Here is a 72,089-nt window from a genome sequence, read left to right as displayed (position 1 = left end):
AGGACACTCATCACAAACAAGCTTTTGAGAATGCTTCTGTCTAGATATTATATGAAGATATTCCCGTTTCCAACGAACTCTTCACAGTTATCCTAATATCCATTTGCCGATTCTACAAAAAGAGTGTTTCCAAACTGCTGTATCAAAAGAAAGGTGGAACTCTGTAAGTAGAGAAAACACATCACAAAGAAGTTTCTGAGAATGCTTCTGTCTTGATTTTATATGAAGATATTCCCGTTTCCAACGAAATCTTCAAAGTTATCCAAATATCCACTTGCAGATTCTACAAAAAGAGTGTTTTCCAACTACCGTATCAACAGAAAGGTTCAACTCTGGTAACTGAGTACACACATCCCGATTAAGTTTCTGAGAATCTTTCTGTCTCTTTTTTATGGGAAGATATTTCTGTTTTCACCGTAGGCCTGAATTCGCTCAAAATGTCCACTTCCAGATACTACAGAAAGAGTGTTTCAAACCTGGGCTATGAAAGGGAATGTTCAGCTCTGTGACTTGAATGCAGATATCACAAAGCAGTTTCTGACAGTGCTTCTGTGTAGATTTTAGATGAAGATATTCCCGTTGCCAACGAAATCGTTAGAGCTATCCAAATATCCACTTACAGATTCTACAAAAAGAGAGTTTCCAAACTGCTCTATTTAAAGAAAGGTTGAACTCTGTTAGTTGAGGACGCACACCACAAAGAAGTTTCTGAGAATGCTTTTGTCTAGATTTTATATGAAGATATTCCCGTTTCCAACGAAATCTTTGGAGGTATCCAAATATCCACTTACAGATTCTACAAAAAGAGAGTATCCAAACTGCTGTATCAAAAGAATGGTTGAACTCTGTTAGTTGAGGACACTCATCACAAAGAAGCTTCTGAGAATGCTTCTGTCTAGATTTTATATGAAGATAGTCCCGTTTCCAACGAAATCTTCACAGTTATCCAAATATCCACTTGCAGATTCTACCAAAAGGGGGTTTTCAAACTTCTGTATCAAAAGAAAGGTTGAACTCTGTTAGTGGAGGACACACATCACAAAGAAGTTTCGGAGAATGCTTCTGTCTAGATTTTATATGAAGATATTCCCATTTCCAATGAAATTGTTAGAGGTATCCAAATATCCACTTACAGATTCTACAAAAAGAGTGTTTCCAAACTGCTCTATCAAAAGAAAGGTGGAACTCGGTTAGTTGAAGACACACATCAAAAACATGTTTCTGAGAATGCTTCTGTCTAGATTTTATTTGAAGATATTCCCATTTCCAACGAAATCTTCACAGTTATCCAAATATCCACTTGCAGATTCTACAAAAAGAGTGCTTCCAAACTACAGTGTCAAAAGAAAGTTGGAACTCTCTTAGTGGAGGACACACATCACAATGAAGTTTCTGAGAATGCTTCTGTTTAGATTTTATATGAAGATATTCCCGTTTCCAATGAAATCTTCACTGTTATCCAAATATCCACTTGCAGATTCTTCTAAAAGAGGGTTTCCAAACTGCTGCATGAAAAGAAAGGTTGAACTCCTTTAGTTGAGGAAACTCATGTCAAAGAAGTTTCTGAGAATGCTTCTGTCTAGATTGTATATGAAGACATTCCCGTTTCCAACGAAATTTTCACAGTTATCCAAATATCCACTTGCAGATTCTACCAAAAGAGTGTTTCCAAACTGCTGTATCAAAAGAATGGTTGAGCTCCGTTAGTTGAGGACACTCATCACAAACAAGCTTTTGAGAATGCTTCTGTCTAGATTTTATATGAAGATATTCCCGTTTCCAACGAACTCTTCACAGTTATCCAAATATCCACTTGCCGATTCTACAAAAAGAGTGTTTCCAAACTGCTGTATCAAAAGAAAGGTTGAACTCTGTAAGTAGAGAAAACACATCACAAAGAAGTTTCTGAGAATGCTTCTGTCTAGATTTTATATGAAGATATTCCCGTTTCCAACGAAATCTTCAAAGTTATCCAAATATCCACTTGCAGATTCTACAAAAAGAGTGTTTCCAAACTACTGTATCAACAGAAAGGTTCAACTCTGGTAACTGAGTACACACATCCCGATTAAGTTTCTGAGAATCTTTCTGTCTCTTTTTTATGGGAAGATATTTCTGTTTTCACCGTAGGCCTGAATTCGCTCAAAATGTCCACTTCCAGATACTACAGAAAGAGTGTTTCAAACCTGGGCTATTAAAGGGAATGTTCAGCTCTGTGACTTGAATGCAGATATCACAAAGCAGTTTCTGACAGTGCTTCTGTGTAGATTTTAGATGAAGATATTCCCGTTTCCAACGAAATCGTTAGAGCTATCCAAATATCCACTTACAGATTCTACAAAAAGAGAGTTTCCAAACTGGTCTATTTAAAGAAAGGTTGAACTCTGTTAGTTGAGGACGCACACCACAAAGAAGTTTCTGAGAATGCTTTTGTCTAGATTTTATATGAAGATATTCCCGTTTCCAACGAAATCCTTAGAGGTATCCAAATATCCACTTACAGATTCTACAAAAAGAGAGTATCCAAACTGCTGTATCAAAAGAATGGTTGAACTCTGTTAGTTGAGGACACTCATCACAAGCTGCTGAGAATGCTTCTGTCTAGATTTTATATGAAGATATTCCCGTTTCCAATGAAATTGTTAGAGGTATCCAAATATCCACTTACAGATTCTACAAAAAGAGTGTTTCCAAACTGCTCTATCAAAAGAAAGGTGGAACTCGGTTAGTTGAAGACACACATCAAAGAGATGTTTCTGAGAATGCTTCTGTCTAGATTTTATTTGAAGATATTCCCATTTCCAACGAAATCTTCACAGTTATCCAAATATCCACACGCAGATTCTACAAAAAGAGTGTTTCCAAACTACAGTGTCAAAAGAAAGTTTGAACTCTGTTAGTGGAGGACACACATCACAATGAAGTTTCTGAGAATGCTTCTGTTTAGATTTTATATGAAGATATTCCCGTTTCCAACGAAATCTTCACTGTTATCCAAATATCCACTTGCAGATTCTTCTAAAAGAGGGTTTCCAAACTGCTGTATGAAAAGAAAGGTTGAACTCCTTTAGTTGAGGAAACTCATGTCAAAGAAGTTTCTGAGAATGCTTCCGTCTAGATTTTATATGAAGATATTCCCGTTTCCAACGAAATTTTCACAGTTATCCAAATATCCACTTGCAGATTCTACCAAAAGAGTGTTTCCAAACTGCTGTATCAAAAGAATGGTTGAGCTCCGTTAGTTGAGGACACTCATCACAAACAAGCTTTTGAGAATGCTTCTGTCTAGATTTTATATGAAGATATTCCCGTTTCCAACGAACTCTTCACAGTTATCCAAATATCCACTTGCCGATTCTACAAAAAGAGTGTTTCCTAACTGCTGTATCAAAAGAAAGGTTGAACTCCGTAAGTAGAGAAAACACATCACAAAGAAGTTTCTGAGAATGCTTCTGTCTTGATTTTATATGAAGATATTCCCGTTTCCAACGAAATCTTCAAAGTTATCCAAATATCCACTTGCAGATTCTACAAAAAGAGTGTTTCCAAACTACTATATCAACAGAAAGGTTCAACCCTGGTAACTGAGTACACACATCCCGCTTAAGTTTCTGAGAATCTTTCTGTCTCTTTTTTATGGGAAGATATTTCTGTTTACACCATTGGCCTGAATTCGCTCAAAATGTCCACTTCCAGATACTACAGAAAGAGTGTTTCAAACCTGGGCTATGAAAGCGAATGTTCAGCTCTGTGACTTGAATGCAGATATCACAAAGCAGTTTCTGACAGTGCTTCTGTGTAGATTTTAGATGAACATATTCCCGTTTCCAACGAAATCCTTAGAGCTATCCAAATATCCACATACAGATTCTACAAAAAGAGAGTTTCCAAACTGCTCTATTTAAAGAAAGGTTGAACTCTGTTGGTTGAGGACGCACACCACAAAGAAGTTTCTGAGAATGCTTTTGTCTAGATTTTATATGAAGATATTCCCGTTTCCAACGAAATCTTTAGAGGTATCCAAATATCCACTTACAGATTCTACAAAGGAGAGTATCCAAACTGCTGTATCAAAAGAATGGTTGAACTCTGTTAGTTGAGGACACTCATCACAAAGAAGCTTCTGAGAATGCTTCTGTCTAGATTTTATATGAAGATATTCCCTTTTCCAACGAAATCTTCACAGTTATCCAAATATCCACTTGCAGATTCTACCAAAAGGGGGTTTTCAAACTTCTGTATCAAAAGAAAGTTTGAACTCTGTTAGTTGAGGACACACATCACAAAGAAGTTTCGGAGAATGTTTCTGTCTAGATTTTATATGAAGACATTCCCGTTTCCAATGAAATTGTTAGAGGTATCAAAATATCCACTTACAGATTCTACAAAAAGTGTGTTTCCAAACTGCTCTGCCAAAAGAAAGGTGGAACTCGGTTAGTTGAAGACACACATCCAAAAGATGTTTCTGAGAATGCTTCTGTCTAGATTTTATTTGAAGATATTCCCATTTCCAACGAAATCTTCACAGTTATCCAAATATCCACTTGCAGATTCTACAAAAAGAGTGTTTCCAAACTACAGTGTCAAAAGAAAGTTTGAACTCTGTTAGTGGAGGACACACATCACAATGAAGTTTCTGAGAATGCTTCTGTTTAGATTTTATATGAATATATTCCCGTTTCCTACAAAATCTTCACTGTTATCCAAATATCCACTTGCAGATTCTTCTAAAAGAGGGTTTCCAAACTGCTGTATGAAAAGAAAGGTTGAACTCCTTTAGTTGAGGAAACTCATGTCAAAGAAGATTCTGAGAATGCTTCCGTCTAGATTTTATATGAAGGTATTCCCGTTTCCAACGAAATTTTCACAGGTATCCAAATATCCACTTGAAGATTCTACCAAAAGAGTGTTTCCAAACTGCTGTATCAAAAGAGTGGTTGAGCTCCGTTAGTTGAGGACACTCATCACAAACAAGCTTTTGAGAATGCTTCTGTCTAGATTTTATATGAAGATATTCCCGTTTCCAACGAACTCTTCACAGTTATCCAAATATCCACTTGCCGATTCTACAAAAAGAGTGTTTCCAAACTGCTGTATCAAAAGAAAGGTTGAACTCTGTAAGTAGAGAAAACACGTCACAAAGAAGTTTCTTAGAATGCTTCTGTCTAGATTTTATATGAAGATATTCCCGTTTCCAACGAAATCTTCAAAGTTATCGAAATATCCACTTGCAGATTCTACAAAAAGAGTGTTTCCAAACTACAGTGTCAAAAGAAAGTTTGAACTCTGTTAGTGGAGGACACACATCACAATGAAGTTTCTGAGAATGCTTCTGTTTAGATTTTATATGAAGATATTCCCGTTTCCAACGAAGTCTTCACAGTTATCCAAATATCCATTTGCAGATTCTACAAAAAGAGTGTTTCCAAACTACAGTGTCAAAAGAAAGTTTGAACTCTGTTAGTGGAGGACACACATCACAATGAAGTTTCTGAGAATGCTTCTGTTTAGATTTTATATGAAGATATTCCCGTTTCCAACGAACTCTTCACAGTTATCCAAATATCCACTTGCCGATTCTACAAAAAGAGTGTTTCCAAACTGCTGTATCAAAAGAAAGGTTGAACTCCGTAAGTAGAGAAAACACATCACAAAGAAGTTTCTGAGAATGCTTCTGTCTAGATTTTATATGAAGATATTCCCGTTTCCAACGAAATCTTCAAAGTTATCCAAATATCCACTTGCAGATTCTACAAAAAGAGTGTTTCCAAACTACTATATCAACAGAAAGGTTCAACCCTGGTAACTGAGTACACACATCCCGCTTAAGTTTCTGAGAATCTTTCTGTCTCTTTTTTATGGGAAGATATTTCTGTTTACACCGTTGGCCTGAATTCACTCAAAATGTCCACTTCCAGATACTACAGAAAGAGTGTTTCAAACCTGGGCTATGAAAGCGAATGTTCAGCTCTGTGACTTGAATGCAGATATCACAAAGCAGTTTCTGACAGTGCTTCTGTGTAGATTTTAGATGAACATATTCCCGTTTCCAACGAAATCCTTAGAGCTATCCAAATATCCACATACAGATTCTACAAAAAGAGAGTTTCCAAACTGCTCTATTTAAAGAAAGGTTGAACTCTGTTGGTTGAGGACGCACACCACAAAGAAGTTTCTGAGAATGCTTTTGTCTAGATTTTATATGAAGATATTCCCGTTTCCAACGAAATCTTTAGAGGTATCCAAATATCCACTTACAGATTCTACAAAAAGAGAGTATCCAAACTGCTGTATCAAAAGAATGGTTGAACTCTGTTAGTTGAGGACACTCATCACAAAGAAGCTTCTGAGAATGCTTCTGTCTAGATTTTATATGAAGATATTCCCGTTTCCAACGAAATCTTCACAGTTATCCAAATATCCACTTGCAGATTCTACCAAAAGGGGGTTTTGAAACTTCTGTATCAAAAGAAAGGTTGAACTCTGTTAGTTGAGGACACACATCACAAAGAAGTTTCGGAGAATGCTTCTGTCTAGATTTTATATGAAGATATTCCCGTTTCCAATGAAATTGTTAGTTGTATCCAAATATCCACTTACAGATTCTACAAAAAGTGTGTTTCCAAACTGCTCTGTCAAAAGAAAGGTGGAACTCGGTTAGTTGAAGACACACATCGAAAAGATGCTTCTGAGAATGCTTCTGTCTAGATTTTATTTGAAGATATTCCCATTTCCAACGAAATCTTCACAGTTATCCAAATATCCACTTGCAGATTCTACAAAAAGAGTATTTCCAAACTACTGTATCAACAGAAAGGTTCAACTCTGGTAACTGAGTACACACATCCCAATTAAGTTTCTGAGAATCTTTCTGTCTCTTTTTTATGGGAAGATATTTCTGTTTCAAAATAGGCCTGAACTCGCTCAAAATGTCCACTTCCAGATACTACAGAAAGTGTGTTTCAAACCTGGGCTATGAAAGGGAATGTTCAGCTCTGTGACTTGAATGCAAATATCACAAAGCAGTTTCTGACAGTGCTTTTGTGTAGATTTCAGATGAAGATATTCCCGTTTCCAACGAAATCCTTAGAGATATACAAATATCCACTTACAGATTCTACAAAAAGAGAGTTTCCAAACTGCTCTATTTAAAGAAAGGTTGAACTCTGTTAGTTGAGGACGCACACCACAAAGAAGTTCCTGAGAATGCTTTTGTCTAGATTTTATATGAAGATATTCCCGTTTCCAACGAAATCTTTAGAGGTATCCAAATATCCACTTACAGATTCTACAAAAAGAGAGTATCCAAACTGCTGTATCAAAAGAATGGTTGAACTCTGTTAGTTGAGGACACTCATCACAAAGAAGCTTCTGAGAATGCTTCTGTCTAGATTTTATATGAAGATATTCCCGTTTCCAACGAAATCTTCACAGTTATCCAAATATCCACTTGCAGATTCTACCAAAAGGGGGTTTTGAAACTTCTGTATCAAAAGAAAGGTTGAACTCTGTTAGTTGAGGACACACATCACAAAGAGGTTTCGGAGAATGCTTCTGTCTAGATTTTATATGAAGATATTCCCGTTTCCAATGAAATTGTTAGTTGTATCCAAATATCCACTTACAGATTCTACAAAAAGTGTGTTTCCAAACTGCTCTGTCAAAAGAAAGGTGGAACTCGGTTAGTTGAAGACACACATCGAAAAGATGTTTCTGAGAATGCTTCTGTCCAGATTTTATTTGAAGATATTCCCATTTCCAAAGAAATTTTCACAGTTATCGAAATATCCACTTGCAGATTCTACAAAAAGAGTGTTTCCAAACTACAGTGTCAAAAGAAAGTTTGAACTCTGTTAGTGGAGGACACACATCACAATGAAGTTTCTGAGAATGCTTCTGTTTAGATTTTATATGAAGATATTCCCGTTTCCAACGAAGTCTTCACAGTTATCCAAATATCCATTTGCAGATTCTACAAAAAGAGTGTTTCCAAACTACAGTGTCAAAAGAAAGTTTGAACTCTGTTAGTGGAGGACACACATCACAATGAAGTTTCTGAGAATGCTTCTGTTTAGATTTTATATGAAGATATTCCCGTTTCCAACGAAATCTTCACTGTTATCCAAATATCCACTTGCACATTCTTCTAAAAGAGGGTTTCCAAAGTGCTGTATGAAAAGAAAGGTTGAACTCCTTTAGTTGAGGAAACTCATGTCAAAGAAGTTTCTGAGAATGCTTCCGTCTAGATTTTATATGAAGATATTCCCGTTTCCAACGAAATTCTCACAGTTATCCAAATATCCACTTGCAGATTCTACCAAAAGAATGTTTCCAAACTGCTGTATCAAAAGAATGGTTGAGCTCCGTTAGTTGAGGACACTCATCACAAACAAGCTTTTGAGAATGCTTCTGTCTAGATTTTATATGAAGATATTCCCGTTTCCAACGAACTCTTCACAGTTACCCAAATATCCACTTGCCGATTCTACAAAAAGAGTGTTTACAAACTGCTGTATCAAAAGAAAGGTTGAACTCTGTAAGTAGAGAAAACACATCACAAAGAAGTTTCTGAGAATGTTTCTGTCTAGATTTTATATGAAGATATTCCCGTTTCCAACGAAATCTTCAAAGTTATCCAAATATCCACTTGCAGATTCTACAGAAAGAGTGTTTCCAAACTACTGTATCAACAGAAAGGTTCAACTCTGGTAACTGAGTACACACATCCAGATTAAGTTTCTGAGAATCTTTCTGTCTCTTTTTTATGGGAAGATATTTCTGTTTTCACCGTAGGCCTGAATTCGCTCAAAATGTCCACTTCCAGATACTACAGAAAGAGTGTTTCAAACCTGGGCTATGAAAGGGAATGTTCAGCTCTGTGACTTGAATGCAGATATCGCAAAGCAGTTTCTGACAGTGCTTCTGTGTAGATTTTAGATGAAGATATTCCCGTTTCCAACAAAATCGCTAGAGCTATCCAAATATCTACTTACATATTCTACAAAAAGAGAGTTTCCAAACTGCTCTATTTAAAGAAAGGTTGAACTCTGCTAGTTGAGGATGCACACCACAAGGAAGTTTCTGAGAATGCTTTTGTCTAGATTTTATATGAAGATATTCCCGTTTCCAACGAAATCTTTAGAGGTATCCAAATATCCACTTACAGATTCTACAAAAAGAGAGTATCCAAACTGCTGCATCAAAAGAATGGTTGAACTCTGTTAGTGTAGGACACTCATCACAAAGAAGCTTCTGAGAATGCTTCTGTCTAGATTTTATATGAAGATATTCCCGTTTCCAACGAAATCTTCACAGATATCCAAATATCCACTTGCAGATTCTACCAAAAGTGGGTTTTCAAACTTCTGTATCAAAAGAAAGGTTGAACTCTGTTAGTTGAGGACACACATCACAAAGAAGTTTCGAAGAATGCTTCTGTCTAGATTTCATATGAAGTTATTCCCGTTTCCAATGAAATTGTTAGAGGTATCCAAATATCCACTTACAGATACTACAAAAAGAGTGTTTCCAAACTGCTCTATCAAAAGAAAGGTGGAACTCGGTTAGTTGAAGACACACATCAAAAAGATGTTTCCGAGAATGCTTCTGTCTAGATTTTATTTGAAGATATTCCCATTTCCAACGAAATCTTCACAGTTATCCAAATATCCACTTGCAGATTCTACAAAAAGAGTGTTTCCAAACTACAGTGTCAAAAGAAAGTTTGAACTCTGTTAGTGGAGGACACACATCACAATGAAGTTTCTGAGAATGCTTCTGTTTAGATTTTATATGAAGATATTCCCGTTTCCAACGAAATCTTCACTGTTATCCAAATATCCACTTGCAGATTCTTCTAAAAGAGGGTTTCCAAACTGCTGTATGAAAAGAAAGGTTGAACTCCTTTAGTTGAGGAAACTCATGTCAAAGAAGTTTCTGAGAATGCTTCCGTCTAGATTTTATATGAAGTTATTCCCGTTTCCAACGAAATTCTCACAGTTATCCAAATATCCACTTGCAGATTCTACCAAAAGTATGTTTCCAAACTGCTGTATCAAAAGAATGGTTGAGCTCCGTTAGTTGAGGACACTCATCACAAACAAGCTTTTGAGAATGCTTCTCTCTAGATTTTATATGAAGATATTCCCGTTTCCAACGAACTCTTCACAGTTACCCAAATATCCACTTGCCGATTCTACAAAAAGAGTGTTTACAAACTGCTGTATCAAAAGAAAGGTTGAACTCTGTAAGTAGAGAAAACACATCACAAAGAAGTTTCTAAGAATGCTTCTGTCTAGATTTTATGTGAAGATATTCCCGTTTCCAACGAAATCTTCAAAGTTATCCAAATATCCACTTGCAGATTCTACAAAAAGTGTGTTTCCAAACTACTGTATCAACAGAAAGGTTCAACTCTGGTAACTGAGTACACACATCCTGATTAAGTTTCTGAGAATCTTTCTGTCTCTTTTTAATGGGAAGATATTTCTGTTTTCACCGTAGGCCTGAATTCGCTCAAAATGTCCACTTCCAGATACTACAGAAAGAGTGTTTCAAACCTGGGCTATGAAAGGGAATGTTCAGCTCTGTGACTTGAATGCAGATATCACAAAGCAGTTTCTGACAGTGCTTCTGTGTAGATTTTAGATGAAGATATTCCCGTTTCCAACGAAATCGTTAGAGCTATCCAAATATCCACTTACAGATTCTACAAAAAAGAGTTTCCAAACTGCTCTATTTAAAGAAAGGTTGAACTCTGCTAGTTGAGGACGCACACCACAAGGAAGTTTCTGAGAATGATTTTGTCTAGATTTTATATGAAGATATTCCCGTTTCCAACGAAATCTTTAGAGGAATCCAAATATCCACTTACAGATTCTACAAAAAGAGAGTATCCAAACTGCTGTATCAAAAGAATGGTTGAACTCTGTTAGTTGAGGACACTCATCACAAAGAAGCTTCTGAGAATGGTTCTGTCTAGATTTTATGTGAAGATATTCCCGTTTCCAACGAAATCTTCACAGATATCCAAATATCCACTTGCAGATTCTACCAAAAGGGGGTTTTCAAACATCTGTATCAAAAGAAAGGTTGAACTCTGTTAGTTGAGGACACACATCACAAAGAAGTTTCGAAGAATGCTTCTGTCTAGATTTTATATGAAGTTATTCCCGTTTCCAATGAAATTGTTAGAGGTATCCAAATATCCACTTACAGATACTACAAAAAGAGTGTTTCCAAACTGCTCTATCAAAAGAAAGGTGGAACTCGGTTAGTTGAAGACACACATCAAAAAGATGTTTCTGAGAATGCTTCTGTCTAGATTTTATTTGAAGATATTCCCATTTCCAACGAAATCTTCACAGTTATCCAAATATCCACTTGCAGATTCTACAAAAAGAGTGTTTCCAAACTACAGTGTCAAAAGAAAGTTTGAACTCTGTTAGTGGAGGACACACATCACAATGAAGTTTCTGAGAATGCTTCTGTTTTGATTTTATATGAAGATATTCCCGTTTCCAACGAAATCTTCACTGTTATCCAAATATCCACTTGCACATTCTTCTAAAAGAGGGTTTCCAAACTGCTGTATGAAAAGAAAGGTTGAACTCCTTTAGTTGAGGAAACTCATGTCAAAGAAGTTTCTGAGAATGCTTCCGTCTAGATTTTATATGAAGATATTCCCGTTTCCAACGAAATTCTCACAGTTATCCAAATATCCACTTGCAGATTCTACCAAAAGAATGTTTCCAAACTGCTGTATCAAAAGAATGGTTGAGCTCCGTTAGTTGAGGACACTCATCACAAACAAGCTTTTGAGAATGCTTCTGTCTAGATTTTATATGAAGATATTCCCGTTTCCAATGAACTCTTCACAGTTATCCAAATATCCACTTGCCGATTCTACAAAAGGAGTGTTTCCAAACTGCTGTATCAAAAGAAAGTTTGAACTCTGTAAGTAGAGAAAACACATCACAAAGAAGTTTCTGAGAATGCTTCTGTCTAGATTTTATATGAAGATATTCCCGTTTCCAACGAAATCTTCAAAGTTATCCAAATATCCACTTGCAGATTCTACAAAAAGAGTGTTTCCAAACTACTGTATCAACAGAAAGGTTCAACTCTGGTAACTGAGTACACACATCCCGATTAAGTTTCTGAGAATCTTTCTGTCTCTTTTTTATGGGAAGATATTTCTGTTTTCACCGTAGGCCTGAATTCGCTCAAAATATCCACTTCCAGATACTACAGAAAGAGTGTTTCAAACCTGGGCTATGAAAGGGAATGTTCAGCTCTGTGACTTGAATGCAGATATAACAAAGCAGTTTCTGACAGTGCTTCTGTGTAGATTTTAGATGAAGATTTTCCCGTTTCCAACGAAGTCGCTAGAGCTATCCAAATATCCACTTACAGATTCTACAAAAAGAGAGATTCCAAACTGCTCTATTTAAAGAAAGGTTGAACTCTGCTAGTTGAGGACGCACACCACAAGGAAGTTTCTGAGAATGCTTTTGTCTAGATTTTATATGAAGATATTCCCGTTTCCAACGAAATCTTTAGAGGTATCCAAATATCCACTTACAGATTCTACAAAAAGAGAGTATCCAAACTGCTGTATCAAAAGAAAGGTTGAACTCTGTTAGTTGAGGACACACATCACAAAGAGGTTTCGGAGAATGATTCTGTCTAGATTTTATATGAAGATATTCCCGTTTCCAATGAAATTGTTAGTTGTATCCAAATATCCACTTACAGATTCTACAAAAAGTGTGTTTCCAAACTGCTCTGTCAAAAGAAAGGTGGAACTCGGTTAGTTGAAGACACACATCGAAAAGATGTTTCTGAGAATGCTTCTGTCCAGATTTTATTTGAAGATATTCCCATTTCCAAAGAAATTTTCACAGTTATCGAAATATCCACTTGCAGATTCTACAAAAAGAGTGTTTCCAAACTACAGTGTCAAAAGAAAGTTTGAACTCTGTTAGTGGAGGACACACATCACAATGAAGTTTCTGAGAATACTTCTGTTTAGATTTTATATGAAGATATTCCCGTTTCCAACGAAGTCTTCACAGTTATCCAAATATCCATTTGCAGATTCTACAAAAAGAGTGTTTCCAAACTACAGTGTCAAAAGAAAGTTTGAACTCTGTTAGTGGAGGACACACATCACAATGAAGTTTCTGAGAATGCTTCTGTTTAGATTTTATATGAAGATATTCCCGTTTCCAACGAAATCTTCACTGTTATCCAAATATCCACTTGCAGATTCTTCTAAAAGAGGGTTTCCAAACTGCTGTATGAAAAGAAAGGTTGAACTCCTTTAGTTGAGGAAACTCATGTCAAAGAAGTTTCTGAGAATGCTTCCGTCTAGATTTTATATGAAGATATTCCCGTTTCCAACGAAATTTTCACAGTTATCCAAATATCCACTTGCAGATTGTACCGAAAGAGTGTTTCCAAACTGCTGCATCAAAAGAATGGTTGAGCTCCGTTAGTTGAGGACACTCATCACAAACAAGCTTTTGAGAATGCTTCTGTCTAGATTTTATATGAAGATATTCCCGTTTCCAACGAACTCTTCACAGTTATCAAAATATCCACTTGCCGATTCTACAAAAAGACTGTTTCCCAACTACTGTATCAACAGAAAGGTTCAGCTCTGGTAACTGGGTACACACATCCCGATTAAGTTTCTGAGAATCTTTCTGTGTCTTTTTTATGGGAAGATATTTCTGTTTTCACCATAGGCCTGAATTCGCTCAAAATGTCCACTTCCAGATACTACAGAAAGAGTGTTTCAAACCTGGGCTATGAAAGGGAATGTTCAGCTCTGTGACTTGAATGCAGATATCACAAAGCAGTTTCTGACAGTGCTTCTGTGTAGATTTTAGATGAAGATATTCCCGTTTCCAACGAAATCGTTAGAGCTATCCAAATATCCACTTGCAGATTCTACAAAAAGAGAGTTTCCAAACTGCTCTATTTGAAGAAAGGTTGAACTCTGTTAGTTGAGGACGCACACCACAAAGAAGTTTCTGAGAATGCTTTTGTCTAGATTTTATATGAAGATATTCCCGTTTCCAACGAAATCTTTAGAGGTATCCAAATATCCACTTACAGATTCTACAAAAAGAGAGTATCCAAACTGCTGTATCAAAAGAATGGATGAACTCTGTTAGTTGAGGACACTCATCACAAGCTTCTGAGAACGCTTCTGTCTTGATTTTATATGAAGATATTCCCGTTTCCAATGAAATCTTCACAGTTATCCAAATATCCACTTGCAGATTCTACGAAAAGGGGGTTTTCAAACTTCTGTATCAAAAGAAAGGTTGAACTCTGTTATTTGAGGACACACATCACAAAGAAGTTTCGAAGAATGCTTCTGTCTAGATTTTATATGAAGATATTCCCGTTTCCAATGAAATTGTTAGAGGTATCCAAATATCCACTTACAGATTCTTCAAAAAGAGTGTTTCCAAACTGCTCTATCAAAAGAAAGGTGGAACTCGGTTAGTTGAAGACACACATCAAAAAGATGTTTCTGAGAATGCTTCTGTCTAGATTTTATTTGAAGATATTCCCATTTCCAACGAAATCTTCACAGTTATCCAAATATCCACTTGCAGATTCTAAAAAAAGAGTGTTTCCAAACTACAGTGTCAAAAGAAATTTTGAACTCTGTTAGTGGAGGACACACATCACAATGAAGTTTCTGAGAATGCTTCTGTTTAGATTTTATATGAAGATATTCCCGTTTCCAACGAAATCTTCACTGTAATCCAAATATCCACTTGCACATTCTTCTAAAAGAGGGTTTCCAAAGTGCTGTATGAAAAGAAAGGTTGAACTCCTTTAGTTGAGGAAACTCATGTCAAAGAAGTTTCTGAGAATGCTTCCGTCTAGATTTTATATGAAGATATTCCCGTTTCCAACGAAATTCTCACAGTTATCCAAATATCCACTTGCAGATTCTACCAAAAGAATGTTTCCAAACTGCTGTATCAAAAGAATGGTTGAGCTCCGTTAGTTGAGGACACTCATCACAAACAAGCTTTTGAGAATGCTTCTGTCTAGATTTTATATGAAGATATTCCCGTTTCCAACGAACTCTTCACAGTTACCCAAATATCCACTTGCCGATTCTACAAAAAGAGTGTTTACAAACTGCTGTATCAAAAGAAAGGTTGAACTCTGTAAGTAGAGAAAACACATCACAAAGAAGTTTCTGAGAATGCTTCTGTCTAGATTTTATATGAAGATATTCCCGTTTCCAACGAAATCTTCAAAGTTATCCAAATATCCACTTGCAGATTCTACAGAAAGAGTGTTTCCAAACTACTGTATCAACAGAAAGGTTCAACTCTGGTAACTGAGTACACACATCCAGATTAAGTTTCTGAGAATCTTTCTGTCTCTTTTTTATGGGAAGATATTTCTGTTTTCACCGTAGGCCTGAATTCGCTCAAAATGTCCACTTCCAGATACTACAGAAAGAGTGTTTCAAACCTGGGCTATGAAAGGGAATGTTCAGCTCTGTGACTTGAATGCAGATATCGCAAAGCAGTTTCTGACAGTGCTTCTGTGTAGATTTTAGATGAAGATATTCCCGTTTCCAACAAAATCGCTAGAGCTATCCAAATATCTACTTACATATTCTACAAAAAGAGAGTTTCCAAACTGCTCTATTTAAAGAAAGGTTGAACTCTGCTAGTTGAGGATGCACACCACAAGGAAGTTTCTGAGAATGCTTTTGTCTAGATTTTATATGAAGATATTCCCGTTTCCAACGAAATCTTTAGAGGTATCCAAATATCCACTTACAGATTCTACAAAAAGAGAGTATCCAAACTGCTGCATCAAAAGAATGGTTGAACTCTGTTAGTGTAGGACACTCATCACAAAGAAGCTTCTGAGAATGCTTCTGTCTAGATTTTATATGAAGATATTCCCGTTTCCAACGAAATCTTCACAGATATCCAAATATCCACTTGCAGATTCTACCAAAAGGGGGTTTTCAAACTTCTGTATCAAAAGAAAGGTTGAACTCTGTTAGTTGAGGACACACATCACAAAGAAGTTTCGAAGAATGCTTCTGTCTAGATTTCATATGAAGTTATTCCCGTTTCCAATGAAATTGTTAGAGGTATCCAAATATCCACTTACAGATACTACAAAAAGAGTGTTTCCAAACTGCTCTATCAAAAGAAAGGTGGAACTCGGTTAGTTGAAGACACACATCAAAAAGATGTTTCCGAGAATGCTTCTGTCTAGATTTTATTTGAAGATATTCCCATTTCCAACGAAATCTTCACAGTTATCCAAATATCCACTTGCAGATTCTACAAAAAGAGTGTTTCCAAACTACAGTGTCAAAAGAAAGTTTGAACTCTGTTAGTGGAGGACACACATCACAATGAAGTTTCTGATAATGCTTCTGTTTAGATTTTATATGAAGATATTCCCGTTTCCAACGAAATCTTCACTGTTATCCAAATATCCACTTGCAGATTCTTCTAAAAGAGGGTTTCCAAACTGCTGTATGAAAAGAAAGGTTGAACTCCTTTAGTTGAGGAAACTCATGTCAAAGAAGTTTCTGAGAATGCTTCCGTCTAGATTTTATATGAAGTTATTCCCGTTTCCAACGAAATTCTCACAGTTATCCAAATATCCACTTGCAGATTCTACCAAAAGTATGTTTCCAAACTGCTGTATCAAAAGAATGGTTGAGCTCCGTTAGTTGAGGACACTCATCACAAACAAGCTTTTGAGAATGCTTCTCTCTAGATTTTATATGAAGATATTCCCGTTTCCAACGAACTCTTCACAGTTACCCAAATATCCACTTGCCGATTCTACAAAAAGAGTGTTTACAAACTGCTGTATCAAAAGAAAGGTTGAACTCTGTAAGAAGAGAAAACACATCACAAAGAAGTTTCTAAGAATGCTTCTGTCTAGATTTTATGTGAAGATATTCCCGTTTCCAACGAAATCTTCAAAGTTATCCAAATATCCACTTGCAGATTCTACAAAAAGTGTGTTTCCAAACTACTGTATCAACAGAAAGGTTCAACTCTGGTAACTGAGTACACACATCCCGATTAAGTTTCTGAGAATCTTTCTGTCTCTTTTTTATGGGAAGATATTTCTGTTTTCACCGTAGGCCTGAATTCGCTCAAAATGTCCACTTCCAGATACTACAGAAAGAGTGTTTCAAACCTGGGCTATGAAAGGGAATGTTCAGCTCTGTGACTTGAATGCAGATATCACAAAGCAGTTTCTGACAGTGCTTCTGTGTAGATTTTAGATGAAGATATTCCCGTTTCCAACGAAATCGTTAGAGCTATCCAAATATCCACTTACAGATTCTACAAAAAAGAGTTTCCAAACTGCTCTATTTAAAGAAAGGTTGAACTCTGCTAGTTGAGGACGCACACCACAAGGAAGTTTCTGAGAATGATTTTGTCTAGATTTTATATGAAGATATTCCCGTTTCCAACGAAATCTTTAGAGGTATCCAAATATCCACTTACAGATTCTACAAAAAGAGAGTATCCAAACTGCTGTATCAAAAGAATGGTTGAACTCTGTTAGTTGAGGACACTCATCACAAAGAAGCTTCTGAGAATGGTTCTGTCTAGGTTTTATGTGAAGATATTCCCGTTTCCAACGAAATCTTCACAGATATCCAAATATCCACTTGCAGATTCTACCAAAAGGGGGTTTTCAAACTTCTGTATCAAAAGAAAGGTTGAACTCTGTTAGTTGAGGACACACATCACAAAGAAGTTTCGAAGAATGCTTCTGTCTAGATTTTATATGAAGTTATTCCCGTTTCCAATGAAATTGTTAGAGGTATCCAAATATCCACTTACAGATACTACAAAAAGAGTGTTTCCAAACTGCTCTATCAAAAGAAAGGTGGAACTCGGTTAGTTGAAGACACACATCAAAAAGATGTTTCCGAGAATGCTTCTGTCTAGATTTAATTTGAAGATATTCCCATTTCCAACGAAATCTTCACAGTTATCCAAATATCCACTTGCAGATTCTACAAAAAGAGTGTTTCCAAACTACAGTGTCAAAAGAAAGTTTGAACTCTGTTAGTGGAGGACACACATCACAATGAAGTTTCTGAGAATGCTTCTGTTTTGATTTTATATGAAGATATTCCCGTTTCCAACGAAATCTTCACTGTTATCCAAATATCCACTTGCACATTCTTCTAAAAGAGGGTTTCCAAAACGCTGTATGAAAAGAAAGGTTGAACTCCTTTAGTTGAGGAAACTCATGTCAAAGAAGTTTCTGAGAATGCTTCCGTCTAGATTTTATATGAAGATATTCCCGTTTCCAACGAAATTCTCACAGTTATCCAAATATCCACTTGCAGATTCTACCAAAAGAATGTTTCCAAACTGCTGTATCAAAAGAATGGTTGAGCTCCGTTAGTTGAGGACACTCATCACAAACAAGCTTTTGAGAATGCTTCTCTCTAGATTTTATATGAAGATATTCCCGTTTCCAACGAACTCTTCACAGTTACCCAAATATCCACTTGCCGATTCTACAAAAAGAGTGTTTACAAACTGCTGTATCAAAAGAAAGGTTGAACTCTGTAAGAAGAGAAAACACATCACAAAGAAGTTTCTAAGAATGCTTCTGTCTAGATTTTATGTGAAGATATTCCCGTTTCCAACGAAATCTTCAAAGTTATCCAAATATCCACTTGCAGATTCTACAAAAAGTGTGTTTCCAAACTACTGTATCAACAGAAAGGTTCAACTCTGGTAACTGAGTACACACATCCCGATTAAGTTTCTGAGAATCTTTCTGTCTCTTTTTTATGGGAAGATATTTCTGTTTTCACCGTAGGCCTGAATTCGCTCAAAATGTCCACTTCCAGATACTACAGAAAGAGTGTTTCAAACCTGGGCTATGAAAGGGAATGTTCAGCTCTGTGACTTGAATGCAGATATCACAAAGCAGTTTCTGACAGTGCTTCTGTGTAGATTTTAGATGAAGATATTCCCGTTTCCAACGAAATCGTTAGAGCTATCCAAATATCCACTTACAGATTCTACAAAAAAGAGTTTCCAAACTGCTCTATTTAAAGAAAGGTTGAACTCTGCTAGTTGAGGACGCACACCACAAGGAAGTTTCTGAGAATGATTTTGTCTAGATTTTATATGAAGATATTCCCATTTCCAACGAAATCTTTAGAGGTATCCAAATATCCACTTACAGATTCTACAAAAAGAGAGTATCCAAACTGCTGTATCAAAAGAATGGTTGAACTCTGTTAGTTGAGGACACTCATCACAAAGAAGCTTCTGAGAATGGTTCTGTCTAGGTTTTATGTGAAGATATTCCCGTTTCCAACGAAATCTTCACAGATATCCAAATATCCACTTGCAGATTCTACCAAAAGGGGGTTTTCAAACTTCTGTATCAAAAGAAAGGTTGAACTCTGTTAGTTGAGGACACACATCACAAAGAAGTTTCGAAGAATGCTTCTGTCTAGATTTTATATGAAGTTATTCCCGTTTCCAATGAAATTGTTAGAGGTATCCAAATATCCACTTACAGATACTACAAAAAGAGTGTTTCCAAACTGCTCTATCAAAAGAAAGGTGGAACTCGGTTAGTTGAAGACACACATCAAAAAGATGTTTCCGAGAATGCTTCTGTCTATATTTAATTTGAAGATATTCCCATTTCCAACGAAATCTTCACAGTTATCCAAATATCCACTTGCAGATTCTACAAAAAGAGTGTTTCCAAACTACAGTGTCAAAAGAAAGTTTGAACTCTGTTAGTGGAGGACACACATCACAATGAAGTTTCTGAGAATGCTTCTGTTTTGATTTTATATGAAGATATTCCCGTTTCCAACGAAATCTTCACTGTTATCCAAATATCCACTTGCACATTCTTCTAAAAGAGGGTTTCCAAAACGCTGTATGAAAAGAAAGGTTGAACTCCTTTAGTTGAGGAAACTCATGTCAAAGAAGTTTCTGAGAATGCTTCCGTCTAGATTTTATATGAAGATATTCCCGTTTCCAACGAAATTCTCACAGTTATCCAAATATCCACTTGCAGATTCTACCAAAAGAATGTTTCCAAACTGCTGTATCAAAAGAATGGTTGAGCTCCGTTAGTTGAGGACACTCATCACAAACAAGCTTTTGAGAATGCTTCTGTCTAGATTTTATATGAAGATATTCCCGTTTCCAATGAACTCTTCACAGTTATCCAAATATCCACTTGCCGATTCTACAAAAGGAGTGTTTCCAAACTGCTGTATCAAAAGAAAGTTTGAACTCTGTAAGTAGAGAAAACACATCACAAAGAAGTTTCTGAGAATGCTTCTGTCTAGATTTTATATGAAGATATTCCCGTTTCCAACGAAATCTTCAAAGTTATCCAAATATCCACTTGCAGATTCTACAAAAAGAGTGTTTCCAAACTACTGTATCAACAGAAAGGTTCAACTCTGGTAACTGAGTACACACATCCCGATTAAGTTTCTGAGAATCTTTCTGTCTCTTTTTTATGGGAAGATATTTCTGTTTTCACCGTAGGCCTGAATTCGCTCAAAATATCCACTTCCAGATACTACAGAAAGAGTGTTTCAAACCTGGGCTATGAAAGGGAATGTTCAGCTCTGTGACTTGAATGCAGATATAATAAAGCAGTTTCTGACAGTGCTTCTGTGTAGATTTTAGATGAAGATATTCCCGTTTCCAACGAAATCGTTAGAGCTATCCAAATATCCACTTACAGATTCTACAAAAAGAGAGTTTCCAAACTGGTCTATTTAAAGAAAGGTTGAACTCTGTTAGTTGAGGACGCACACCACAAAGAAGTTTCTGAGAATGCTTTTGTCTAGATTTTATATGAAGATATTCCCGTTTCCAACGAAATCCTTAGAGGTATCCAAATATCCACTTACAGATTCTACAAAAAGAGAGTATCCAAACTGCTGTATCAAAAGAATGGTTGAACTCTGTTAGTTGAGGACACTCATCACAAGCTGCTGAGAATGCTTCTGTCTAGATTTTATATGAAGATATTCCCGTTTCCAATGAAATTGTTAGAGGTATCCAAATATCCACTTACAGATTCTACAAAAAGAGTGTTTCCAAACTGCTCTATCAAAAGAAAGGTGGAACTCGGTTAGTTGAAGACACACATCAAAGAGATGTTTCTGAGAATGCTTCTGTCTAGATTTTATTTGAAGATATTCCCATTTCCAACGAAATCTTCACAGTTATCCAAATATCCACACGCAGATTCTACAAAAAGAGTGTTTCCAAACTACAGTGTCAAAAGAAAGTTTGAACTCTGTTAGTGGAGGACACACATCACAATGAAGTTTCTGAGAATGCTTCTGTTTAGATTTTATATGAAGATATTCCCGTTTCCAACGAAATCTTCACTGTTATCCAAATATCCACTTGCAGATTCTTCTAAAAGAGGGTTTCCAAACTGCTGTATGAAAAGAAAGGTTGAACTCCTTTAGTTGAGGAAACTCATGTCAAAGAAGTTTCTGAGAATGCTTCCGTCTAGATTTTATATGAAGATATTCCCGTTTCCAACGAAATTTTCACAGTTATCCAAATATCCACTTGCAGATTCTACCAAAAGAGTGTTTCCAAACTGCTGTATCAAAAGAATGGTTGAGCTCCGTTAGTTGAGGACACTCATCACAAACAAGCTTTTGAGAATGCTTCTGTCTAGATTTTATATGAAGATATTCCCGTTTCCAACGAACTCTTCACAGTTATCCAAATATCCACTTGCCGATTCTACAAAAAGAGTGTTTCCAAACTGCTGTATCAAAAGAAAGGTTGAACTCCGTAAGTAGAGAAAACACATCACAAAGAAGTTTCTGAGAATGCTTCTGTCTAGATTTTATATGAAGATATTCCCGTTTCCAACGAAATCTTCAAAGTTATCCAAATATCCACTTGCAGATTCTACAAAAAGAGTGTTTCCAAACTACTATATCAACAGAAAGGTTCAACCCTGGTAACTGAGTACACACATCCCGCTTAAGTTTCTGAGAATCTTTCTGTCTCTTTTTTATGGGAAGATATTTCTGTTTACACCATTGGCCTGAATTCGCTCAAAATGTCCACTTCCAGATACTACAGAAAGAGTGTTTCAAACCTGGGCTATGAAAGCGAATGTTCAGCTCTGTGACTTGAATGCAGATATCACAAAGCAGTTTCTGACAGTGCTTCTCTGTAGATTTTAGATGAACATATTCCCGTTTCCAACGAAATCCTTAGAGCTATCCAAATATCCACATACAGATTCTACAAAAAGAGAGTTTCCAAACTGCTCTATTTAAAGAAAGGTTGAACTCTGTTGGTTGAGGACGCACACCACAAAGAAGTTTCTGAGAATGCTTTTGTCTAGATTTTATATGAAGATATTCCCGTTTCCAACGAAATCTTTAGAGGTATCCAAATATCCACTTACAGATTCTACAAAGGAGAGTATCCAAACTGCTGTATCAAAAGAATGGTTGAACTCTGTTAGTTGAGGACACTCATCACAAAGAAGCTTCTGAGAATGCTTCTGTCTAGATTTTATATGAAGATATTCCCTTTTCCAACGAAATCTTCACAGTTATCCAAATATCCACTTGCAGATTCTACCAAAAGGGGGTTTTCAAACTTCTGTATCAAAAGAAAGTTTGAACTCTGTTAGTTGAGGACACACATCACAAAGAAGTTTCGGAGAATGTTTCTGTCTAGATTTTATATGAAGACATTCCCGTTTCCAATGAAATTGTTAGAGGTATCAAAATATCCACTTACAGATTCTACAAAAAGTGTGTTTCCAAACTGCTCTGCCAAAAGAAAGGTGGAACTCGGTTAGTTGAAGACACACATCCAAAAGATGTTTCTGAGAATGCTTCTGTCTAGATTTTATTTGAAGATATTCCCATTTCCAACGAAATCTTCACAGTTATCCAAATATCCACTTGCAGATTCTACAAAAAGAGTGTTTCCAAACTACAGTGTCAAAAGAAAGTTTGAACTCTGTTAGTGGAGGACACACATCACAATGAAGTTTCTGAGAATGCTTCTGTTTAGATTTTATATGAAGATATTCCCGTTTCCTACAAAATCTTCACTGTTATCCAAATATCCACTTGCAGATTCTTCTAAAAGAGGGTTTCCAAACTGCTGTATGAAAAGAAAGGTTGAACTCCTTTAGTTGAGGAAACTCATGTCAAAGAAGATTCTGAGAATGCTTCCGTCTAGATTTTATATGAAGGTATTCCCGTTTCCAACGAAATTTTCACAGTTATCCAAATATCCACTTGAAGATTCTACCAAAAGAGTGTTTCCAAACTGCTGTATCAAAAGAGTGGTTGAGCTCCGTTAGTTGAGGACACTCATCACAAACAAGCTTTTGAGAATGCTTCTGTCTAGATTTTATATGAAGATATTCCCGTTTCCAACGAACTCTTCACAGTTATCCAAATATCCACTTGCCGATTCTACAAAAAGAGTGTTTCCAAACTGCTGTATCAAAAGAAAGGTTGAACTCTGTAAGTAGAGAAAACACGTCACAAAGAAGTTTCTTAGAATGCTTCTGTCTAGATTTTATATGAAGATATTCCCGTTTCCAACGAAATCTTCAAAGTTATCGAAATATCCACTTGCAGATTCTACAAAAAGAGTGTTTCCAAACTACAGTGTCAAAAGAAAGTTTGAACTCTGTTAGTGGAGGACACACATCACAATGAAGTTTCTGAGAATGCTTCTGTTTAGATTTTATATGAAGATATTCCCGTTTCCAACGAAGTCTTCACAGTTATCCAAATATCCATTTGCAGATTCTACAAAAAGAGTGTTTCCAAACTACAGTGTCAAAAGAAAGTTTGAACTCTGTTAGTGGAGGACACACATCACAATGAAGTTTCTGAGAATGCTTCTGTTTAGATTTTATATGAAGATATTCCCGTTTCCAACGAACTCTTCACAGTTATCCAAATATCCACTTGCCGATTCTACAAAAAGAGTGTTTCCAAACTGCTGTATCAAAAGAAAGGTTGAACTCCGTAAGTAGAGAAAACACATCACAAAGAAGTTTCTGAGAATGCTTCTGTCTAGATTTTATATGAAGATATTCCCGTTTCCAACGAAATCTTCAAAGTTATCCAAATATCCACTTGCAGATTCTACAAAAAGAGTGTTTCCAAACTACTATATCAACAGAAAGGTTCAACCCTGGTAACTGAGTACACACATCCCGCTTAAGTTTCTGAGAATCTTTCTGTCTCTTTTTTATGGGAAGATATTTCTGTTTACACCGTTGGCCTGAATTCACTCAAAATGTCCACTTCCAGATACTACAGAAAGAGTGTTTCAAACCTGGGCTATGAAAGCGAATGTTCAGCTCTGTGACTTGAATGCAGATATCACAAAGCAGTTTCTGACAGTGCTTCTGTGTAGATTTTAGATGAACATATTCCCGTTTCCAACGAAATCCTTAGAGCTATCCAAATATCCACATACAGATTCTACAAAAAGAGAGTTTCCAAACTGCTCTATTTAAAGAAAGGTTGAACTCTGTTGGTTGAGGACGCACACCACAAAGAAGTTTCTGAGAATGCTTTTGTCTAGATTTTATATGAAGATATTCCCGTTTCCAACGAAATCTTTAGAGGTATCCAAATATCCACTTACAGATTCTACAAAAAGAGAGTATCCAAACTGCTGTATCAAAAGAATGGTTGAACTCTGTTAGTTGAGGACACTCATCACAAAGAAGCTTCTGAGAATGCTTCTGTCTAGATTTTATATGAAGATATTCCCGTTTCCAACGAAATCTTCACAGTTATCCAAATATCCACTTGCAGATTCTACCAAAAGGGGGTTTTGAAACTTCTGTATCAAAAGAAAGGTTGAACTCTGTTAGTTGAGGACACACATCACAAAGAAGTTTCGGAGAATGCTTCTGTCTAGATTTTATATGAAGATATTCCCGTTTCCAATGAAATTGTTAGTTGTATCCAAATATCCACTTACAGATTCTACAAAAAGTGTGTTTCCAAACTGCTCTGTCAAAAGAAAGGTGGAACTCGGTTAGTTGAAGACACACATCGAAAAGATGCTTCTGAGAATGCTTCTGTCTAGATTTTATTTGAAGATATTCCCATTTCCAACGAAATCTTCACAGTTATCCAAATATCCACTTGCAGATTCTACAAAAAGAGTATTTCCAAACTACTGTATCAACAGAAAGGTTCAACTCTGGTAACTGAGTACACACATCCCAATTAAGTTTCTGAGAATCTTTCTGTCTCTTTTTTATGGGAAGATATTTCTGTTTCAAAATAGGCCTGAACTCGCTCAAAATGTCCACTTCCAGATACTACAGAAAGTGTGTTTCAAACCTGGGCTATGAAAGGGAATGTTCAGCTCTGTGACTTGAATGCAAATATCACAAAGCAGTTTCTGACAGTGCTTTTGTGTAGATTTCAGATGAAGATATTCCCGTTTCCAACGAAATCCTTAGAGATATACAAATATCCACTTACAGATTCTACAAAAAGAGAGTTTCCAAACTGCTCTATTTAAAGAAAGGTTGAACTCTGTTAGTTGAGGACGCACACCACAAAGAAGTTCCTGAGAATGCTTTTGTCTAGATTTTATATGAAGATATTCCCGTTTCCAACGAAATCTTTAGAGGTATCCAAATATCCACTTACAGATTCTACAAAAAGAGAGTATCCAAACTGCTGTATCAAAAGAATGGTTGAACTCTGTTAGTTGAGGACACGCATCACAAAGAAGCTTCTGAGAATGCTTCTGTCTAGATTTTATATGAAGATATTCCCGTTTCCAACGAAACCTTCACAGTTATCCAAATATCCACTTGCAGATTCTACCAAAAGGGGGTTTTGAAACTTCTGTATCAAAAGAAAGGTTGAACTCTGTTAGTTGAGGACACACATCACAAAGAGGTTTCGGAGAATGCTTCTGTCTAGATTTTATATGAAGATATTCCCGTTTCCAATGAAATTGTTAGTTGTATCCAAATATCCACTTACAGATTCTACAAAAAGTGTGTTTCCAAACTGCTCTGTCAAAAGAAAGGTGGAACTCGGTTAGTTGAAGACACACATCGAAAAGATGTTTCTGAGAATGCTTCTGTCCAGATTTTATTTGAAGATATTCCCATTTCCAAAGAAATTTTCACAGTTATCGAAATATCCACTTGCAGATTCTACAAAAAGAGTGTTTCCAAACTACAGTGTCAAAAGAAAGTTTGAACTCTGTTAGTGGAGGACACACATCACAATGAAGTTTCTGAGAATGCTTCTGTTTAGATTTTATATGAAGATATTCCCGTTTCCAACGAAGTCTTCACAGTTATCCAAATATCCATTTGCAGATTCTACAAAAAGAGTGTTTCCAAACTACAGTGTCAAAAGAAAGTTTGAACTCTGTTAGTGGAGGACACACATCACAATGAAGTTTCTGAGAATGCTTCTGTTTAGATTTTATATGAAGATATTCCCGTTTCCAACGAAATCTTCACTGTTATCCAAATATCCACTTGCACATTCTTCTAAAAGAGGGTTTCCAAAGTGCTGTATGAAAAGAAAGGTTGAACTCCTTTAGTTGAGGAAACTCATGTCAAAGAAGTTTCTGAGAATGCTTCCGTCTAGATTTTATATGAAGATATTCCCGTTTCCAACGAAATTCTCACAGTTATCCAAATATCCACTTGCAGATTCTACCAAAAGAATGTTTCCAAACTGCTGTATCAAAAGAATGGTTGAGCTCCGTTAGTTGAGGACACTCATCACAAACAAGCTTTTGAGAATGCTTCTGTCTAGATTTTATATGAAGATATTCCCGTTTCCAACGAACTCTTCACAGTTACCCAAATATCCACTTGCCGATTCTACAAAAAGAGTGTTTACAAACTGCTGTATCAAAAGAAAGGTTGAACTCTGTAAGTAGAGAAAACACATCACAAAGAAGTTTCTGAGAATGTTTCTGTCTAGATTTTATATGAAGATATTCCCGTTTCCAACGAAATCTTCAAAGTTATCCAAATATCCACTTGCAGATTCTACAGAAAGAGTGTTTCCAAACTACTGTATCAACAGAAAGGTTCAACTCTGGTAACTGAGTACACACATCCAGATTAAGTTTCTGAGAATCTTTCTGTCTCTTTTTTATGGGAAGATATTTCTGTTTTCACCGTAGGCCTGAATTCGCTCAAAATGTCCACTTCCAGATACTACAGAAAGAGTGTTTCAAACCTGGGCTATGAAAGGGAATGTTCAGCTCTGTGACTTGAATGCAGATATCGCAAAGCAGTTTCTGACAGTGCTTCTGTGTAGATTTTAGATGAAGATATTCCCGTTTCCAACAAAATCGCTAGAGCTATCCAAATATCTACTTACATATTCTACAAAAAGAGAGTTTCCAAACTGCTCTATTTAAAGAAAGGTTGAACTCTGCTAGTTGAGGATGCACACCACAAGGAAGTTTCTGAGAATGCTTTTGTCTAGATTTTATATGAAGATATTCCCGTTTCCAACGAAATCTTTAGAGGTATCCAAATATCCACTTACAGATTCTACAAAAAGAGAGTATCCAAACTGCTGCATCAAAAGAATGGTTGAACTCTGTTAGTGTAGGACACTCATCACAAAGAAGCTTCTGAGAATGCTTCTGTCTAGATTTTATATGAAGATATTCCCGTTTCCAACGAAATCTTCACAGATATCCAAATATCCACTTGCAGATTCTACCAAAAGTGGGTTTTCAAACTTCTGTATCAAAAGAAAGGTTGAACTCTGTTAGTTGAGGACACACATCACAAAGAAGTTTCGAAGAATGCTTCTGTCTAGATTTCATATGAAGTTATTCCCGTTTCCAATGAAATTGTTAGAGGTATCCAAATATCCACTTACAGATACTACAAAAAGAGTGTTTCCAAACTGCTCTATCAAAAGAAAGGTGGAACTCGGTTAGTTGAAGACACACATCAAAAAGATGTTTCCGAGAATGCTTCTGTCTAGATTTTATTTGAAGATATTCCCATTTCCAACGAAATCTTCACAGTTATCCAAATATCCACTTGCAGATTCTACAAAAAGAGTGTTTCCAAACTACAGTGTCAAAAGAAAGTTTGAACTCTGTTAGTGGAGGACACACATCACAATGAAGTTTCTGAGAATGCTTCTGTTTAGATTTTATATGAAGATATTCCCGTTTCCAACGAAATCTTCACTGTTATCCAAATATCCACTTGCAGATTCTTCTAAAAGAGGGTTTCCAAACTGCTGTATGAAAAGAAAGGTTGAACTCCTTTAGTTGAGGAAACTCATGTCAAAGAAGTTTCTGAGAATGCTTCCGTCTAGATTTTATATGAAGTTATTCCCGTTTCCAACGAAATTCTCACAGTTATCCAAATATCCACTTGCAGATTCTACCAAAAGTATGTTTCCAAACTGCTGTATCAAAAGAATGGTTGAGCTCCGTTAGTTGAGGACACTCATCACAAACAAGCTTTTGAGAATGCTTCTCTCTAGATTTTATATGAAGATATTCCCGTTTCCAACGAACTCTTCACAGTTACCCAAATATCCACTTGCCGATTCTACAAAAAGAGTGTTTACAAACTGCTGTATCAAAAGAAAGGTTGAACTCTGTAAGTAGAGAAAACACATCACAAAGAAGTTTCTAAGAATGCTTCTGTCTAGATTTTATGTGAAGATATTCCCGTTTCCAACGAAATCTTCAAAGTTATCCAAATATCCACTTGCAGATTCTACAAAAAGTGTGTTTCCAAACTACTGTATCAACAGAAAGGTTCAACTCTGGTAACTGAGTACACACATCCTGATTAAGTTTCTGAGAATCTTTCTGTCTCTTTTTTATGGGAAGATATTTCTGTTTTCACCGTAGGCCTGAATTCGCTCAAAATGTCCACTTCCAGATACTACAGAAAGAGTGTTTCAAACCTGGGCTATGAAAGGGAATGTTCAGCTCTGTGACTTGAATGCAGATATCACAAAGCAGTTTCTGACAGTGCTTCTGTGTAGATTTTAGATGAAGATATTCCCGTTTCCAACGAAATCGTTAGAGCTATCCAAATATCCACTTACAGATTCTACAAAAAAGAGTTTCCAAACTGCTCTATTTAAAGAAAGGTTGAACTCTGCTAGTTGAGGACGCACACCACAAGGAAGTTTCTGAGAATGATTTTGTCTAGATTTTATATGAAGATATTCCCGTTTCCAACGAAATCTTTAGAGGTATCCAAATATCCACTTACAGATTCTACAAAAAGAGAGTATCCAAACTGCTGTATCAAAAGAATGGTTGAACTCTGTTAGTTGAGGACACTCATCACAAAGAAGCTTCTGAGAATGGTTCTGTCTAGATTTTATGTGAAGATATTCCCGTTTCCAACGAAATCTTCACAGATATCCAAATATCCACTTGCAGATTCTACCAAAAGGGGGTTTTCAAACATCTGTATCAAAAGAAAGGTTGAACTCTGTTAGTTGAGGACACACATCACAAAGAAGTTTCGAAGAATGCTTCTGTCTAGATTTTATATGAAGTTATTCCCGTTTCCAATGAAATTGTTAGAGGTATCCAAATATCCACTTACAGATACTACAAAAAGAGTGTTTCCAAACTGCTCTATCAAAAGAAAGGTGGAACTCGGTTAGTTGAAGACACACATCAAAAAGATGTTTCTGAGAATGCTTCTGTCTAGATTTTATTTGAAGATATTCCCATTTCCAACGAAATCTTCACAGTTATCCAAATATCCACTTGCAGATTCTACAAAAAGAGTGTTTCCAAACTACAGTGTCAAAAGAAAGTTTGAACTCTGTTAGTGGAGGACACACATCACAATGAAGTTTCTGAGAATGCTTCTGTTTTGATTTTATATGAAGATATTCCCGTTTCCAACGAAATCTTCACTGTTATCCAAATATCCACTTGCACATTCTTCTAAAAGAGGGTTTCCAAACTGCTGTATGAAAAGAAAGGTTGAACTCCTTTAGTTGAGGAAACTCATGTCAAAGAAGTTTCTGAGAATGCTTCCGTCTAGATTTTATATGAAGATATTCCCGTTTCCAACGAAATTCTCACAGTTATCCAAATATCCACTTGCAGATTCTACCAAAAGAATGTTTCCAAACTGCTGTATCAAAAGAATGGTTGAGCTCCGTTAGTTGAGGACACTCATCACAAACAAGCTTTTGAGAATGCTTCTGTCTAGATTTTATATGAAGATATTCCCGTTTCCAATGAACTCTTCACAGTTATCCAAATATCCACTTGCCGATTCTACAAAAGGAGTGTTTCCAAACTGCTGTATCAAAAGAAAGTTTGAACTCTGTAAGTAGAGAAAACACATCACAAAGAAGTTTCTGAGAATGCTTCTGTCTAGATTTTATATGAAGATATTCCCGTTTCCAACGAAATCTTCAAAGTTATCCAAATATCCACTTGCAGATTCTACAAAAAGAGTGTTTCCAAACTACTGTATCAACAGAAAGGTTCAACTCTGGTAACTGAGTACACACATCCCGATTAAGTTTCTGAGAATCTTTCTGTCTCTTTTTTATGGGAAGATATTTCTGTTTTCACCGTAGGCCTGAATTCGCTCAAAATATCCACTTCCAGATACTACAGAAAGAGTGTTTCAAACCTGGGCTATGAAAGGGAATGTTCAGCTCTGTGACTTGAATGCAGATATAACAAAGCAGTTTCTGACAGTGCTTCTGTGTAGATTTTAGATGAAGATTTTCCCGTTTCCAACGAAGTCGCTAGAGCTATCCAAATATCCACTTACAGATTCTACAAAAAGAGAGATTCCAAACTGCTCTATTTAAAGAAAGGTTGAACTCTGCTAGTTGAGGACGCACACCACAAGGAAGTTTCTGAGAATGCTTTTGTCTAGATTTTATATGAAGATATTCCCGTTTCCAACGAAATCTTTAGAGGTATCCAAATATCCACTTACAGATTCTACAAAAAGAGAGTATCCAAACTGCTGTATCAAAAGAAAGGTTGAACTCTGTTAGTTGAGGACACACATCACAAAGAGGTTTCGGAGAATGATTCTGTCTAGATTTTATATGAAGATATTCCCGTTTCCAATGAAATTGTTAGTTGTATCCAAATATCCACTTACAGATTCTACAAAAAGTGTGTTTCCAAACTGCTCTGTCAAAAGAAAGGTGGAACTCGGTTAGTTGAAGACACACATCGAAAAGATGTTTCTGAGAATGCTTCTGTCCAGATTTTATTTGAAGATATTCCCATTTCCAAAGAAATTTTCACAGTTATCGAAATATCCACTTGCAGATTCTACAAAAAGAGTGTTTCCAAACTACAGTGTCAAAAGAAAGTTTGAACTCTGTTAGTGGAGGACACACATCACAATGAAGTTTCTGAGAATACTTCTGTTTAGATTTTATATGAAGATATTCCCGTTTCCAACGAAGTCTTCACAGTTATCCAAATATCCATTTGCAGATTCTACAAAAAGAGTGTTTCCAAACTACAGTGTCAAAAGAAAGTTTGAACTCTGTTAGTGGAGGACACACATCACAATGAAGTTTCTGAGAATGCTTCTGTTTAGATTTTATATGAAGATATTCCCGTTTCCAACGAAATCTTCACTGTTATCCAAATATCCACTTGCAGATTCTTCTAAAAGAGGGTTTCCAAACTGCTGTATGAAAAGAAAGGTTGAACTCCTTTAGTTGAGGAAACTCATGTCAAAGAAGTTTCTGAGAATGCTTCCGTCTAGATTTTATATGAAGATATTCCCGTTTCCAACGAAATTTTCACAGTTATCCAAATATCCACTTGCAGATTGTACCGAAAGAGTGTTTCCAAACTGCTGCATCAAAAGAATGGTTGAGCTCCGTTAGTTGAGGACACTCATCACAAACAAGCTTTTGAGAATGCTTCTGTCTAGATTTTATATGAAGATATTCCCGTTTCCAACGAACTCTTCACAGTTATCAAAATATCCACTTGCCGATTCTACAAAAAGACTGTTTCCCAACTACTGTATCAACAGAAAGGTTCAGCTCTGGTAACTGGGTACACACATCCCGATTAAGTTTCTGAGAATCTTTCTGTGTCTTTTTTATGGGAAGATATTTCTGTTTTCACCATAGGCCTGAATTCGCTCAAAATGTCCACTTCCAGATACTACAGAAAGAGTGTTTCAAACCTGGGCTATGAAAGGGAATGTTCAGCTCTGTGACTTGAATGCAGATATCACAAAGCAGTTTCTGACAGTGCTTCTGTGTAGATTTTAGATGAAGATATTCCCGTTTCCAACGAAATCGTTAGAGCTATCCAAATATCCACTTGCAGATTCTACAAAAAGAGAGTTTCCAAACTGCTCTATTTGAAGAAAGGTTGAACTCTGTTAGTTGAGGACGCACACCACAAAGAAGTTTCTGAGAATGCTTTTGTCTAGATTTTATATGAAGATATTCCCGTTTCCAACGAAATCTTTAGAGGTATCCAAATATCCACTTACAGATTCTACAAAAAGAGAGTATCCAAACTGCTGTATCAAAAGAATGGATGAACTCTGTTAGTTGAGGACACTCATCACAAGCTTCTGAGAACGCTTCTGTCTTGATTTTATATGAAGATATTCCCGTTTCCAATGAAATCTTCACAGTTATCCAAATATCCACTTGCAGATTCTACGAAAAGGGGGTTTTCAAACTTCTGTATCAAAAGAAAGGTTGAACTCTGTTATTTGAGGACACACATCACAAAGAAGTTTCGAAGAATGCTTCTGTCTAGATTTTATATGAAGATATTCCCGTTTCCAATGAAATTGTTAGAGGTATCCAAATATCCACTTACAGATTCTTCAAAAAGAGTGTTTCCAAACTGCTCTATCAAAAGAAAGGTGGAACTCGGTTAGTTGAAGACACACATCAAAAAGATGTTTCTGAGAATGCTTCTGTCTAGATTTTATTTGAAGATATTCCCATTTCCAACGAAATCTTCACAGTTATCCAAATATCCACTTGCAGATTCTAAAAAAAGAGTGTTTCCAAACTACAGTGTCAAAAGAAATTTTGAACTCTGTTAGTGGAGGACACACATCACAATGAAGTTTCTGAGAATGCTTCTGTTTAGATTTTATATGAAGATATTCCCGTTTCCAACGAAATCTTCACTGTTATCCAAATATCCACTTGCACATTCTTCTAAAAGAGGGTTTCCAAAGTGCTGTATGAAAAGAAAGGTTGAACTCCTTTAGTTGAGGAAACTCATGTCAAAGAAGTTTCTGAGAATGCTTCCGTCTAGATTTTATATGAAGATATTCCCGTTTCCAACGAAATTCTCACAGTTATCCAAATATCCACTTGCAGATTCTACCAAAAGAATGTTTCCAAACTGCTGTATCAAAAGAATGGTTGAGCTCCGTTAGTTGAGGACACTCATCACAAACAAGCTTTTGAGAATGCTTCTGTCTAGATTTTATATGAAGATATTCCCGTTTCCAACGAACTCTTCACAGTTACCCAAATATCCACTTGCCGATTCTACAAAAAGAGTGTTTACAAACTGCTGTATCAAAAGAAAGGTTGAACTCTGTAAGTAGAGAAAACACATCACAAAGAAGTTTCTGAGAATGCTTCTGTCTAGATTTTATATGAAGATATTCCCGTTTCCAACGAAATCTTCAAAGTTATCCAAATATCCACTTGCAGATTCTACAGAAAGAGTGTTTCCAAACTACTGTATCAACAGAAAGGTTCAACTCTGGTAACTGAGTACACACATCCAGATTAAGTTTCTGAGAATCTTTCTGTCTCTTTTTTATGGGAAGATATTTCTGTTTTCACCGTAGGCCTGAATTCGCTCAAAATGTCCACTTCCAGATACTACAGAAAGAGTGTTTCAAACCTGGGCTATGAAAGGGAATGTTCAGCTCTGTGACTTGAATGCAGATATCGCAGAGCAGTTTCTGACAGTGCTTCTGTGTAGATTTTAGATGAAGATATTCCCGTTTCCAACAAAATCGCTAGAGCTATCCAAATATCTACTTACATATTCTACAAAAAGAGAGTTTCCAAACTGCTCTATTTAAAGAAAGGTTGAACTCTGCTAGTTGAGGATGCACACCACAAGGAAGTTTCTGAGAATGCTTTTGTCTAGATTTTATATGAAGATATTCCCGTTTCCAACGAAATCTTTAGAGGTATCCAAATATCCACTTACAGATTCTACAAAAAGAGAGTATCCAAACTGCTGCATCAAAAGAATGGTTGAACTCTGTTAGTGTAGGACACTCATCACAAAGAAGCTTCTGAGAATGCTTCTGTCTAGATTTTATATGAAGATATTCCCGTTTCCAACGAAATCTTCACAGATATCCAAATATCCACTTGCAGATTCTACCAAAAGGGGGTTTTCAAACTTCTGTATCAAAAGAAAGGTTGAACTCTGTTAGTTGAGGACACACATCACAAAGAAGTTTCGAAGAATGCTTCTGTCTAGATTTCATATGAAGTTATTCCCGTTTCCAATGAAATTGTTAGAGGTATCCAAATATCCACTTACAGATACTACAAAAAGAGTGTTTCCAAACTGCTCTATCAAAAGAAAGGTGGAACTCGGTTAGTTGAAGACACACATCAAAAAGATGTTTCCGAGAATGCTTCTGTCTAGATTTTATTTGAAGATATTCCCATTTCCAACGAAATCTTCACAGTTATCCAAATATCCACTTGCAGATTCTACAAAAAGAGTGTTTCCAAACTACAGTGTCAAAAGAAAGTTTGAACTCTGTTAGTGGAGGACACACATCACAATGAAGTTTCTGATAATGCTTCTGTTTAGATTTTATATGAAGATATTCCCGTTTCCAACGAAATCTTCACTGTTATCCAAATATCCACTTGCAGATTCTTCTAAAAGAGGGTTTCCAAACTGCTGTATGAAAAGAAAGGTTGAACTCCTTTAGTTGAGGAAACTCATGCAAAGAAGTTTCTGAGAATGCTTCCGTCTAGATTTTATATGAAGTTATTCCCGTTTCCAACGAAATTCTCACAGTTATCCAAATATCCACTTGCAGATTCTACCAAAAGTATGTTTCCAAACTGCTGTATCAAAAGAATGGTTGAGCTCCGTTAGTTGAGGACACTCATCACAAACAAGCTTTTGAGAATGCTTCTCTCTAGATTTTATATGAAGATATTCCCGTTTCCAACGAACTCTTCACAGTTACCCAAATATCCACTTGCCGATTCTACAAAAAGAGTGTTTACAAACTGCTGTATCAAAAGAAAGGTTGAACTCTGTAAGAAGAGAAAACACATCACAAAGAAGTTTCTAAGAATGCTTCTGTCTAGATTTTATGTGAAGATATTCCCGTTTCCAACGAAATCTTCAAAGTTATCCAAATATCCACTTGCAGATTCTACAAAAAGTGTGTTTCCAAACTACTGTATCAACAGAAAGGTTCAACTCTGGTAACTGAGTACACACATCCCGATTAAGTTTCTGAGAATCTTTCTGTCTCTTTTTTATGGGAAGATATTTCTGTTTTCACCGTAGGCCTGAATTCGCTCAAAATGTCCACTTCCAGATACTACAGAAAGAGTGTTTCAAACCTGGGCTATGAAAGGGAATGTTCAGCTCTGTGACTTGAATGCAGATATCACAAAGCAGTTTCTGACAGTGCTTCTGTGTAGATTTTAGATGAAGATATTCCCGTTTCCAACGAAATCGTTAGAGCTATCCAAATATCCACTTACAGATTCTACAAAAAAGAGTTTCCAAACTGCTCTATTTAAAGAAAGGTTGAACTCTGCTAGTTGAGGACGCACACCACAAGGAAGTTTCTGAGAATGATTTTGTCTAGATTTTATATGAAGATATTCCCGTTTCCAACGAAATCTTTAGAGGTATCCAAATATCCACTTACAGATTCTACAAAAAGAGAGTATCCAAACTGCTGTATCAAAAGAATGGTTGAACTCTGTTAGTTGAGGACACTCATCACAAAGAAGCTTCTGAGAATGGTTCTGTCTAGGTTTTATGTGAAGATATTCCCGTTTCCAACGAAATCTTCACAGATATCCAAATATCCACTTGCAGATTCTACCAAAAGGGGGTTTTCAAACTTCTGTATCAAAAGAAAGGTTGAACTCTGTTAGTTGAGGACACACATCACAAAGAAGTTTCGAAGAATGCTTCTGTCTAGATTTTATATGAAGTTATTCCCGTTTCCAATGAAATTGTTAGAGGTATCCAAATATCCACTTACAGATACTACAAAAAGAGTGTTTCCAAACTGCTCTATCAAAAGAAAGGTGGAACTCGGTTAGTTGAAGACACACATCAAAAAGATGTTTCCGAGAATGCTTCTGTCTAGATTTAATTTGAAGATATTCCCATTTCCAACGAAATCTTCACAGTTATCCAAATATCCACTTGCAGATTCTACAAAAAGAGTGTTTCCAAACTACAGTGTCAAAAGAAAGTTTGAACTCTGTTAGTGGAGGACACACATCACAATGAAGTTTCTGAGAATGCTTCTGTTTTGATTTTATATGAAGATATTCCCGTTTCCAACGAAATCTTCACTGTTATCCAAATATCCACTTGCACATTCTTCTAAAAGAGGGTTTCCAAAACGCTGTATGAAAAGAAAGGTTGAACTCCTTTAGTTGAGGAAACTCATGTCAAAGAAGTTTCTGAGAATGCTTCCGTCTAGATTTTATATGAAGATATTCCCGTTTCCAACGAAATTCTCACAGTTATCCAAATATCCACTTGCAGATTCTACCAAAAGAATGTTTCCAAACTGCTGTATCAAAAGAATGGTTGAGCTCCGTTAGTTGAGGACACTCATCACAAACAAGCTTTTGAGAATGCTTCTGTCTAGATTTTATATGAAGATATTCCCGTTTCCAATGAACTCTTCACAATTATCCAAATATCCACTTGCCGATTCTACAAAAGGAGTGTTTCCAAACTGCTGTATCAAAAGAAAGTTTGAACTCTGTAAGTAGAGAAAACACATCACAAAGAAGTTTCTGAGAATGCTTCTGTCTAGATTTTATATGAAGATATTCCCGTTTCCAACGAAATCTTCAAAGTTATCCAAATATCCACTTGCAGATTCTACAAAAAGAGTGTTTCCAAACTACTGTATCAACAGAAAGGTTCAACTCTGGTAACTGAGTACACACATCCCGATTAAGTTTCTGAGAATCTTTCTGTCTCTTTTTTATGGGAAGATATTTCTGTTTTCACCGTAGGCCTGAATTCGCTCAAAATATCCACTTCCAGATACTACAGAAAGAGTGTTTCAAACCTGGGCTATGAAAGGGAATGTTCAGCTCTGTGACTTGAATGCAGATATAATAAAGCAGTTTCTGACAGTGCTTCTGTGTAGATTTTAGATGAAGATTTTCCCGTTTCCAACGAAGTCGCTAGAGCTATCCAAATATCCACTTACAGATTCTACAAAAAGAGAGTTTCCAAACTGCTCTATTTAAAGAAAGGTTGAACTCTGCTAGTTGAGGACGCACACCACAAGGAAGTTTCTGAGAATGCTTTTGTCTAGATTTTATATGAAGATATTCCCGTTTCCAAAGAAATCTTTAGAGGTATCCAAATATCCACTTACAGATTCTACAAAAAGAGAGTATCCAAACTGCTGTATCAAAAGAATGGTTGAACTCTGTTAGTTGAGGACACTCATCACAAGCTGCTGAGAATGCTTCTGTCTAGATTTTATATGAAGATATTCCCGTTTCCAACGAAATCTTCACAGTTATCCAAATATCCACATGCAGATTCTACCAAAAGGGGGTTTTCAAACTTCTGTATCAAAAGAAAGGTTGAACTCTGTTAGTTGAGGACACACATCACAAAGAAGTTTCGAAGAATGCTTCTGTCTAGATTTTATATGAAGATATTCCCGTTTCCAATGAAATTGTTAGAGGTATCCAAATATCCACTTACAGATTCTACAAAAAGAGTGTTTCCAAACTGCTCTATCAAAAGAAAGGTGGAACTCGGTTAGTTGAAGACACACATCCAAAAGATGTTTCTGAGAATGCTTCTGTCTAGATTTTATTTGAAGATATTCCCATTTCCCACGAAATCTTCACAGTTATCCAAATATCCACTTGCAGATTCTACAAAAAGAGTGTTTCCAAACTACAGTGTCAAAAGAAAGTTTGAACTCTGTTAGTGGAGGACACACATCACAATGAAGTTTCGGAGAATGTTTCTGTCTAGATTTTATATGAAGACATTCCCGTTTCCAACAAAATCGCTAGAGCTATCCAAATATCTACTTACAGATTCTACAAAAAGAGAGTTTCCAAACTGCTCTATTTAAAGAAAGGTTGAACTCTGCTAGTTGAGGATGCACACCACAAGGAAGTTTCTGAGAATGCTTTTGTCTAGATTTTATATGAAGATATTCCCGTTTCCAACGAAATCTTTAGAGGTATCCAAATATCCACTTACAGATTCTACAAAAAGAGAGTATCCAAACTGCTGTATCAAAAGAATGGTTGAACTCTGTTAGTTGAGGACACTCATCACAAAGAAGCTTCTGAGAATGCTTCTGTCTAGATTTTATATGAAGATATTCCCGTTTCCAACGAAATCTTCACTGTTATCCAAATATCCACTTGCAGATTCTTCTAAAAGAGGGTTTCCAAACTGCTGTATGAAAAGAAAGGTTGAACTCCTTTAGTTGAGGAAACTCATGTCAAAGAAGTTTCTGAGAATGCTTCCGTCTTGATTTTATAAGAAGATATTCCCGTTTCCAACGAAATTTTCACAGTTATCCAAATATCCACTTGCAGATTCTACCAAAAGAGTGTTTCCAAACTGCTGTATCAAAAGAATGGTTGAGCTCCGTTAGTTGAGGACACTCATCACAAACAAGCTTTTGGGAATGCTTCTGTCTAGATTTTATATGAAGATATTCCCGTTTCCAACGAACTCTTCACAGTTACCCAAATATCCACTTGCCGATTCTACAAAAAGAGTGTTTACAAACTGCTGTATCAAAAGAAAGGTTGAACTCTGTAAGTAGAGAAAACACATCACAAAGAAGTTTCTGAGAATGCTTCTGTCAAGATTTTATATGAAGATATTCCCGTTTCCAACGAAATCTTCAAAGTTATCCAAATATCCACTTGCAGATTCTACAAAAAGTGTGTTTCCAAACTGCTGTATCAACAGAAAGGTTCAACTCTGGTAACTGAGTACACACATCCCGGTTAAGTTTCTGAGAATCTTTCTGTCTCTTTTTTTTGGGAAGATACTTCTGTTTTCACCGTAGGCCTGAATTCGCTCAAAATGTCCACTTCCAGATACTACAGAAAGAGTGTTTCAAACCTGGGCTATGAAAGGGAATGTTCAGCTCTGTGACTTGAATGCAGATATCACAAAGCAGTTTCTGACAGTGCTTCTGTGTAGATTTTAGATGAAGATATTCCCGTTTCCAACAAAATCGCTAGAGCTATCTAAATATCTACTTACAGATTCTACAAAAAGAGAGTTTCCAAACTGCTCTATTTAAAGAAAGGTTGAACTCTGCTAGTTGAGGATGCACACCACAAGGAAGTTTCTGAGAATGCTTTTGTCTAGATTTTATATGAAGATATTCCCGTTTCCAACGAAATCTTTAGAGGTATCCAAATATCCACTTACAGATTCTACAAAAAGAGAGTATCCAAACTGCTGTATCAAAAGAATGGTTGAACTCTGTTAGTTGAGGACACTCATCACAAAGAAGCTTCTGAGAATGCTTCTGTCTAGATTTTATATGAAGATATTCCCGTTTCCAACGAAATCTTCACAGTTATCCAAATATCAACTTGCAGATTCTACCAAAAGGGGGTTTTCAAACTTCTGTATCAAAAGAAAGGTTGAACTCTGTTAGTTGAGGACACACATCACAAAGAAGTTTCGAAGAATGCTTCTGTCTAGATTTCATATGAAGTTATTCCCGTTTCCAATGAAATTGTTAGAGGTATCCAAATATCCACTTACAGATACTACAAAAAGAGTGTTTCCAAACTGCTCTATCAAAAGAAAGGTGGAACTCGGTTAGTTGAAGACACACATCAAAAAGATGTTTCTGAGAATGCTTCTGTCTAGATTTTATTTGAAGATATTCCCATTTCCAACGAAATCTTCACAGTTATCGAAATATCCACTTGCAGATTCTACAAAAAGAGTGTTTCCAAACTACAGTGTCAAAAGAAAGTTTGAACTCTGTTAGTGGAGGACACACATCACAATGAAGTTTCTGAGAATGCTTCTGTTTAGATTTTATATGAAGATATTCCCGTTTCCAACGAAATCTTCACTGTTATCCAAATATCCACTTGCAGATTCTTCTAAAAGAGGGTTTCCAAACTGCTGTATGAAAAGAAAGGTTGAACTCCTTTAGTTGAGGAAACTCATGTCAAAGAAGTTTCTGAGAATGCTTCCGTCTAGATTTTATATGAAGTTATTCCCGTTTCCAACGAAATTCTCACAGTTATCCAAATATCCACTTGCAGATTCTACCAAAAGTATGTTTCCAAACTGCTGTATCAAAAGAATTGTTGAGCTCCGTGAGTTGAGGACACTCATCACAAACAAGCTTTTGAGAATGCTTCTGTCCAGATTTTATATGAAGATATTCCCGTTTCCAATGAAATTGTTAGAGGTATCCAAATATCCACTTACAGATTCCACAAAAAGAGTGTTTCCAAACTGCTCTATCAAAACAAAGGTGGAACTCGGTTAGTTGAAGACACACATCAAAAAGATGTTTCTGAGAATGCTTCTGTCTAGATTTTATATGAAGATATTCCCATTTCCAAAGAAATCTTCACAGTTATCGAAATATCCACTTGCAGATTCTAAAAAAAGAGTGTTTCCAAACTACAGTGTCAAAAGAAAGTTTGAACTCTGTTAGAGGAGGACACACATCACAATGAAGTTTATGAGAATGCTTCTGTTTAGATTTTATAAGAATATATTCCCGTTTCCAACGAAATCTTCACTGTTATCCAAATATCCACTTGCAGATTCTTCTAAAAGAGGGTTTCCAAACTGCTGTATGAAAAGAAAGGTTGAACTCCTTTAGTTGAGGAAACTCATGTCAAAGAAGTTTCTGAGAATGCTTCCGTCTACATTTTATATGAAGATATTCCCGTTTCCAACGAAATTCTCACAGTTATCCAAATATCCACTTGCAGATTCTACCAAAAGTATGTTTCCAAACTGCTGTATCAAAAGAATGGTTTGAGCTCCGTTAGTTGAGGACACTCATCACAAACAAGCTTTTGAGAATGCTTCTGTCTAGATTTTATATGAAGATATTCCCGTTTCCAACGAACTCTTCACAGTTATCCAAATATCCACTTGCCGATTCTACAAAAAGAGTGTTTACAAACTGCTGTATCAAAAGAAAGTTTGAACTCTGTAAGTAGAGAAAACACATCACAAAGAAGTTTCTGAGAATGCTTCTGTCTAGATTTTATATGAAGATATTCCCGTTTCCAACGAAATCTTCAAAGTTATCCAAATATCCACTTGCAGATTGTACAAAAAGAGTGTTTCCAAACTACTGTATCAACAGAAAGGTTCAACTCTGGTAACTGAGTACACACATCCCGATTAAGTTTCTGAGAATCTTTCTGTCTCTTTTTTATGGGAAGATATTTCTGTTTTCACCGTAGGCCTGAATTCGCTCAAAATGTCCACTTCCAGATACTACAGAAAGAGTGTTTCAAACCTGGGCTATGAAAGGGAATGTTCAGCTCTGTGACTTGAATGCAGATATCACAAAGCAGTTTCTGACAGTGCTTCTGTGTAGATTTTAGATGAAGATATTCCCGTTTCCAAAGAAATCGTTAGAGCTACCCAAATATCCACTTACAGATTCTACAAAAAGAGAGTTTCCAAACTGCTCTATTTAAAGAAAGGTTGAACTCTGTTAGTTGAGGACGCACACCACAAAGAAGTTTCTGAGAATGCTTTTGTCTAGATTTTATATGAAGATATTCCCGTTTCCAACGAAATCTTTAGAGGTATCCAAATATCCACTTACAGACTCTACAAAAAGATAGTATCCAAACTGCTGTATCAAAAGAATGGTTGAACTCTGTTAGTTGAGGACACTCATCACAAGCTTCTGAGAACGCTTCTGTCTAGATTTTATATGAAGATATTCCCGTTTCCAACGAAATCTTCACAGTTATCCAAATATCCACTTGCAGATTCTACCAAAAGGGGGTTTTCAAACTTCTGTATCAAAAGAAAGGTTGAACTCTGTTAGTTGAGGACACACATCACAAAGAAGTTTCGAAGAATGCTTCTGTCTAGATTTTATATGAAGATATTCCCGTTTCCAATGAAATTGTTAGAGGTATCCAAATATCCACTTACAGATTCTACAAAAAGAGTGTTTCCAAACTGCTCTATCAAAAGAAAGGTGGAACTCGGTTAGTTGAAGACACACATCAAAAAGATGTTTCTGAGAATGCTTCTGTCTAGATTTTATTTGAAGATATTCCCATTTCCAACGAAATCTTCACAGTTATCCAAATATCCACTTGCAGATTCTACAAAAAGAGTGTTTCCAAACTACAGTGTCAAAAGAAATTTTGAACTCTGTTAGTGGAGGACACACATCACAATGAAGTTTCTGAGAATGCTTCTGTTTAGATTTTATATGAAGATATTCCCATTTCCAACGAAATCTTCACTGTTATCCAAATATCCACTTGCAGATTCTTCTAAAAGAGGGTTTCCAAACTGCTGTATGAAAAGAAAGGTTGAACTCCTTTAGTTGAGGAAACTCATGTCAAAGAAGTTTCTGAGAATGCTTCCGTCTAGATTTTATATGAAGATATTCCCGTTTCCAACGAAATTCTCACAGTTATCCAAATATCCACTTGCAGATTCTACCAAAAGAATGTTTCCAAACTGCTGTATCAAAAGAATGGTTGAGCTCCGTTAGTTGAGGACACTCATCACAAACAAGCTTTTGAGAATGCTTATGTCTAGATTTTATATGAAGATATTCCCGTTTCCAACGAACTCTTCACAGTTACCCAAATATCCACTTGCCGATTCTACAAAAAGAGTGTTTACAAACTGCTGTATCAAAAGAAAGGTTGAACTCTGTAAGTAGAGAAAACACATCACAAAGAAGTTTCTGAGAATGCTTCTGTCTAGATTTTATATGAAGATATTCCCGTTTCCAAGGAAATCTTCAAAGTTATCCAAATATCCACTTGCAGATTCTACAAAAAGTGTGTTTCCAAACTACTGTATCAACAGAAAGGTTCAACTCTGGTAACTGAGTACACACATCCAGATTAAGTTTCTGAGAATCTTTCTGTCTCTTTTTTATGGGAAGATATTTCTGTTTTCACCGTAGGCCTGAATTCGCTCAAAATGTCCACTTCCAGATACTACAGAAAGAGTGTTTCAAACCTGGGCTATGAAAGGGAATGTTCAGCTCTGTGACTTGAATGCAGATATCACAAAGCAGTTTCTGACAGTGCTTCTGTGTAGATTTTAGATGAAGATATTCCCGTTTCCAACGAAATCGTTAGAGCTATCCAAATATCCACTTACAGATTCTACAAAAAGAGAGTTTCCAAACTGCTCTATTTAAAGAAAGGTTGAACTCTGTTAGTTGAGGACGCACACCACAAAGAAGTTTCTGAGAATGCTTTTGTCTAGATTTTATATGAAGATATTCCCGTTTCCAACGAAATCTTTAGAGGTATCCAAATATCCACTTACAGACTCTACAAAAAGATAGTATCCAAACTGCTGTATCAAAAGAATGGTTGAACTCTGTTAGTTGAGGACACTCATCACAAGCTTCTGAGAACGCTTCTGTCTAGATTTTATATGAAGATATTCCCGTTTCCAACGAAATCTTCACAGTTATCCAAATATCCACTTGCAGATTCTACCAAAAGGGGGTTTTCAAACTTCTGTATCAAAAGAAAGGTTGAACTCTGTTAGTTGAGGACACACATCACAAAGAAGTTTCGAAGAATGCTTCTGTCTAGATTTTCTATGAAGATATTCCCGTTTCCAATGAAATTGTTAGAGGTATCCAAATATCCACTTACAGATTCTACAAAAAGAGTGTTTCCAAACTGCACTATCAAAAGAAAGGTGGAACTCGGTTAGTTGAAGACACACATCAAAAAGATGTTTCTGAGAATGCTTCTGTCTAGATTTTATTTGAAGATATTCCCATTTCCAACGAAATCTTCACAGTTATCCAAATATCCACTTGCAGATTCTACAAAAAGAGTGTTTCCAAACTACAGTGTCAAAAGAAAGTTTGAACTCTGTTAGTGGAGGACACACATCACAATGAAGTTTCTGAGAATGCTTCTGTTTAGATTTTATATGAAGATATTCCCATTTCCAACGAAATCTTCACTGTTATCCAAATATCCACTTGCAGATTCTTCTAAAAGAGGGTTTCCAAACTGCTGTATGAAAAGAAAGGTTGAACTCCTTTAGTTGAGGAAACTCATGTCAAAGAAGTTTCTGAGAATGCTTCCGTCTAGATTTTATATGAAGATATTCCCGTTTCCAACGAAATTCTCACAGTTATCCAAATATCCACTTGCAGATTCTACCAAAAGTATGTTTCCAAACTGCTGTATCAAAAGAATGGTTTGAGCTCCGTTAGTTGAGGACACTCATCACAAACAAGCTTTTGAGAATGCTTCTGTCTAGATTTTATATGAAGATATTCCCGTTTCCAACGAACTCTTCACAGTTATCCAAATATCCACTTGCCGATTCTACAAAAAGAGTGTTTACAAACTGCTGTATCAAAAGAAAGTTTGAACTCTGTAAGTAGAGAAAACACATCACAAAGAAGTTTCTGAGAATGCTTCTGTCTAGATTTTATATGAAGATATTCCCGTTTCCAACGAAATCTTCAAAGTTATCCAAATATCCACTTGCAGATTGTACAAAAAGAGTGTTTCCAAACTACTGTATCAACAGAAAGGTTCAACTCTGGTAACTGAGTACACACATCCCGATTAAGTTTCTGAGAATCTTTCTGTCTCTTTTTTATGGGAAGATATTTCTGTTTTCACCGTAGGCCTGAATTCGCTCAAAATGTCCACTTCCAGATACTACAGAAAGAGTGTTTCAAACCTGGGCTATGAAAGGGAATGTTCAGCTCTGTGACTTGAATGCAGATATCACAAAGCAGTTTCTGACAGTGCTTCTGTGTAGATTTTAGATGAAGATATTCCCGTTTCCAAAGAAATCGTTAGAGCTACCCAAATATCCACTTACAGATTCTACAAAAAGAGAGTTTCCAAACTGCTCTATTTAAAGAAAGGTTGAACTCTGTTAGTTGAGGACGCACACCACAAAGAAGTTTCTGAGAATGCTTTTGTCTAGATTTTATATGAAGATATTCCCGTTTCCAACGAAATCTTTAGAGGTATCCAAATATCCACTTACAGACTCTACAAAAAGATAGTATCCAAACTGCTGTATCAAAAGAATGGTTGAACTCTGTTAGTTGAGGACACTCATCACAAGCTTCTGAGAACGCTTCTGTCTAGATTTTATATGAAGATATTCCCGTTTCCAACGAAATCTTCACAGTTATCCAAATATCCACTTGCAGATTCTACCAAAAGGGGGTTTTCAAACTTCTGTATCAAAAGAAAGGTTGAACTCTGTTAGTTGAGGACACACATCACAAAGAAGTTTCGAAGAATGCTTCTGTCTAGATTTTATATGAAGATATTCCCGTTTCCAATGAAATTGTTAGAGGTATCCAAATATCCACTTACAGATTCTACAAAAAGAGTGTTTCCAAACTGCTCTATCAAAAGAAAGGTGGAACTCGGTTAGTTGAAGACACACATCAAAAAGATGTTTCTGAGAATGCTTCTGTCTAGATTTTATTTGAAGATATTCCCATTTCCAACGAAATCTTCACAGTTATCCAAATATCCACTTGCAGATTCTACAAAAAGAGTGTTTCCAAACTACAGTGTCAAAAGAAATTTTGAACTCTGTTAGTGGAGGACACACATCACAATGAAGTTTCTGAGAATGCTTCTGTTTAGATTTTATATGAAGATATTCCCATTTCCAACGAAATCTTCACTGTTATCCAAATATCCACTTGCAGATTCTTCTAAAAGAGGGTTTCCAAACTGCTGTATGAAAAGAAAGGTTGAACTCCTTTAGTTGAGGAAACTCATGTCAAAGAAGTTTCTGAGAATGCTTCCGTCTAGATTTTATATGAAGATATTCCCGTTTCCAACGAAATTCTCACAGTTATCCAAATATCCACTTGCAGATTCTACCAAAAGAATGTTTCCAAACTGCTGTATCAAAAGAATGGTTGAGCTCCGTTAGTTGAGGACACTCATCACAAACAAGCTTTTGAGAATGCTTCTGTCTAGATTTTATATGAAGATATTCCCGTTTCCAACGAACTCTTCACAGTTACCCAAATATCCACTTGCCGATTCTACAAAAAGAGTGTTTACAAACTGCTGTATCAAAAGAAAGGTTGAACTCTGTAAGTAGAGAAAACACATCACAAAGAAGTTTCTGAGAATGCTTCTGTCTAGATTTTATATGAAGATATTCCCGTTTCCAGGGAAATCTTCAAAGTTATCCAAATATCCACTTGCAGATTCTACAAAAAGTGTGTTTCCAAACTACTGTATCAACAGAAAGGTTCAACTCTGGTAACTGAGTACACACATCCAGATTAAGTTTCTGAGAATCTTTCTGTCTCTTTTTTATGGGAAGATATTTCTGTTTTCACCGTAGGCCTGAATTCGCTCAAAATGTCCACTTCCAGATACTACAGAAAGAGTGTTTCAAACCTGGGCTATGAAAGGGAATGTTCAGCTCTGTGACTTGAATGCAGATATCACAAAGCAGTTTCTGACAGTGCTTCTGTGTAGATTTTAGATGAAGATATTCCCGTTTCCAAAGAAATCGTTAGAGCTATCCAAATATCCACTTACAGATTCTACAAAAAGAGAGTTTCCAAACTGCTCTATTTAAAGAAAGGTTGAACTCTGTTAGTTGAGGACGCACACCACAAAGAAGTTTCTGAGAATGCTTTTGTCTAGATTTTATATGAAGATATTCCCGTTTCCAACGAAATCTTTAGAGGTATCCAAATATCCACTTACAGACTCTACAAAAAGATAGTATCCAAACTGCTGTATCAAAAGAATGGTTGAACTCTCTTAGTTGAGGACACTCATCACAAGCTTCTGAGAACGCTTCTGTCTAGATTTTATATGAAGATATTCCCGTTTCCATCGAAATCTTCACAGTTATCCAAATATCCACTTGCAGATTCTACCAAAAGGGGGTTTTCAAACTTCTGTATCAAAAGAAAGGTTGAACTCTGTTAGTTGAGGACACACATCACAAAGAAGTTTCGAAGAATGCTTCTGTCTATATTTTATATGAAGATATTCCCGTTTCCAATGAAATTGTTAGAGGTATCCAAATATCCACTTACAGATTCTACAAAAAGAGTGTTTCCAAACTGCTCTATCAAAAGAAAGGTGGAACTCGGTTAGTTGAAGACACACATCAAAAAGATGTTTCTGAGAATGCTTCTGTCTAGATTTTATTTGAAGATATTCCCATTTCCAACGAAATCTTCACAGTTTTCCAAATATCCACTTGCAGATTCTACAAAAAGAGTGTTTCCAAACTACAGTGTCAAAAGAAAGTTTGAACTCTGTTAGTGGAGGACACACATCACAATGAAGTTTCTGAGAATGCTTCTGTTTAGATTTTATATGAAGATATTCCCATTTCCAACGAAATCTTCACTGTTATCCAAATATCCACTTGCAGATTCTTCTAAAAGAGGGTTTCCAAACTGCTGTATGAAAAGAAAGGTTGAACTCCTTTAGTTGAGGAAACTCATGTCAAAGAAGTTTCTGAGAATGCTTCCGTCTAGATTTTATATGAAGATATTCCCGTTTCCAACGAAATTCTCACAGTTATCCAAATATCCACTTGCAGATTCTACCAAAAGAATGTTTCCAAACTGCTGTATCAAAAGAATGGTTGAGCTCCGTTAGTTGAGGACACTCATCACAAACAAGCTTTTGAGAATGCTTCTGTCTAGATTTTATATGAAGATATTCCCGTTTCCAACGAACTCTTCACAGTTACCCAAATATCCACTTGCCGATTCTACAAAAAGAGTGTTTACAAACTGCTGTATCAAAAGAAAGGTTGAACTCTGTAAGTAGAGAAAACACATCACAAAGAAGTTTCTGAGTATGCTTCTGTCTAGATTTTATATGAAGATATTCCCGTTTCCAAGGAAATCTTCAAAGTTATCCAAATATCCACTTGCAGATTCTACAAAAAGTGTGTTTCCAAACTACTGTATCAACAGAAAGGTTCAACTCTGGTAACTGAGTACACACATCCAGATTAAGTTTCTGAGAATCTTTCTGTCTCTTTTTTATGGGAAGATATTTCTGTTTTCACCGTAGGCCTGAATTCGCTCAAAATGTCCACTTCCAGATACTACAGAAAGAGTGTTTCAAACCTGGGCTATGAAAGGGAATGTTCAGCTCTGTGACTTGAATGCAGATATCACAAAGCAGTTTCTGACAGTGCTTCTGTGTAGATTTTAGATGAAGATATTCCCGTTTCCAACGAAATCGCTAGAGCTATCCAAATATCTACTTACAGATTCTACAAAAAGAGAGTTTCCAAACTGCTCTATTTAAAGAAAGGTTGAACTCTGCTAGTTGAGGACGCACACCACAAGGAAGTTTCTGAGAATGCTTTTGTCTAGATTTTATATGAAGATATTCCCGTTTCCAACGAAATCTTTAGAGGTATCCAAATATCCACTTACAGATTCTACAAAAAGAGAGTATCCAAACTGCTGTATCAAAAGAATGGTTGAACTCAGTTAGTTGAGGACACTCATCACAAAGAAGCTTCTGAGAATGCTTCTGTCTAGATTTTATATGAAGATATTCCCGTTTCCAACGAAATCTTCACAGTTATCCAAATATCCACATGCAGATTCTACCAAAAGGGGGTTTTCAAACTTCTGTATCAAAAGAAAGGTTGAACTCTGTTAGTTGAGGACACACATCACAAAGAGGTTTCGAAGAATGCTTCTGTCTAGATTTTATATGAAGTTATTCCCGTTTCCAATGAAATTGTTAGAGGTATCCAAATATCCACTTACAGATACTACAAAAAGAGTGTTTCCAAACTGCTCTATCAAAAGAAAGGTGGAACTCGGTTAGTTGAAGACACACATCCAAAAGATGTTTCTGAGAATGCTTCTGTCTAGATTTTATTTGAAGATATTCCCATTTCCAACGACATCTTCACAGTTATCCAAATATCCACTTGCAGATTCTACAAAAGGAGTGTTTCCAAACTACAGTGTCAAAAGAAAGTTTGAACTCTGTTAGTGGAGGACACACATCACAATGAAGTTTCTGAGAATGCTTCTGTTTAGATTTTATATGAATATATTCCCGTTTCCAACGAAATCTTCACTGTTATCCAAATATCCACTTGCAGATTCTTCTAAAAGAGGGTTTCCAAACTGCTGTATGAAAAGAAAGGTTGAACTCCTTTAGTTGAGGAAACTCATGTCAAAGAAGTTTCTGAGAATGCTTCCATCTAGATTTTATATGAAGATATTCCCGTTTCCAACGAAATTTTCACAGTTATCCAAATATCCACTTGCAGATTCTACCAAAAGTATGTTTCCAAACTGCCGTATCAAAAGAATGGTTTGAGCTCCGTTAGTTGAGGACACTCATCACAAACAAGCTTTTGAGAATGCTTCTGTCTAGATTTTATATGAAGATATTCCCGTTTCCAACGAACTGTTCACAGTTATCCAAATATCCACTTGCCGATTCTACAAAAGGAGTGTTTACAAACTGCTGTATCAAAAGAAAGCTTGAACTCTGTAAGTAGAGAAAACACATCACAAAGAAGTTTCTGAGAATGCTTCTGTCTAGATTTTATATGAAGATATTCCCGTTTCCAACGAAATCTTCAAAGTTATCCAAATATCCACTTGCAGATTCTACAAAAAGAGTGTTTCCAAACTACTGTATCAACAGAAAGGTTCAACTCTGGTAACTGAGTACACACATCCCGATTAAGTTTCTGAGAATCTTTCTGTCTCTTTTTTATGGGAAGATATTTCTGTTTTCACCGTAGGCCTGAATTCGCTCAAAATGTCCACTTCCAGATACTACAGAAAGAGTGTTTCAAACCTGGGCTATGAAAGGGAATGTTCAGCTCTGTGACTTGAATGCAGATATCACAAAGCAGTTTCTGACAGTGCTTCTGTGTAGATTTTAGATGAAGATATTCCCGTTTCCAAAGAAATCGTTAGAGCTATCCAAATATCCACTTACAGATTCTACAAAAAGAGAGTTTCCAAACTGCTCTATTTAAAGAAAGGTTGAACTCTGTTAGTTGAGGACGCACACCACAAAGAAGTTTCTGAGAATGCTTTTGTCTAGATTTTATATGAAGATATTCCCGTTTCCAACGAAATCTTTAGAGGTATCCAAATATCCACTTACAGATTCTACAAAAAGATAGTATCAAAACTGCTGTATCAAAAGAATGGTTGAACTCTGTTAGTTGAGGACACTCATCACAAGCTTCTGAGAACGATTCTGTCTAGATTTTATATGAAGATATTCCCGTTTCCAACGAAATCTTCACAGTTATCCAAATATCCACTTGCAGATTCTACCAAAAGGGGGTTTTCAAACTTCTGTATCAAAAGAAAGGTTGAACTCTGTTAGTTGAGGACACACATCACAAAGAAGTTTCGAAGAATGCTTCTGTCTATATTTTATATGAAGATATTCCCGTTTCCAATGAAATTGTTAGAGGTATCCAAATATCCACTTACAGATTCTACAAAAAGAGTGTTTCCAAACTGCTCTATCAAAAGAAAGGTGGAACTCGGTTAGTTGAAGACACACATCAAAAAGATGTTTCTGAGAATGCTTCTGTCTAGATTTTATTTGAAGATATTCCCATTTCCAACGAAATCTTCACAGTTATCCAAATATCCACTTGCAGATTCTACAAAAAGAGTGTTTCCAAACTACAGTGTCAAAAGAAAGTTTGAACTCTGTTAGTGGAGGACACACATCACAATGAAGTTTCTGAGAATGCTTCTGTTTAGATTTTATATGAAGATATTCCCATTTCCAACGAAATCTTCACTGTTATCCAAATATCCACTTGCAGATTCTTCTAAAAGAGGGTTTCCAAACTGCTGTATGAAAAGAAAGGTTGAACTCCTTTAGTTGAGGAAACTCATGTCAAAGAAGTTTCTGAGAATGCTTCCGTCTAGATTTTATATGAAGATATTCCCGTTTCCAACGAAATTCTCACAGTTATCCAAATATCCACTTGCAGATTCTACCAAAAGAATGTTTCCAAACTGCTGTATCAAAAGAATGGTTGAGCTCCGTTAGTTGAGGACACTCATCACAAACAAGCTTTTGAGAATGCTTCTGTCTAGATTTTATATGAAGATATTCCCGTTTCCAACGAACTCTTCACAGTTACCCAAATATCCACTTGCCGATTCTACAAAAAGAGTGTTTACAAACTGCTGTATCAAAAGAAAGGTTGAACTCCGTAAGTAGAGAAAACACATCACAAAGAAGTTTCTGAGAATGCTTCTGTCTAGATTTTATATGAAGATATTCCCGTTTCCAACGAAATCTTCAAAGTTATCCAAATATCCACTTGCAGATTCTACAAAAAGTGTGTTTCCAAACTACTGTATCAACAGAAAGGTTCAACTCTGGTAACTGAGTACACACATCCAGATTAAGTTTCTGAGAATCTTTCTGTCTCTTTTTTATGGGAAGATATTTCTGTTTTCACCGTAGGCCTGAATTCACTCAAAATGTCCACTTCCAGATACTACAGAAAGAGTGTTTCAAACCTGGGCTATGAAAGGGAATGTTCAGCTCTGTGACTTGAATGCAGATATCACAAAGCAGTTTCTGACAGTGCTTCTGTGTAGATTTTAGATGAAGATATTCCCGTTTCCAACGAAATCGCTAGAGCTATCCAAATATCTACTTACAGATTTTATAAAAAGAGAGTTTCCAAACTGCTCTATTTAAAGAAAGGTTGAACTCTGCTAGTTGAGGACGCACACCACAAGGAAGTTTCTGAGAATGCTTTTGTCTAGATTTTATATGAAGATACTCCCGTTTCCAACGAAATCTTTAGAGGTATCCAAATATCCACTTACAGATTCTACAAAAAGAGAGTATCCAAACTGCTGTATCAAAAGAATGGTTGAACTCTGTTAGTTGAGGACACTCATCACAAAGAAGCTTCTGAGAATGCTTCTGTCTAGATTTTATATGAAGATATTCCCGTTTCCAATGAAATCTTCACAGTTATCCAAATATCCACTTGCAGATTCTACCAAAAGGGGGTTTTCAAACTTCTGTATCAAAAGAAAGGTTGAACTCTGTTAGTGGAGGACACACATCACAAAGAGGTTTCGAAGAATGTTTCTGTCTAGATTTTAAATGAAGTTATTCCCGTTTCCAATGAAATTGTAAGAGGTATCCAAATATCCACTTACAGATACTACAAAAAGAGTGTTTCCAAACTGCTCTATCAAAAGAAAGGTGGAACTCGGTTAGTTGAAGACACACATCAAAAAGATGTTTCTGAGAATGCTTCTGTCTAGATTTTATTTGAAGATATTCCCATTTCCAACGACATCTTCACAGTTATCCAAATATCCACTTGCAGATTCTACAAAAGGAGTGTTTCCAAACTACAGTGTCAAAAGAAAGTTTGAACTCTGTTAGTGGAGGACACACATCACAATGAAGTTTCTGAGAATGCTTCTGTTTAGATTTTATATGAATATATTCCCGTTTCCAACGAAATCTTCACTGTTATCCAAATATCCACTTGCAGATTCTTCTAAAAGAGGGTTTCCAAACTGCTGTATGAAAAGAAAGGTTGAACTCCTTTAGTTGAGGAAACTCATGTCAAAGAAGTTTCTGAGAATGCTTCCATCTAGATTTTATATGAAGTTATTCCCGTTTCCAACGAAATTCCCACAGTTATCCAAATATCCACTTGCAGATTCTACCAAAAGTATGTTTCCAAACTGCTGTATCAAAAGAATGGTTTGAGCTCCGTTAGTTGAGGACACTCATCACAAACAAGCTTTTGAGAATGCTTCTGTCTAGATTTTATATGAAGATATTCCCGTTTCCAATGAAATTGTTAGAGGTATCCAAATATCCACTTACAGATTCCACAAAAAGAGTGTTTCCAAACTGCTCTATCAAAACAAAGGTGGAACTCGGTTAGTTGAAGACACACATCAAAAAGATGTTTCTGAGAATGCTTCTGTCTAGATTTTATATGAAGATATTCCCATTTCCAAAGAAATCTTCACAGTTATCGAAATATCCACTTGCAGATTCTAAAAAAAGAGTGTTTCCAAACTACAGTGTCAAAAGAAAGTTTGAACTGTGTTAGAGGAGGACACACATCACAATGAAGTTTATGAGAATGCTTCTGTTTAGATTTTATATGAAGATATTCCCGTTTCCAACGAAATCTTCACACTTATCCAAATATCCACTTGCAGATTCTTCTAAAAGAGGGTTTCCAAACTGCTGTATGAAAAGAAAGGTTGAACTCCGTTAGTTGAGGAAACTCATCTCAAAGAAGTTTCTGAGAATGCTTCCGTCTAGATTTTATATGAAGATATTCCCGTTTCCAACGAAATTTTCACAGTTATCCAAATATCCACTTGCAGATTTTACAGAAAGATTGTTTCCAAACTGCTGTATCAAAAGAAAGGTTGGACTCTGTTAGTTGAGGACACGCATCACAAAGAAGTTTCGGAGAATGTTTCTGTCTAGATTTTATATGAAGATATTCCCGTTTCCACCGAAATTGTTAGAGGTATCCAAATATCCACTTACAGATTCTACAAAAAGAGTGTTTCCAAACTGCTCAATCAAAACAAAGGTTGAACTCTGTTAGGGGAGGTCACTCATCACAAAGAAGTTTATGAGTATGCTTCTGTCTAGATTTTACATGAAGATAATCCCGTTTCCAACGAAATCTTCACAGTTATCCAAATATCCACTTGCAGATTCTACCAAAAGGGGGTTTTCAAACTTCTGTATCAAAAGAAAGGTTGAATTCTGTTAGTTGAGGACACACATCACAAAGAAGTTTCGGAGAATGCTTCTGTCTAGATTTTATATGAAGATATTCCCGTTTCCAATGAAATTGTTAGAGGTATCCAAATATCCACTTACAGATTCTAAAAAAAGAGTGATTCCAAACCGTTCAATCAAAAGAAAGGTTGAACTCTGTTAGGGGAGGTCACTCATCACAAAGAAGTTTATGAGAATGCTTCTGTCTAGATTTTACATGAAGATAATCCCGTTTCCAACGAAATCTTCACAGTTATCCAAATATCCACCTGCAGATTCTACAAAAAGAGTGTTTCCAAACTACTGTATCAACAGAAAGGTTCAACTCTGGTAACTGAGTACACACATCCCGATTAAGTTTCTGAGAATCTTTCTGTCTCTTTTTTATGGGAAGATATTTCATTTTTCACCGTAGGCCTGAATTCGCTCAAAATGTCCACTTCCAGATACTACAAAAAGAGTGTTTCAAACCTGTTCTATGAAAGGGAATGTTCAGCTTTGTGACTTGAATGCAGATATCACAAAGCAGTTTCTGACAGTGCTTCTGTCTAGATTTTATATGAAGATATTCCCGTTTCCAACGAAATCGTTAGAGATAACCAAATATCCACTTACAGATTCTACAAAAAGAGAGTTTCCAAACTGCTCTATTTAAAGAAAGGTTGAACTCTGTTAGTTGAGGACGCACACCACAAAGAAGTTTCTGAGAATGCTTTTGTCTAGATTTTATATGAAGATATTCCCGTTTCCAGTTAAATCTTTAGAGGTATCCAAATATCCACTTACAGATTCTACAAAAAGAGAGTATCCAAACTGCTGTATCAAAAGAATGGTTGAACTCTGTTAGTTGAGGACACTCATCACAAAGAAGCTTCAGAGAATGCTTCTGTCTAGATTTTATATGAAGATATTCCCGTTTCCAACGAAATCTTCACAGTTATCCAAATATCGACTTGCAGATTCTACCAAAAGAGTGTTTCCAAACTGCTGTATCAAAAGAATGGCTGAGCTCCGTTAGTTGAGGACACTCATCACAAACAAGCTTTTGAGAATGCTTCTGTCTAGATTTTATATGAAGATATTCCCGTTTCCAATGAAATTGTTAGAGGTATCCAAATATCCACTTAGAGATTCCACAAAAAGAGTGTTTCCAAACTGCTCTATCAAAACAAAGGTGGAACTCGGTTAGTTGAAGACACACATCAAAAAGATGTTTCTGAGAATGCTTCTGTCTAGATTTTATATGAAGATATTCCCATTTCCAACGAAATCTTCACAGTTATCGAAATATCCACTTGCAGATTCTAAAAAAAGAGTGTTTCCAAACTACAGTGTCAAAAGAAAGTTTGAACTCTGTTAGAGGAGGACACACATCACAATGAAGTTTATGAGAATGCTTCTGTTTAAATTTTATATGAAGATATTCCCGTTTCCAACGAAATCTTCACACTTATCCAAATATCCACTTGCAGATTCTTCTAAAAGAGGGTTTCCAAACTGCTGTATGAAAAGAAAGTTAGAACTCCGTTAGTTCAGGAAACTCATCTCAAAGAAGTTTCTGAGAATGCTTCCGTCTAGATTTTATATGAAGATATTCCCGTTTCCAACGAAATTTTCACAGTTATCCAAATATCCAGTTGCAGATCCGACAAAAAGAGTGTTTCAAAACTGCTGTATGTAAAGAAAGGTTGAACTCTATTAGCTGAGGACACTCATCGCAAAGAAGTTTCTGGGAACGCTTCTGTCTAGATTTTATATGAAGATATTCCCGTTTCCAGGGAAATCTTCATATTTATCCAAATATCCACATGCAGATTCTACAAAAAGAGGGTTTCCAAAGTGCTGTATCTAAAGAATGGTTGAATTCTTTTAGTTGAGGACCCTCATCTCAAAAAAGTTTCTGAGAATGCTTCTGTTTAGATTTTATATGAAGATATTCCCGTTTCCAACGAAATCTTCACAGTTATCCAAATATCCACTTGCAGATTCTACAAAAAGAGTGTTTCCAAACTACAGTGTCAAAAGAAAGTTTGAACTCTGATAGTGGAGGACACACATCACAATGAAGTTTCTGAGAATGCTTCTGTTTAGATTTTATATGAAGATATTCCCGTTTCCAATGAAATCTTCACTGTTATCCAAATATCCACTTGCAGATTCTTCTAAAAGAGGGTTTCCAAACTGCTGTATGAAAAGAAAGGTTGAACTCCTTTAGTTGAGGAAACTCATGTCAAAGAAGTTTCTGAGAATGCTTCCGTCTAGATTTTATATGAAGATATTCCCGTTTCCAACGAAATTCTCACAGTTATCCCAATATCCACTTGCAGATTCTACCAAAAGAATGTTTCCAAACTGCTGTATCAAAAGAATGGTTGAGCTCCGTTAGTTGAGGACACTCATCACAAACAAGCTTTTGAGAATGCTTCTGTCTAGATTTTATATGAAGATATTCCCGTTTCTAACGAACTCTTCACAGTTACCCAAATATCCACTTGCCGATTCTACAAAAAGAGTGTTTACAAACTGCTGTATCAAAAGAAAGGTTGAACTCTGTAAGTAGAGAAAACACATCACAAAGAAGTTTCTGAGAATGCTTCTGTCTAGATTTTATATGAAGATATTCCCGTTTCCAACGAAATCTTCAAAGTTATCCAAATATCCACTTGCAGATTCTACAAAAAGTGTGTTTCCAAACTACTGTATCAACAGAAAGGTTCAACTCTGGTAACTGAGTACACACATCCCGATTAAGTTTCTGAGAATCTTTCTGTCTCTTTTTTATGGGAAGATATTTCTGTTTTCACCGTAGGCATGAATTCGCTCAAAATGTCCACTTCCAGATACTACAGAAAGAGTGTTTCAAACCTGGGCTATGAAAGGGAATGTTCAGCTCTGTGACTTGAATGCAGATATCACAAAGCAGTTTCTGACAGTGCTTCTGTGTAGATTTTAGATGAAGATTTTCCCGTTTCCAACGAAGTCGCTAGAGCTATCCAAAAATCCACTTACAGATTCTACCAAAAGAGAGTTTCCAAACTGCTCTATTTAAAGAAAGGTTGAACTCTGCTAGTTGAGGACGCACACCACAAGGAAGTTTCTGAGAATGCTTTTGTCTAGATTTTATATGAAGATATTCCCGTTTCCAACGAAATTTTCACAGTTATCCAAATATCCACTTGCAGATTCTACCAAAAGAGTGTTTCCAAACTGCTGTATCAAAAGAATGGTTGAGCTCCGTTAGTTGAGGACACTCATCACAAACAAGCTTTTGAGAATGCTTCTGTCTAGATTTTATATGAAGATATTCCCGTTTCCAACGAACTCTTCACAGTTATCCAAATATCCACTTGCCGATTCTACAAAAGGAGTGTTTCCAAACTGCTGTATCAAAAGAAAGGTGGAACTCTGTAAGTAGAGAAAACACATCACAAAGAAGTTTCTGAGAATGCTTCTGTCTAGATTTTATATGAAGATATTCCCGTTTCCAACGAAATCTTCAAAGTTATCCAAATATCCACTTGCAGATTCTACAAAAAGAGTGTTTCCAAACTACGGTATCAACAGAAAGGTTCAACTCTGGTAACTGAGTACACACATCCCGATTAAGTTTCTGAGAATCTTTCTGTCTCTTTTTTATGGGAAGATATTTCTGTTTTCACCGTAGGCCTGAATTCGCTCAAAATGTCCACTTCCAGATACTACAGAAAGAGTGTTTCAAACCTGGGCTATGAAAGGGAATGTTCAGCTCTGTGACTTGAATGCAGATATCACAAAGCAGTTTCTGACAGTGCTTCTGTGTAGATTTTAGATGAAGATATTCCCGTTTCCAAAGAAATCGTTAGAGCTATCCAAATATCCACTTACAGATTCTACAAAAAGAGAGTTTCCAAACTGCTCTATTTAAAGAAAGGTTGAACTCTGTTAGTTGAGGACGCACACCACAAAGAAGTTTCTGAGAATGCTTTTGTCTAGATTTTATATGAAGATATTCCCGTTTCCAACGAAATCTTTAGAGGTATCCAAATATCCACTTACAGATTCTACAAAAAGGGAGTATCAAAACTGCTGTATCAAAAGAATGGTTGAACTCTGTTAGTTGAGGACACTCATCACAAGCTTCTGAGAATGCTTCTGTCTAGATTTTATATGAAGATATTCCCGTTTCCAACGAAATCTTCACAGTTATCCAAATATCCACTTGCAGATTCTACAAAAAGAGTGTTTCCAAACTACAGTGTCAAAAGAAAGTTTGAACTCTGATAGTGGAGGACACACATCACAATGAAGTTTCTGAGAATGCTTCTGTTTAGATTTTATATGAAGATATTCCCGTTTCCAATGAAATCTTCACTGTTATCCAAATATCCACTTGCAGATTCTTCTAAAAGAGGGTTTCCAAACTGCTGTATGAAAAGAAAGGTTGAACTCCTTTAGTTGAGGAAACTCATGTCAAAGAAGTTTCTGAGAATGCTTCCGTCTAGATTTTATATGAAGATATTCCCGTTTCCAACGAAATTCTCACAGTTATCCCAATATCCACTTGCAGATTCTACCAAAAGAATGTTTCCAAACTGCTGTATCAAAAGAATGGTTGAGCTCCGTTAGTTGAGGACACTCATCACAAACAAGCTTTTGAGAATGCTTCTGTCTAGATTTTATATGAAGATATTCCCGTTTCTAACGAACTCTTCACAGTTACCCAAATATCCACTTGCCGATTCTACAAAAAGAGTGTTTACAAACTGCTGTATCAAAAGAAAGGTTGAACTCTGTAAGTAGAGAAAACACATCACAAAGAAGTTTCTGAGAATGCTTCTGTCTAGATTTTATATGAAGATATTCCCGTTTCCAACGAAATCTTCAAAGTTATCCAAATATCCACTTGCAGATTCTACAAAAAGTGTGTTTCCAAACTACTGTATCAACAGAAAGGTTCAACTCTGGTAACTGAGTACACACATCCCGATTAAGTTTCTGAGAATCTTTCTGTCTCTTTTTTATGGGAAGATATTTCTGTTTTCACCGTAGGCATGAATTCGCTCAAAATGTCCACTTCCAGATACTACAGAAAGAGTGTTTCAAACCTGGGCTATGAAAGGGAATGTTCAGCTCTGTGACTTGAATGCAGATATCACAAAGCAGTTTCTGACAGTGCTTCTGTGTAGATTTTAGATGAAGATTTTCCCGTTTCCAACGAAGTCGCTAGAGCTATCCAAAAATCCACTTACAGATTCTACCAAAAGAGAGTTTCCAAACTGCTCTATTTAAAGAAAGGTTGAACTCTGCTAGTTGAGGACGCACACCACAAGGAAGTTTCTGAGAATGCTTTTGTCTAGATTTTATATGAAGATATTCCCGTTTCCAACGAAATTTTCACAGTTATCCAAATATCCACTTGCAGATTCTACCAAAAGAGTGTTTCCAAACTGCTGTATCAAAAGAATGGTTGAGCTCCGTTAGTTGAGGACACTCATCACAAACAAGCTTTTGAGAATGCTTCTGTCTAGATTTTATATGAAGATATTCCCGTTTCCAACGAACTCTTCACAGTTATCCAAATATCCACTTGCCGATTCTACAAAAGGAGTGTTTCCAAACTGCTGTATCAAAAGAAAGGTGGAACTCTGTAAGTAGAGAAAACACATCACAAAGAAGTTTCTGAGAATGCTTCTGTCTAGATTTTATATGAAGATATTCCCGTTTCCAACGAAATCTTCAAAGTTATCCAAATATCCACTTGCAGATTCTACAAAAAGAGTGTTTCCAAACTACGGTATCAACAGAAAGGTTCAACTCTGGTAACTGAGTACACACATCCCGATTAAGTTTCTGAGAATCTTTCTGTCTCTTTTTTATGGGAAGATATTTCTGTTTTCACCGTAGGCCTGAATTCGCTCAAAATGTCCACTTCCAGATACTACAGAAAGAGTGTTTCAAACCTGGGCTATGAAAGGGAATGTTCAGCTCTGTGACTTGAATGCAGATATCACAAAGCAGTTTCTGACAGTGCTTCTGTGTAGATTTTAGATGAAGATATTCCCGTTTCCAAAGAAATCGTTAGAGCTATCCAAATATCCACTTACAGATTCTACAAAAAGAGAGTTTCCAAACTGCTCTATTTAAAGAAAGGTTGAACTCTGTTAGTTGAGGACGCACACCACAAAGAAGTTTCTGAGAATGCTTTTGTCTAGATTTTATATGAAGATATTCCCGTTTCCAACGAAATCTTTAGAGGTATCCAAATATCCACTTACAGATTCTACAAAAAGGGAGTATCAAAACTGCTGTATCAAAAGAATGGTTGAACTCTGTTAGTTGAGGACACTCATCACAAGCTTCTGAGAATGCTTCTGTCTAGATTTTATATGAAGATATTCCCGTTTCCAACGAAATCTTCACAGTTATCCAAATATCCACTTGCAGATTCTACCAAAAGGGGGTTTTCAAACTTCTGTATCAAAAGAAAGGTTGAACTCTGTTAGTTGAGGACACACATCACAAAGAAGTTTCGAAGAATGCTTCTGTCTATATTTTATATGAAGATATTCCCGTTTCCAATGAAGTTGTTAGAGGTATCCAAATATCCACTTACAGATTCTACAAAAAGAGTGTTTCCAAACTGCTCTATCAAAAGAAAGGTGGAACTCGGTTAGTTGAAGACACACATCAAAAAGATGTTTCTGAGAATGCTTCTGTCTAGATTTTATTTGAAGATATTCCCATTTCCAACGAAATCTTCTCAGTTATCCAAATATCCACTTGCAGATTCTACAAAAAGAGTGTTTCCAAACTACAGTGTCAAAAGAAAGTTTGAACTCTGTTAGTGGAGGACACACATCACAATGAAGTTTCTGAGAATGCTTCTGTTTAGATTTTATATGAAGATATTCCCGTTTCCAACGAAATCTTCACTGTTATCCAAATATCCACTTGCAGATTCTTCTAAAAGAGGGTTTCCAAACTGCTGTATGAAAAGAAAGGTTGAACTCCTTTAGTTGAGGAAACTCATGTCAAAGAAGTTTCTGAGAATGCTTCCGTCTAGATTTTATATGAAGATATTCCCCTTTCCAACGAAATTCTCACAGTTATCCCAATATCCACTTGCAGATTCTACCAAAAGAATGTTTCCAAACTGCTGTATCAAAAGAATGGTTGAGCTCCGTTAGTTGAGGACACTCATCACAAACAAGCTTTTGAGAATGCTTCTGTCTAGATTTTATATGAAGATATTCCCGTTTCCAACGAACTCTTCACAGTTACCCAAATATCCACTTGCCGATTCTACAAAAAGAGTGTTTACAAACTGCTGTATCAAAAGAAAGGTTGAACTCTGTAAGTAGAGAAAACACATCACAAAGAAGTTTCTGAGAATGCTTCTGTCTAGATTTTATATGAAGATATTCCCGTTTCCAACGAAATCTTCAAAGTTATCCAAATATCCACTTGCAGATTCTACAAAAAGTGTGTTTCCAAACTACTGTATCAACAGAAAGGTTCAACTCCGGTAACTGAGTACACACATCCAGATTAAGTTTCTGAGAATCTTTCTGTCTCTTTTTTATGGGAAGATATTTCTGTTTTCACTGTAGGCCTGAATTCGCTCAAAATGTCCACTTCCAGATACTACAGAAAGAGTGTTTCAAACCTGGGCTATGAAAGGGAATGTTCAGCTCTGTGACTTGAATGCAGATATCACAAAGCAGTTTCTGACAGTGCTTCTGTGTAGATTTTAGATGAAGATATTCCCGTTTCCAATGAAATAGCTAGAGCTATCCAAATATCTACTTACAGATTCTACAAAAAGAGAGTTTCCAAACTGCTCTATTTAAAGAAAGGTTGAACTCTGTTAGTTGAGGACCCTCATCTCAAAAAAGTTTCTGAGAATGCTTCTGTCTAGATTTTATATGAAGATATTCCCGTTTCCAACGAAATTTTCACAGTTATCCAAATATCCACTTGCAGATTTTACAGAAAGATTGTTTCCAAACTGCTGTATCAAAAGAAAGGTTGGACTCTGTTAGTTGAGGACACGCATCACAAAGAAGTTTCGGAGAATGTTTCTGTCTAGATTTTATATGAAGATAATCCCGTTTCCACCGAAATTGTTAGAGGTATCCAAATATCCACTTACAGATACTACAAAAAGAGTGTTTCCAAACTGCTCAATCAAAACAAAGGTTGAACTCTGTTAGGGGAGGACACTCATCACAAAGAAGTTTATGAGAATGCTTCTGTCTAGATTTTACATGAAGATAATCCCGTTTCCAACGAAATCTTCACAGTTATCGAAATATCCACTTGCAGATTCTACCAAAAGGCGGTTTTCAAACTTCTGTATCAAAAGAAAGGTTGAATTCTGATAGTTGAGGACACACATCACAAAGAAGTTTCGGAGAATGCTTCTGTCTAGATTTTATATGAAGATATTCCCGTTTCCAATGAAATTGTTAGAGGTATCCAAATATCCACTTACAGATTCTAAAAAAAGAGTGATTCCAAACCGCTCAATCAAAAGAAAGGTTGAACTCTGTCAGTGGAGGACACTCATCACAAAGAAGTTTCTGAGAATGCTTCTGTCTAGATTTTATATGAAGATATTCCCGTTTCCAACGAAATCTTCACAGTTATCCAAATATCCACCTGCAGATTCTACAAAAAGAGTGTTTCCAAACTGCTGTATCAACAGAAAGGTTCAACTCTGGTAACTGAGTACACACATCCCGATTAAGTTTCTGAGAATCTTTCTGTCTTTTTTTTATGGGAAGATGTTTCATTTTTCACAGTAGGCCTGAATTCGCTCAAAATGTCCACTTCCAGATACTACAAAAAGAGTGTTTCAAACCTGGTCTATGAAAGGGAATGTTCAGCTTTGTGACTTGAATGCAGATATCACAAAGCAGTTTCTGACAGTGCTTCTGTCTAGATTTTATATGAAGATATTCCCGTTTCCAACGAAATCGTTAGAGATATCCAAATATCCACTTACAGATTCTACAAAAAGAGAGTTTCCAAACTGCTCTATTTAAAGAAAGGTTGAACTCTGTTAGTTGAGGACGCACACCACAAAGAAGTTTCTGAGAATGCTTTTGTCTAGATTTTATATGAAGATATTCCCGTTTCCAGTGAAATCTTTAGAGGTATCCAAATATCCACTTGCACATTCTACAAAAAGAGAGTATCCAAACTGCTGTATCAAAAGAATGGTTGAACTCTGTTAGTTGAGGACACTCATCACAAAGAAGCTTCAGAGAATGCTTCTGTCTAGATTTTATATGAAGATATTCCCGTTTCCAACGAAATCTTCACAGTTATCCAAATATCGACTTGCAGATTCTACCAAAAGAGTGTTTCCAAACTGCTGTATCAAAAGAATGGCTGAGCTCCGTTAGTTGAGGACACTCATCAAAAACAAGCTTTTGAGAATGCTTCTGTCTAGATTTTATATGAAGATATTCCCGTTTCCAATGAAATTGTTAGAGGTATCCAAATATCCACTTAGAGATTCCACAAAAAGAGTGTTTCCAAACTGCTCTATCAAAACAAAGGTGGAACTCGGTTAGTTGAAGACACACATCAAAAAGATGTTTCTGAGAATGCTTCTGTCTAGATTTTATATGAAGATATTCCCATTTCCAACGAAATCTTCACACTTATCGAAATATCCACTTGCAGATTCTAAAAAAAGAGTGTTTCCAAACTACAGTGTCAAAAGAAAGTTTGAACTCTGTTAGAGGAGGACACACATCACAATGAAGTTTATGAGAATGCTTCTGTTTAAATTTTATATGAAGATATTCCCGTTTCCAACGAAATCTTCACACTTATCTAAATATCCACTTGCAGATTCTTCTAAAAGAGGGTTTCCAAACTGCTGTATGAAAAGAAAGGTAGAACTCCGTTAGTTGAGGAAACTCATCTCAAAGAAGTTTCTGAGAATGCTTCCGTCTAGATTTTATATGAAGATATTCCCGTTTCCTACGAAATTTTCACAGTTATCCAAATATCCAGATACAGATCCGACAAAAAGAGTGTTTCAAAACTGCTGTATGAAAAGAAAGGTTGAACTCTATTAGCTGAGGACACTCATCGCAAAGAAGTTTCTGGGAACGCTTCTGTCTAGATTTTATATGAAGATATTCCCGTTTCCAGGGAAATCTTCATATTTATCCAAATATCCACATGCAGATTCTACAAAAAGAGGGTTTCCAAAGTGCTGTATCAAAAGAATGGTTGAATTCTTTTAGTTGAGGACCCTCATATCAAAGAAGTTTCTGAGAATGCTTCTGTCTAGATTTTATATGAAGATATTCCCGTTTCCAACGAAATCTTCAAAGTTATCCAAATATCCACTTGCAGATTCTACAAAAAGAGTGTTTCCAAACTACTGTATCAACAGAAAGGTTCAACTCTGGTAACTGAGTACACACATCCCGATTAAGTTTCTGAGAATCTTTCTGTCTCTTTTTTATGGGAAGATATTTCTGTTTTCACCGTAGGCCTGAATTCGCTCAAAATGTCCACTTCCAGATACTACAGAAAGAGTGTTTCAAACCTGGGCTATGAAAGGGAATGTTCAGCTCTGTGACTTGAATGCAGATATCACAAAGCAGTTTCTGACAGTGCTTCTGTGCAGATTTTAGATGAAGATATTCCCGTTTCCAACGAAATCGTTAGAGCTATCCAAATATCCACTTAAAGATTCTACAAAAAGAGAGTTTCCAAACTGCTCTATTTAAAGAAAGGTTGAACTCTGTTAGTTGAGGACGCACACCACAAAGAAGTTTCTGAGAATGCTTTTGTCTAGATTTTATATGAAGATATTCCCGTTTCCAACGAAATGTTCACAGTTATCGAAATATCCACTTGCAGATTCTACAAAAAGAGTGTTTCCAAACTACAGTGTCAAAAGAAAGTTTGAACTCTCTTAGTGGAGGACACACATCACAATGAAGTTTCTGAGAATGCTTCTGTTTAGATTTTATATGAAGATATTCCCGTTTCCAACGAAATCTTCACTGTTATCCAAATATCCACTTGCAGATTCTTCTAAAAGAGGGTTTCCAAACTGCTGTATGAAAAGAATGGTTGAGCACCGTTAGTTGAGGACACTCATCACAAACAAGCTTTTGAGAATGCTTCTGTCTAGATTTTATATGAAGATATTCCCGTTTCCAACGAACTCTTCACAGTTATCCAAATATCCACCTGCCGATTCTACAAAAAGAGTGTTTCCAAACGGCTGTATCAAAAGAAAGGTTGAACTCTATAAGTAGAGAAAACACATCACAAAGAAGTTTCTGAGAATGCTTCTGTCTAGATTTTATATGAAGATATTCCCGTTTCCAACGAAATCTTCAAAGTTATCCAAATATCCACTTGCAGATTCTACAAAAAGAGTGTTTCCAAACTACTGTATCAACAGAAAGGTTCAACTCTGGTAACTGAGTACACACATCCCGATTAAGTTTCTGAGAATCTTTCTGTCTCTTTTTTATGGGAAGATATTTCTGTTTTCACCGTAGGCCTGAATTCGCTCAAAATGTCCACTTCCAGATACTACAGAAAGAGTGTTTCAAACCTGGGCTATGAAAGGGAATGTTCAGCTCTGTGACTGGAATGCAGATATCACAAAGCAGTTTCTGACAGTGCTTCTGTGTAGATTTTAGATGAAGATATTCCCGTTTCCAACGAAATCCTTAGAGTTATCCAAATATCTACTTACAGATTCTACAAAAAGAGAGTTTCCAAACTGCTCTATTTAAAGAAAGGTTGAACTCTGTTAGTTGAGGATGCACACCACAAAGAAGTTTCTGAGAATGCTTTTGTCTAGATTTTATATGAAGATATTCTCGTTTCCAACGAAATCTTTAGAGGTATCCAAATATCCACTTACAGATTCTACAAAAAGAGAGTATCCAAACTTCTGTATCAAAAGAAAGGTTGAACTCTGTTAGTTGAGGACACACATCACAAAGAAGTTTCGGAGAATGCTTCTGTCTAGATTTTATATGAAGATATTCCCGTTTCCAATGAAATTGTTAGTTGTATCCAAATATCCACTTACAGATTCTACAAAAAGAGTGTTTCCAAACTGCTCTATCAAAAGAAAGGTGGAACTCGGTTAGTTGAAGACACACATCGAAAAGATGTTTCTGAGAATGCTTCTGTCTAGATTTTATTTGAAGATATTCCGATTTCCAACGAAAGCGTCACAGTTATCGAAATATCCACTTGCAGATTCTACAAAAAGAGTGTTTCCAAACTACAGTGTCAAAAGGAAGTTTGAACTCTGTTAGTGGAGGACACACATCACAATGAAGTTTCTGAGAATGCTTCTGTTTAGATTTTATATGAAGATATTCCCGTTTCCAACGAAATCTTCACAGTCATCCAAATATCCACTTGCAGATTCTACAAAAAGAGTGTTTCCAAACTACAGTGTCAAAAGAAAGTTTGAACTCTGTTAGTGGAGGACACACATCACAATGAAGTTTCTGAGAATGCTTCTGTTTAGATTTTATATGAAGATATTCCCGTTTCCAACGAAATCTTTAGAGGTATCCAAATATCCACTTACAGATTCTACAAAAAGAGAGTATCCAAACTGCTGTATCAAAAGAATGGTTGAACTCTGTTAGTTGAGGACACTCATCACAAGCTGCTGAGAATGCTTCTGTCTAGATTTTATATGAAGATATTCCCGTTTCCAACGAAATCTTCACAGTTATCCAAATATCCACATGCAGATTCTACCAAAAGGGGTTTTTCAAACTTCTGTATCAAAAGAAAGGTTGAACTCTGTTAGTTGAGGACACACATCACAAAGAAGTTTCGAAGAATGCTTCTGTCTAGATTTTATATGAAGATATTCCCGTTTCCAATGAAATTGTTAGAGGTATCCAAATATCCACTTACAGATTCTACAAAAAGAGTGTTTCCAAACTGCTCTATCAAAAGAAAGGTGGAACTCGGTTAGTTGAAGACACACATCAAAAAGATGTTTCTGAGAATGCTTCTGTCTAGATTTTATTTGAAGATATTCCCATTTCCCACGAAATCTTCACAGTTATCCAAATATCCACTTGCAGATTCTACAAAAAGAGTGTTTCCAAACTACAGTGTCAAAAGAAAGTTTGAACTCTGTTAGTGGAGGACACACATCACAATGAAGTTTCTGAGAATGCTTCTGTTTAGATTTTATATGAAGATATTCCCGTTTCCAACGAAATCTTCACTGTTATCCAAATATCCACTTGCAGATTCTTCTAAAAGAGGGTTTCCAAACTGCTGTATGAAAAGAAAGGTTGAACTCCTTTAGTTGAGGAAACTCATGTCAAAGAAGTTTCTGAGAATGCTTCCTTCTAGATTTTATATGAAGATATTCCCGTTTCCAACGAAATTCTCACAGTTATCCAAATATCCACTTGCAGATTCTACCAAAAGAATGTTTCCAAACTGCTGTATCAAAAGAATGGTTGAGCTCCGTTAGTTGAGGACACTCATCACAAACAAGCTTTTGAGAATGCTTCTGTCTAGATTTTATATGAAGATATTCCCGTTTCCAACGAACTCTTCACAGTTACCCAAATATCCACTTGCCGATTCTACAAAAAGAGTGTTTACAAACTGCTGTATCAAAAGAAAGGTTGAACTCTGTAAGTAGAGAAAACACATCACAAAGAAGTTTCTGAGAATGCTTCTGTCTAGATTTTATAGGAAGATATTCCCGTTTCCAACGAAATCTTCAAAGTTATCCAAATATCCACTTGCAGATTCTACAAAAAGAGTGTTTCCAAACTACTGTATCAACAGAAAGGTTCAACTCTGGTAACTGAGTACACACATCCAGATTAAGTTTCTGAGAATCTTTCTGTCTCTTTTTTATGGGAAGATATTTCTGTTTTCACCGTAGGCCTGAATTCGCTCAAAATGTCCACTTCCAGATACTACAGAAAGAGTGTTTCAAACCTGGGCTATGAAAGGGAATGTTCAGCTCTGTGACTTGAATGCAGATATCACAAAGCAGTTTCTGACAGTGCTTCTGTGTAGATTTTAGATGAAGATATTCCCGTTTCCAACGAAATCGCTAGAGCTATCCAAATATCTACTTACAGATTCTACAAAAAGAGAGTTTCCAAACTGCTCTATTTAAAGAAAGGTTGAACTCTGCTAGTTGAGGACGCACACCACAAGGAAGTTTCTGAGAATGCTTTTGTCTAGATTTTATATGAAGATATTCCCGTTTCCAATGAAATCTTTAGAGGTATCCAAATATCCACTTACAGATTCTACAAAAAGAGAGTATCCAAACTGCTGTATCAAAAGAATGGTTGAACTCTGTTAGTTGAGGACACTCATCACAAAGAAGCTTCTGAGAATGCTTCTGTCTAGATTTTATATGAAGATATTCCCGTTTCCAACGAAATCTTCACAGTTATCCAAATATCCACATGCAGATTCTACCAAAAGGGGGTTTTCAAACTTCTGTATCAAAAGAAAGGTTGAACTCTGTTAGTTGAGGACACACATCACAAAGAGGTTTCGAAGAATGCTTCTGTCTAGATTTTATATGAAGTTATTGCCGTTTCCAATGAAATTGTTAGAGGTATCCAAATATCCACTTACAGATACTACAAAAAGAGTGTTTCCAAACTGCTCTATCAAAAGAAAGGTGGAACTCGGTTAGTTGAAGACACACATCAAAAAGATGTTTCTGAGAATGCTTCTGTCTAGATTTTATGTGAAGATATTCCCATTTCCAAGGAAATCTTCACAGTTATCCAAATATCCACTTGCAGATTCTACAAAAAGAGTGTTTCCAAACTACAGTGTCAAAAGAAAGTTTGAACTCTGTTAGTGGAGGACACACATCACAATGAAGTTTCTGAGAATGCTTCTGTTTAGATTTTATATGAAGATATTCCCGTTTCCAACGAAATCTTCACTGTTATCCAAATATCCACTTGCAGATTCTTCTAAAAGAGGGTTTCCAAACTGCTGTATGAAAAGAAAGGTTGAACTCCTTTAGTTGAGGAAACTCATGTCAAAGAAGTTTCTGAGAATGCTTCCGTCTAGATTTTATATGAAGTTATTCCCGTTTCCAACGAAATTCTCACAGTTATCCAAATATCCACTTGCAGATTCTACCAAAAGTATGTTTCCAAACTGCTGTATCAAAAGAATGGTTGAGCTCCGTTAGTTGAGGACACTCATCACAAACAAGCTTTTGAGAATGCTTCTGTCTAGATTTTATATGAAGATATTCCCGTTTCCAACGAACTCTTCACAGTTATCCAAATATCCACTTGCCGATTCTACAAAAAGAGTGTTTCCAAACTGCTGTATCAAAAGAAAGGTTGAACTCTGTAAGTAGAGAAAACACATCACAAAGAAGTTTCTGAGAATGCTTCTGTCTAGATTTTATATGAAGATATTCCCGTTTCCAACGAAATCTTCAAATTTATCCAAATATCCACTTGCAGATTCTACAAAAAGAGTGTTTCCAAACTACTGTATCAACAGAAAGGTTCAACTCTGGTAACTGAGTACACACATCCCGATTAAGTTTCTGAGAATCTTTCTGTCTCTTTTTATGGGAAGATATTTCTGTTTTCACCTTAGGCCTGAATTCGCTCAAAATGTCCACTTCCAGATACTACAGAAAGAGTGTTTCAAACCTGGGCTATGAAAGGGAATGTTCAGCTCTGTGACTTGAATGCAGATATCACAAAGCAGTTTCTGACAGTGCTTCTGTGTAGATTTTAGATGAAGATATTCCCGTTTCCAACGAAATCGTTAGAGCTATCCAAATATCCACTTAAAGATTCTACAAAAAGAGAGTTTCCAAACTGCTCTATTTAAAGAAAGGTTTAACTCTGTTAGTTGAGGACGCACACCACAAAGAAATTTCTGAGAATGCTTTTGTCTAGATTTTATATGAAGATATTCCCGTTTCCAACGAAATCTTTAGAGGTATCCAAATATCCACTTAGAGATTCTACAAAAAGAGAGTATCAAAACTGCTGTATCAAAAGAATGGTTGAACTCTGTTAGTTGAGGACACTCATCACAAGCTTCTGAGAACGCTTCTGTCTAGATTTTATATGAAGATATTCCCGTTTCCAACGAAATCTTCACATTTATCCAAATATCCACTTGCAGATTCTACCAAAAGGGGGTTTTCAAACTTCTGTATCAAAAGAAAGGTTGAACTCTTTTAGTTGAGGACACACATCACAAAGAAATTTCGAAGAATGCTTCTGTCTAGATTTTATATGAAGATAATCCCGTTTCCAATGAAATTGTTAGAGGTATCCAAATATCCACTTACAGATTCTACAAAAAGAGTGTTTCCAAACTGCTCTATCAAAAGAAAGGTGGAACTCGGTTAGTTGAAGACACACATCAAAAAGATGTTTCTGAGAATGCTTCTGTCTAGATTTTATTTGAAGATATTCCCATTTCCAACGAAATCTTCACAGTTATCGAAATATCCACTTGCAGATTCTACAAAAAGAGTGTTTCCAAACTACAGTGTCAAAAGAAAGTTTGAACTCTGTTAGTGGAGGACACACATCACAATGAAGTTTCTGAGAATGCTTCTGTTTAGATTTTATATGAAGATATTCCCATTTCCAACGAAATCTTCACTGTTATCCAAATATCCACTTGCAGATTCTTCTAAAAGAGGGTTTCCAAACTGCTGTATGAAAAGTAAGGTTGAACTCCTTTAGTTGAGGAAACTCATGTCAAAGAAGTTTCTGAGAATGCTTCCGTCTAGATTTTATATGAAGATATTCCCGTTTCCAACGAAATTCTCACAGTTATCCAAATATCCACTTGCAGATTCTACCAAAAGAATGTTTCCAAACTGCTGTATCAAAAGAATGGTTGAGCTCCGTTAGTTGAGGACACTCATCACAAACAAGCTTTTGAGAATGCTTCTGTCTAGATTTTATATGAAGATATTCCCGTTTCCAACGAACTCTTCACAGTTACCCAAATATCCACTTGCCGATTCTACAAAAAGAGTGTTTACAAACTGCTGTATCAAAAGAAAGGTTGAACTCTGTAAGTAGAGAAAACACATCACAAAGAAGTTTCTGAGAATGCTTCTGTCTAGATTTTATATGAAGATATTCCCGTTTCCAACGAAATCTTCAAAGTTATCCAAATATCCACTTGCAGATTCTACAAAAAGTGTGTTTCCAAACTACTGTATCAACAGAAAGGTTCAATTCTGGTAACTGAGTACACACATCCAGATTAAGTTTCTGAGAATCTTTCTGTCTCTTTTTTATGGGAAGATATTTCTGTTTTCACCGTAGGCCTGAATTCGCTCAAAATGTCCACTTCCAGATACTACAGAAAGAGTGTTTCAAACCTGGGCTATGAAAGGGAATGTTCAGCTCTGTGACTTGAATGCAGATATCACAAAGCAGTTTCTGACAGTGCTTCTGTGTAGATTTTAGATGAAGATATTCCCGTTTCCAACGAAATCGCTAGAGCTATCCAAATATCTACTTACAGATTCTACAAAAAGAGAGTTTCCAAACTGCTCTATTTAAAGAAAGGTTGAACTCTGCTAGTTGAGGACGCACACCACAAGGAAGTTTCTGAGAATGCTTTTGTCTAGATTTTATATGAAGATATTCCCGTTTCCAACGAAATCTTTAGAGGTATCCAAATATCCACTTACAGATTCTACAAAAAGAGAGTATCCAAACTGCTGTATCAAAAGAATGGTTGAACT

Source organism: Gorilla gorilla, chromosome 15 (assembly GCF_029281585.2).
Source record: "Gorilla gorilla gorilla isolate KB3781 chromosome 15, NHGRI_mGorGor1-v2.1_pri, whole genome shotgun sequence".
Lineage (NCBI taxonomy): Eukaryota > Metazoa > Chordata > Mammalia > Primates > Hominidae > Gorilla > Gorilla gorilla.
Note: the sequence above shows the minus strand (reverse complement) of the source record.